Raw genomic sequence first — 72,089 nt, 5'->3', positions numbered from 1 at the left:
CTCTGGATTGGTGGGGATGGTGCTTTCAGGTCCTAAGAAGGAGAGGGCCATCGCCTCTCCTTGTTGTCTTCAAAAGTTATCATTTTAGCCTCATGTGTGAGCACCATTGTTGAGTTCATGTTGGTCATGTCTTAGCTAGTATTTGCACTTATTTTGCCATGATATAGCACTGTTTTAAGTTGGTTTAGACATACCATGCATGCTTAGCATACTTGTCTTGTAATGCCATGAAATTGCCTTAGCATGCTTTGTGCTTTGAGCCTTGTTTTAGCATGATTTTGGCTTAGCTTTGTGAAGCTTTTGTGCATGTTTTGATGTGTTTGAGGTCTGATTTTGGTCATTTGAGTCATCCATGACTTGTTTTGTATAGCTACCATGCAATCTCCCTTGTAGGCCTTGAGTATTGGATCCTCTAGCATGCTCTACTTGTATCATTTCAATGGTTTGGCACCATTAGTCATGTCATTTCAGTCCATATAGCATGCTTGTATACTTGCATTTATGGCTCCTTTGATGTTTCAAAAGGTTTGAGTTTTGTGCTCCATGTTTGGACTCTTTTGCATGCCTTTAGACTTAGGCCATTTAGATGCCATCTAGGTGTGCCTTTGACCTTGTTTTGGTCTGTCTTAGGGTGGTTTTGAGTCCCCATAGCCCTTTGGGACTTGCTTCATATAGCCATGGTTTAAGCCCCTTGCCTTGCCTTGAGTTTTGGACATAGTTGCATGCCTTGTTCGTCTTGTTTAGTTGGTTTGGCACCATCCTTAACATGATTTTCAGAGCTTAGTATGCTTCTCATATGCCCATGTTTGTCCCTTTTAAGTGTGCTTAAAAGTTGCTTCTTTATGCTTAAGTTTTGAACCATGTATCTATGCATGCTTGTATGTACATTTGCCTTCATGTGCTTAGCATGTTAACCACTGTTTTGGGCTTAAAAGTTGTTCTTTGATGCATAAGTATTGGACCTTGCGTGCATGAATGTTTGGGTGTACGTTCGCTTTGCATGTTGTCACACACTTGACCCCTTTGTATGTTGTTGCATGCTTAGGTGGTAGTGCATTTAGCAGTAGTGCATTTGGCATGCATTCCTTTTGCTTTGGTTGCTTAACATGTCACATGTCTTGCATGTTTGTTTGTTGGCATTACATTTTGCATGCTTGTTAGCTTGCATACTTGTTACATGTTTGCATACTTGCCTCCATGTTTATGTTGCATACTAGCCTATATGCTTAGGTTGCATTTGGCATGCATGTCTTGCCTCTTGAATCGATTATGATAGAGGTTGGGTCCATTTGTTTGTTTGGTTTGCATTACTTTTGACATCAAAATGCATACTTGGCCTCTTTGGCCATCACGCATTGAAATGTGCGATTGGTGGCCCGAGGGTCGAGGATCATCCTCCTTTGAGTCATGAACATGATAAGGAGGGTGTTGGTGCACACATTTGCTTGAAATGCATTGCCATGCCATGTTTGCCCTCTGCTGCTGTCAAAACAGGATTTTGCAGGCATACATGCTTGGTCGACCATCTCTATTGCCGACCGACCAAACATTTGAGGCCGAGAGCCATATCAATAGTCTATGACCCTTCTACCATGGTCGGTGATGTCACCCCTTGGTCGGTGATGCTTCACAGTGTTCAGAGAGTGTTCCTTGGGACTTGTGCAATTTTCAGAAGAGCAGAGTAGGGTAAACAGAGGCAGCTTATGCATGGTGACAGATTTCCGAGCAAACCCAAGCACGCATGCATTGGACTCCCTTCCCGAGGCTGTTTTATTGTTTTCTTAGCTTAGTTAATTTGCTTAACTAGTTAAGTGGTCTGTAATAATTAATTAGCTTATAGGTTAATTAATTGGTATTATTCTTTTGGCCCCTCTGAGCGAGGCCGAATGTGTAATAAGTGTGGGTGTGTGTGTGCATGTCTTCCAACCCCCATTTCTTTCTCCCTTTTACTTACCTGCTTTTGATGGTTAGTACTAGGGCATATTTAATTTAGCATACCTTATGCTATGCATGTGTGCATTCATTCATCAGTATTGCATGCACCGGGCTCGGCGCATCATGCTAACTGCATAGTATTTCAAATCTAACTTGAATATATGTTACTTGTTGCATTTCACATGCCATCCTAGGATTAGCTGAGCCTATTCTAGATTGCATTTTACCTGTGATGCATTAGCCATTTAACATAAACTTGGATCATACGTTTGATTGCTAACATGTTCTTTGTTTTGACTCGGAGTACGCTGTAAGTATTTATGCTTTAGCATCTCGCATGAGTGTGAATGTTAACATGACAACATGCTTACCATGTGGCTATGTGCTTATGTGATATTACTGCATGAATGCTTGTGGGTGAAGGTTGGATTGCTTGAGTTGGAACAACTCGTTGAAATCCGTATTTTAGCCTACTTGCGAGTAGCAAATTTCGAACCATTTTTTCGAATAAACGGATATGCAATGCTTTGTTCCAAATTAGGGGATCTAGCCTATACTTTAGTGTTGTGCGCATCACATAGTAAGATTAGCTAATTAATCGGAATAAGAACGGGTAATATTTTCAAAACTAGATATCATGGTTAGTAGAGGCAGATCTTTGACCAGGCGAGCGGGGGTGCTCATAGCTGACCTTCCCCAATCGTACCCAAGTTCCCGAGCCGAGGCAACTTTGGTGATGACGGACATGTGGCCTTAGGCAACGAGTCAGGGTTTCCTAAATTTTCCAAAAATAAAACATTTAGGTAACGACTCTGTATCTGGCAAAACAGTCCATGTTTGGCACTTCTTTCTAAAAATCTATTTTTCAAAACGATTTGTCGGATTTGGACTCTTTGGTGATTTATCAATCTCATATCGCACATTGTGAGATCAGATTAAGAACCATGACAATCGTAGTCTGAACTGTAGCATGAGGCCCACGGGCGCGTCTATATATGGCCCAGTTTTTCGGAGTTAGTTCTCGTGGTGGCCGAGTGGTCCATTTTAGATGCCTGACCAGAGGATTTTTGTAACCTGACCATGACTAGTCTGATCTTTATGTTTTTGTTAACACATATCTTACTTATACAGAATGACACATGTCTTACTTATACATAAGGTGTTAGTAAAACATACTTGTATAGTAGTCAAGAGTTAGTGTTTAATCCTACTAATACAAAAATATAAGGATTAGACTAGTCATGGTCAGGTCACAAAAATCCTCTGGTCGGGCATCTAAAATGGACCGCTAGGCCACCACGAGAATTGGCTCTGAAAAACTAGGCCATGGAACAACCCTACAAACTCACTCTGCATATCAGTGAAGTCCACAGCTGGGACATGGATAACATGTTGTGGAGGAGGTATTGTAGTGTATATGTAGCTACTAGGGTACGCGTGCCATCTCTTTTCAGCAAAGCCCAGGGGAAAAGGTACAAACAGAAAGTGCAGATGTCCTAGATCTGGTGCAAGACCAACAATGTGGGTCAGCCCAATGTATTTCTCGCGTGTGCTCCCTCGGCTAAGTCTCTAAAATCAGAAACCGTTATCGAGGTCAGCCTGTAAGTATATAGGTCTCCCCATAAGTCGATCAATTCCTGGGTGGACTTGTTTGACAAGGCTTTCTGAATCTCTCCATCCCTTTAGTAGAATCGGGACAAGATGGGCTCCTGGGGGTTCGAACCAGAATAACTTTATCAGATTTGTCATTCCCTACAACATAAGAAAACTTAGTCTATAAATATTTATAAAACGGTTTAATCGTGTTAGACAACTAAGGTATGTGTTTTTTTTTTTTTTTTTTTTTTTTTTGAGAACCAAAAACCATCGCTTTTACACCATTTTGTCATGACCCAAACCTGGTACCCAAAGGTATGGCGTCACAACAACACAATATAAATAAAATAATTCTAAAATTTCTGTAGTAGTAGCGCAAGCGGATAATTTAAATAAATTAAAATAAAATAAATGGGTACCAAAAAGTTTATTAAAAACGAAAATAGTCATTTAGGTTTTATTTTATTACAAAAGTCCGATCAGAATTACAGATAGTAAATAAATAAATAAAAAAACATTATCAATTTCCAATCTCGATCTCGTTAAATTTTATCACCTGAAAGGGGATAATAGCTATAAGCACATGGTAGAGTGAGAAATATTATACAATGAGCATGAGAATACAAAAATTACCATGGATAATTATTTAGCTAAACAGAGATTAGTTTGGTAATCGAAATACATAACTAATCTTAGATAACTAAAGCAGAATGCAGAAATCACAAAGCAAATAATCATAACTACAGTACAGAACAGAACAAAACAGAGGTCACTAGAGTGACAATTAGAACAAATGTCAATGGATCCATGACAAACAAAAGGCCACAAAGTGACCAATCAGAAGCTAGTGGTTGTTTAAGTCCTCTAAGGCATGAGACTTCCGTGGTGCTACTTACAAAAATAAATATTTATAAAATTATTGTCAAATAATTTTTAAAATTTAAATAATCATATCCATGGATTTCACTTTAACAAAATGGAGTTCAGAAAAATAATTAACGCACTTGAAATCTAAATATAAGTTAAAAACATAACTTGTATAAAATAAATTATAGTAACTCAAAACATAAGTAAAATATGTTATGATAACTCAAGGTATAATATAACTTACTTTTATGTTAATTTCAACTTTTTACATTCATTCACTACGACTTACTAAATACTTAAAACTAAACTCAAAGTTTTTGTTACCCAAAAGACAACCTAAGAAGGGGGGTGAATTAGGTTTTTACAATGAAAAATTAATAATACCCTAATAAAAATTATGACTAGCACAATAGATAAATATAGTTAATGAAATAAAAATAATTAAAATAAGTGTTCTAACAACTATGTCAGTTAATGATTTTAGCACAGTGAAAATGTGAAATATAGTTACAACACTTTAAATAAAATAAAGAGATAAGGGAGAGAGAGACAAACAAATTTATAGTGGTTCGGTTTCAACTCGTCCTACATCCACTTCTCAAGCTTCACTTGAGATTTTCCACTATGCTCTAGCTTTACGGGGGTATTAGCAACCTCTTTACAAATGGAGCAATCCTCCATGAATTTTACACAGACTTTCTAAATCAAGAACACTGAGTGTACTACACTCTTACAAGGTTGAAAAGAATGTGTTTTTGCTTTTACAGAAAGCTACAAGAATTATCTCTCAAAGATAGATATAAAAATAAAGCTCTGATTTTTCTGTAAATCTCATACAAGAAAGATGGGCTTAAAACTATACGTCTCAGTGTATAATTTCTGAAAAAAGATGTAAACAAAAAATTGAAGAACACTTCTCAAAGAATTTTTCAAAGAATAGATGTGAGTGATTATCGATCAAAAAATATTTTATGATTTTTGTTTCACTTATTTACATTAGAGGCTTTGGTATATATAATGAAACTTATAGTCGTTTATAGCCGTTGTATTCATTTGAATTTATAGCCGTTTATAGCCGTTGTATTCATTTGAATTTATAGCCGTTGTATTCATTTGAATATCTTCCACTCTATCATTACTAATTTGAATATCTTCCACTCCATCATTACAAATTTGAATATTTCCACTTGAACCTTTTGAACTGCTGCTGCTCTGGGCTGTTTGAACTTATGTTTTTGGGCTGTTTGAACTGCTGATTTAATCAAATATTAAATACATTCTAACAACATTTAGAATAAAGGTTTAGGTGAGAAATAATGGGACAAAATAAATTTTGATTCTATTTTTCTCTTTCAAATAAATCATCAAAATAAATTTTGATTTTATTTTTCTTTTCCAAATAAATTAAAACGTAATTAAATAAATCATCAAAATAAATAAGTCAAACAATCTCCCCATTTTCGATGATGACACACAATGATGTTTACATTTGATTTGGGAATAAGAAAAACTCCCCCTCAAGTCATGCTCCCCGAATTCATTTCTAAATACATAGGTTAGCACATGTGTAATAAATCAGCTTTAATTACAGACATGATATGAGACTAAGCTATCAAACTATAGATACATAACATCAGATTAGTTTAAAAATAATACCATAATTTGAAAATAATACCATAATACATAATATCATAAGTTTTTAGCACGTGTAATAAATCAGCTTTAATTAGAGACATGATATGAGACTAAGATATCAAACTATAAATACATAACATCAGATTAGTTTGAAATAACATCATAAGTTTTCTCCCCCCTGTGGCATTATCAAAAGGAAATCATGAGTCAGAATTTAGAGGAGGAGGAGGAGGAGAAAAATGATAGGGATAAATGACATCAAAAAAATAGATAATCAAAACATATATATATTACATAGCTATATAATATATATACATATATGCATACACATACAACTCTTCTGTGTCTCTCTCTTTTTTTGCAAAACGCGGTTGCCACTGTTTTTGCTTTATTGGTCGACAAAAGCAGCTCTCCTCCATTGCCGCTCTCCTCGACTATCTCTCCCTCATTGTCTTCTTCTCTTCAGCCTCTTCTCTTCAGCCTTCTTCTTAATCACACCCGTCTGCTTCTTCTTCTTCACCTCACTCTCTTCTATCTCTTCTTCATCACTCTCTTCGATCTTCTTCTTCGAGAGAGACAGAATAGAGAGATTGAGTAGAGCAGAAAGGCTGCCAAAAAATGACCCTCCTTTTGATTACATCTTTCTCTCTTCTACTACATGGCCTTGTCTCATCCCCTTACTCTCTTTTCGGACTTGAATGATCCGGTAAGCGCTGCTGGGCCGAGTGCCCCGGTTACTACTCTTCCCAACCTTTCTATGATGTCAATTAAGCAAATAATGACAGCTCAATTAGACATTGAAGCCAATCATTTCATACTAACGTCCTATATGGAGACGGTGACTGCAGTCACAAAATTGGCTTACCGATTGCAGAACAAGACAAGTGAGCTCTACCAGGTCAACACCCAACTCTTGCTGCTCCAGCGCATGTACAGGGATGCGCAAGCAAAGATTTGCGCACTGAAGGCCAAAAATAAAGAGCTTAAACGGAAGACCACCTCCATGGCTTGATTTGGAGCAACGTCGTTCTTGGCCTTTGATAGTCAGCGGGGAGTCGTCGCTTTCGACGAAAGCGCGGGTACAGGGCCTTCAAGGGCCTCCCAAGGTGATAAAAAAAGGAAGAAAATGATGGAAAATGCGAGTAAGTAAGATCGGCATATGGCCGTAAAAAAAAATGAAGGTTTTTTTTTTTATGTAAACATGTTTATTTTGATCGGCGTATGACCGTAAAAAAATAAAGGGTGTTTTTTTTTATTATGTAAATATTTGTATTTTGATTTGTTTTTATTTTTATGTTTAAGTATTGAAAAATGAAATTAAAAAGTAAAAAAAATAAGAAAATTAAGCCCAAACAAAAAATAATAATGAGAAAAAAAAACCTAATAGCAAAATAAAAAATAAAATAAAATAAAATAATACCAGCAGAAATTAAACTTAATGGGACGTTGGTGTTGCTGGAATGGTAATGCAAAAAAAAATACCATGAGGGTTAAAAAAAATCAATGTATGCAAAGTTAATTTTATCTCTAAATGCAGAACTCAAAAAAAATTACACAGTTGAGAATAACAAACTATTAAGGAGAATAAATTTATGAAGAACTTGAAAGCATTCAACTAATATAAATGTTTCTATATCAATGTAGCAATACACATATTATTTTAACAAAAATTCAAGTTTTACAGTCATAACAAAACTTTTTAAGTAGAAATCGACATTCCAAGCTTGCCACGAATAAAATTGAAGCGATCCTCACTTAGGGGTTTTGTGAAAATATCCGCCAATTGCTTGTCGGTGTTTACAAATTCAAGTACAATATCCACTTTTTGAACATAATCTCTTAAAAAATGATGTCGAATTTCAATATGTTTTGTTCGTGAGTGTTGAACCGGATTTTTACTTAAATTGATGGCACTAGTATTATCACATTTAATAGGAATATGATCATAATGCAAATTAAAATCCTCCAATTATTGTTTCATCCAAAGTATTTGGGCACAACAATTTCCGGAAGCTATATATTCAGCTTCGACCATTGATAAAGCAACATAATTTTGCTTATTGCTAAACCAAGATACTAATGAGTTACCAAGAAAGTGACAAGTGCCACTGGTGCTTTTTCTATCAAGTTTGCATCCGGCAAAGTCGGCATCCGAGTAACTAATTAAATCAAATGCAACATCTCTAGGATAAAGCAGTCCCAAATTTTGAGTGCCAACAAGATATCTAAATTTTTTTTTAACAGCACTGAGATGTGATTCCTTAGGATTTGATTGATATCTAGCACGCATACAAACACTAAAAATAATATTGGGTCTACTTGCAGTTAAATAAAGAAGTGAGTCGATCATACTTCGATATTTTGTTTGATCAATGGACTTACCTTTTTCATCTTTGTCTAGCTTAATGGATGTGCTCATAGGTATTCCAGCTATTTTTGAGTCATACATACCAAACTTTTTGAGTAGTTCTTTTATGTACTTAGCTTGGTTGATAAAAATTCCTTCCTTACATTGTTTGATTTGAAGCCCAAGGAAATAATTTAGCTCCCCCATCATGCTCATCTCAAACTCACCTTGCATACACTTAGCAAATTCCTTACACAAGGTTTCATTAGTAGCACCAAATATAATGTCATCCATATATATTTGCACAATAAGTAAATCATCATTTTTAGTTTTAACAAAAAGTGTTGTGTCAATCGTTCCTATAGAAAAATTATTTTCAATCAAAAACTTACTTAATCGTTCATACCATGCACGAGATGCTTGTTTCAAACCATATAAAACTTTTGATAATTTAAAAATATGATTTGAAAAAGCATGATTTTCAAAACCTGGGGGTTGTTTAACATAAACTTCCTCATTTATAAGACCATTAAGAAAGGCACTTTTTACATCCATTTGATAAAGTTTGAAATCTCTAAAGTATGCAAATGCAAGTAACATGCGAATGGCTTCGAATTTAGCAACAGGAGTAAAGGTTTCATCAAAATCAATACCTTCTTCTTGATTGTATCCTTGTGCAACAAGTCTAGCCTTCTTTCTTATAATTGTGCCGGATTCATCAAGCTTGTTTCAAAAGATCCATTTGGTACCGATAATGGTATGATCTTTAGGTTTTGGCACAAGTTCCCACACTTTGTTTCTCTCAAATTGGTTAATCTCTTCATGCATAGCTATCATCCAATGTTCATTGAATTTGGCTTCTTGAAAGTTTTTAGGCTTAATCTGTGAGAGAAAAGTCAGGTTACTACAAATGTTTCTAAGTGAAGAGCGAGTTTCGATACCTTTTGTAGGATCACCTAGGATTAAATCCTTAGGGTGATTATGAACAAACTTCCATTCTCTTGGCAAATCATCATTGTTTCCTCCTTCTTCTTGAGGTGGGAGAATAGATTGTTCAATCTCTTTATTCAACTTACATGGTTGGTTCTCTTCTTTGTAGATACTTGAATCTTCCACATTTGGTTCCAAATCTATATTATCACTAACAATTTGCTTTTGAGCAGAGATGTTAGTTTCATCAAATGCCACATATATAAATTCTTCCACAACAAGAGTTCTTTTATTAAAAACACGATAAACTTTGTTAGTTAAGGAATAGCTAAGAAAAATTGCTTCATCAGATTTTGAATCAAATTTACCTAAGTTATCCTTACCATTATTATGCACAAAACATTTACAATAAAAAACATGCAAGTGACTAATGTTAGGCTTTCTATTATGCCAAAGTTCATAATGAGTCTTTTTTAGAATAGGTTTAATTAATGCACGATTTAAAATATAGCATGCGGTGTGAACGGCCTCGGCCCAAAAATATTTAGGAAGATTATTTTCGCAAAGTATTGTTCTACTTATCTTTTCTAAAGTTCTATTCTTCCTTTCTACTACACCATTTTGTTAAGGGATTCTAGGTGCTGAAAAATTATGTCTAATACCATGCTCATCACAAAACAATTCAAATTTCTCATTTTCAAGTTCTCTACCATGGTCGGTTCGAATATTAGTAATAAGAAAGCCTTTTTCATTTTGTGTTCTACGACAGAGTTTTGTGAAAGAAGAAAATGTTTCATCTTTGTGTGCTAAAAACATAACCTATGTAAATCTTGAATAATCATCAACAATAACAAGACAATAATGTTTACCACCTAGACTAGATGTCCTTGAGGGACCAAATAAATTCATATGCAATAGTTGTAAAGGTCTAGTTGTGGAAATATGAAATTTTGATTTAAATGATATTTTAGTTTGTTTTTCTTGTTGACAAGTACTACAAAGACGATCTTTTTCAAATTTAATTTTTGAAAGTCCAATAACAAAATCTTTCCTCAAAAGTTTAGCAATTAAATCTATATGAACATGACCAAGTCTTCTATGTCACAACCAACTATTTTCATTATTAACATATAAACATTTAACATCACTAGCATAAAGATCATTAAAATAAAAAACATAAACATTATCATGGCGATTACCAATGAATAAAGCTTTATGATCATTTGTGCTTTCAATTGTGCAATGTGATTTATCAAAAATACCTCAATTACCTTTATCACATAATTGACTAAGTGCCTGTTTGGCAGAACTTAAAAGCAGCTTATTTCAGCTTTCAGCTTAATTTAAGCTATTTTGATGTGTTTGGTTTAGCTTATAGCTTATAGCTTATAGCTTATAGCTTTTTGAAAGTCAAAAATCAGCTTATTCTTTGAGTAGGGCAGGAGATGCTTAATTTATAAGTCAGAAATCAGCTTATGTTCATAGTTATAAGCTATAAGCTATTTAGGCATAAGCTATAAGCACTTTCCCACAGCTCTACCAAACAGGGCCTAATACTAAGTAGGTTATACTTAAGTCCATCAACAAGTAAAACATTTTCAATAGAAGGGTTAGGAGAAATACCGATACTACCAATACCGATGATTTTTCCTTTCTTGTTGTCTCCAAAAGTAACAAATCCTCCATCTTTCGATAATAGTTTAGTAGAGAATGATTTATCTCCGGTCATGTGTCTGAAACATCCACTATCAAGGTACCACTTCCCCTCTTTAGCTTTGGACTTAAAACAAACCTACAAGATGACAACCTAGTGTTGGATTTTGGTACCCATAGTTTCTTGGGTTCTTCTTGGTTAGTTTTGTTAGATCCCTTAACAATCCAAATCTTTTTAATTCCAATGTTTATATTATTTTTGAATAGACAAGAAAATATATAATGGCCTTTCTTTCTATAATAATGACAAGTAATATAAGGGTGAGTCATGAGAGGTGTCTTTTCAAAAATTGTATTGAGATTCTTTTGTTTCTTAATAGGGTCATATCCAATGCCCGCTTTATCGAAAATACATCTTTGATTTCCAAGAAGCATGTTAAGATTATTTCTACATTTTACAAAATTTTCAAGTGTTTTTGTTGAATCATCAACATTATTTTTTAAAGTAGTTTTCTCATTAGAGATGGTGTCAAAATCATTTTTCAAAACAATTTTTTCTTTCTTTAATTCTTATACATTACTAGATAAAGATGCAACAGATTTTTTTAACACATTATTTTTGGCACAAACTTTTCTAAATTCATCTTTTAGTTCATGGAATGCACTTTCAAGTTCTTCATAAAAAGTAGTTAAATCATCTTGAGTATAGTCTTCATCTTTAAAAGCCATGAGACACAAGTTGGCTACTTCATTTTCAATTTCATCACTTGAGTTTTCATCTTCACTTTCTCTCTAAGCTGCTACTATGGCCTTCTTTGTTTCTTTTGTAGTCTTTTCCATGGTTTTTCAATTTTTAACAATCCATCTTCATATGTCCAGGATTTTTGCACTCATAGCAAATAATAAGTTCTTTCTTGTTATCTTTGTTGTACTCCTTTTTGAAAGATCTTCTTCCTCCATAATTGTTTTTCTTGAATTGCTTTTTGAGATTTCTACTAAACATGACATGACATAGCTTTCATCCTCACTGGAGTTTTCATGTACTTCTTCATTTGATGAGGCTTTGAATGCAATTCCACTTTTCTTTTTGTTTTCAACATCCTCATGTCCTTTCATGACGATCTCATGAGTCATAAGAGAACCCATAAGCTCATCCAATCCAAGCGTGGAGAGATCTTTGGCTTCTATAATAGCAGTGACCTTTGCTTCTCAATACTTTGGTAAACATCTAAGAATTTTTCTCACCAACTCACTGTTAGTATAAATTTTGCCAAGAGATTTCAAAGAGTTTACAATTTCAGTAAATCTAGTAAACATACTTGAAATAAATTCATCAGAGTGCATTTTAAACAATTCATAACTATGAACAAGCACATCAATACGAGATTCCTTCACTTGGTTTGTACCTTCATACGTTACCTCTAGTTTGTCCTAAATTTCTTTTGCCGAATCACAACTTGAAATTCTATTATACTTATAGAGTCTAATCCACAAACAAGGGTGAGTTTGACTTTAGCATTGACTTGCAATAATTTGTGATCCCTTTCATCACATTCATCTTCTGTTTTAGGTGCACTAATATTGTCTACTAATTTAGTAGGAATTTTTGGACCTTTGGTGACAATAATCCACATGGCATAATTAGTGGCTTGTAGGTATAGGGTCATCTTATCCTTCCAATGACTATAGTTGTTTCCGTCAAACAATGGTGGCCTATTTGTGGCTTGTTTTTCAGCTAAGGTTGCCATGAATCGAAACTATCAGACGGTTAAATCTAAAATAAGAGTGTAGGCTCTGATACCAATTGTTACCCAAAAGACAACCTAAGAGGTGGGTGAATTAGGTTTTTACAATTAAAAATTAAATAATACCCTAATAAAAATTATGACTAGCACAATAGATAAATATAGTTAATGAAATAAAAATAATTAAAACAAGTGTTCTAACAACTATGCCAGTTAATGATTTTAGCACGGTGAAAATATGAAATATAGCTACATCAATTTAAATAAAATAAAGAGATAAGGGAGAGAGAGACAAACAACTTTATAGTCGTTCAGCTTCAACTCGGCCTACATCTACTCCTCAAGCTTCACTTGAGATTTTCCGCTATGCTCTAGCTTCACGGGGGTGCTAGCAACCTCTTTACAAATAGAGCAATCCTTTACGGATTTTACACAGATTTTCTAAGTCAAGAAAACTGAGTGTACTACACTCTTACAAGGTTGAAAAGAATGTGTTTTTGCTTTCACAAAAAGCTACAAGAATTATCTCTAAAAAATAGATATAAAAATAAAGCTCTGGTTTTTCTGTAAACCTCACACAGGAAAGATGGGCTTAAAGCTATACGTCTCAGTGTATAATTTCTGAAAGAGAATGTAAACAAAAAATTGAAGAACACTTCTCAGAGAATTTTTCAGAGAATAGATGTGAGTGGTTATAGATCAAAGAATATTTTCTGATTTTTTGTTTCACTTGTTTACATTAAAGGCTTTGGTATATATAATGAAATTTATAGCCGTTTATAGCCGTTATATTCATTTGAATTTATAACCGTTTATAGCCGTTGTATTCATTTGAATTTATAATTGTTCATAGCCGTTGTATTCATTTGAATATCTTCCACTCCATCATTACTAATTTGAATATCTTCCACTCCATCATTACTAATTTGAATATCTTCCACTCCATCATTACTAATTTGAATATCTTTCACTCCATCGTTACAAATTTGAATATTTTCACTTGAACCTTTTGAACTGCTGTTGTGCTGAGCTGTTTGAACCTCTGTTTTTGGGCTGTTTGAACTCCTGATTTAATCAAATATCAAATACATTCTAACAACATTTAGGATAAATATTTAGGTGAGAAATAATGGGACAAAATAAATTTTGATTTTATTTTTCTATTTCAAATAAATCATCAAAATAAATTTTGATTTTTTTTCTCTTCCAAATAAATTAAAACATAATTAAATAAATCATCAAAATAAATAAGTCTAATAGTTTTATTTATATAAAAAAAACAACTAGACGCAGAGAGAGACTAAGGGAGTTTGGGAAAAGATGAGGATGTCGTTGATGATGCATAGCTATACATATAGGAGGAGACATGAAAAGCAAGAGGTGTGGGCCAGAAGCCAACTTGAGGGCATGCCTTTTAGTCGCACAGAAAATATTATATTTTAGTGTATTTTGATTTAGAAAAAATATAGAGAAAAATATAATAATAATATCATAATACTCAGAAAATAATATCAAATACTAATATAAAGTTAATATTATTTGTTTTTGAAATAATTTTCAGTATAAAAAAACATAGACTATTAAATTTAAAATAATGTAAATAATTATTCAAAACAATATACAATTTTATTATATATACATATATATATATATATATATATTTACTCTAAATTTTAATAACATCTAACTCTTTAAATCACATACTTTCAAATTTAATATTAATATGGTGTTAAATTAATTGAACATTTAGGGTGTCACGTTTTCTGAACTCCATTTTTCTGAAAATAAAACCCATGGATATGATTGTTTAAATTTTTGAAATTATTTGACAATAATTTTATAAATATTTATTTTTGTAAGTACCACCACGAATGCCTTAGGGAACTTAAATGACCACTAGCTTCTGATTGGTCACTTTATGTCATTCTATTCACTACAACAAAAAGCACCAATGGCGACTAAAAAAATGAATTTCGTCGCTGAAAGTTGCACAAATGGCGACTAAATCCATTTTAGTCGCCAAAAATGAAGCCTTTTGGCGACTAAAACCATTTAGTAGCCAAATGTATATGTATTGGCGACTAAAAATCAGTTTGGTCGCCTATTATATGGGTTTCAGCGACTAACACAATTTTCGTCGCCAAAAGTGATGGCTTTTGCCGACTAAAACAATTTAGTAGCCAAAGGTGCTGGTTTTGGCGACTAAAAAGCAGATTGGTCGCCGATTGTAGGTTTTTTGGCAACTAAAACGAGATTAGTCGCTGAAAGTGAAGTTTTTTGGCTAAAAAAAAAAATTAGTAGCTAAAAACTGAGTATTGGCGACTAAAATTCAGTTTAGTAGCCAAAAGGGAACGTTTTTGGCGACTAAAAATAGGTTTAGTCGCCAAAAGGTGTGTTTTTAGGCGCAACATTTTTTTTAGCGACTGCAAAATTAATTAATAGCCTAAAATTGTAGAATTGGCGACTAAATAATGGATTTAGTCGCCAAAAGTGAGATAAATTTTTTTTTAATAAATAATTTATTTTTTACATAAATTATATTTGAATATATATAATTATATTTATATATATTTTGTTGTATTAATACTGGTGAAAGTAATATATAAATAATATAAGTTGCAATTATATTCATGTGATGGTTGAGTGGCATAGTGGGGTGGCGTGTGTTGTTAAGGTTTGGAGCTTGGAGGTCGCAGGTTCGAAGCCTGGGAGATGCTGAGGCACAGTGGGTAATTTTATTTTTTTTTTTGAAAAATGCTTTTGGCGACAAAATACTGTGGTCGCCAAAAAGAGTGACAATTGCCGACGAAAACTTTAGTCGCCAATTGTATAAATAATAAATAAAAAAACACTATTGGCGACTAAAACTTTAGTCGCTGAAGACCTGTATATTGCCGACTAACTAATCTTTAGTCGCCAAAGGTATTGCCGACCATGTATTGGCAACCACAGCGGCGACTAAAATATTTAGTCGGAAAAAGTGAAAATTCTACATTTGGCGACTAAAAAAGACTTTTGGCGACTAAAAATTTAGTCGCCAAAAGTGTTTTTTCTTGTAGTGATTTGTCATAGATCCATTGAACTTTGTTCTGATTGTCACCCCAATGATCTCTGTTTTGTACCATAGTTATGATTATTTGTTTATGTGATTTCCTTATTCTACTTCAGTTATCTAAGATTGGTTATGTATTTCGGTTACCAAACTAATCTCTGTTTAACTAAATAATTATCCATGGTAATTTTTGTACTCTCATGGTCATTGTGTAATATTTATCACTCTACCATGTGCTTATAGTTGTTATCTTCTTTCAGGTGATGAAATTTAGCGGGATCGAGATTGGAAATAGATCGCAGTGTTTTATTTATTTATTTATTTACTATTTGTAATTATGATTAGACTTTTGTAATAAAATAAAGTCCAAATGACTATTCTCCTTTTTAATAATTTTTTTGGTACCCATTTATTTTATTTTAATTTATTTAAATTATCCACATGCGCTATTACTATAGAAATTTTAGAATTATTTTATTTATATTATCTTGTTGCGACGCCAAACTTTTGAGTACCGAGTTTGGTACGTGACATTATGTTTGGCATGGGTTTTTTTTGGCTATTTTACTCACAAAAAGACAGAATACACTAAAAAGTCAATAAGACAAAATATCACATCCAAATCATAATCATTTCATATTGTCTCTCACAAAAGTCAAAAAAGTCAAAAAATCTATTCCAAACAAATTTTTTTTACTTAGACTAAAATAACTAAAAAATCAAGAAGCCAACCAACATCTTAAACAAAAAAAAATTATAATTTAATCATTAAATTCAATTTTTTTTAAAATGACTAAAATATCATTTTTTAACCTTAACGAAAATAAGTTAATGATTTAAATTGAAAACTACACAAAATATTATATTTTAAATTAACAAAATTAACAATCATAATATTTGTAATCTTGCTATATCCTCTAATTGAGGCTCCCAATTTCACCCTAATGATAATAACATAGTTAAAACCCGAATGAAGCATTCATACACTTATTTCTTTCTCATCTTTAGTCCTTACAATTAGGGGTGTCCGCGGTTCGGTTTGGGACGGTTTGCGGTTCGGTTTGGACCCGCCCGCATCTATGCAGTTTGGGAAAAAGTCAACCCGCAACCGCCCACTATGCGGTTCGCGGTTTGTGCGGATAAGGTTCGCAGATGTGCGGGCGGTTGCGAGCGGCTTGTGGATTAGATTTTTTTTCAAAAATTTATTTTTAAACCTTTTTTCAAAAATTTATTAGATTCAACTCAATACAGATTCCAATTTCTATACACATTCAACAGATTCAATTCCAATTTCTATACAGATTCAATTTAATACAGATTCCAATTTCTATACAGATTCAATTCAATACCAATTCCAATTTCCATACAAATTCAACAGATTCCAATTCTAATTTCTATACAGATTCCAATTTCTATACAGATTCAGCAGATTCAATTCCAATTTTTATACAGATTCAATTCAATACAGATTCCAATTTCTATACAGATTCAACAGATTCCAATGCCAATTTCTATACAGATTCAATTATATTCTATACAGATTCAATTCCAAAAGCACAAATTCAATTTCCACTTCTCACAGATTCAATCTCCAGTTTTTCATAGATCTGTTGTTACAAAAAAAAAAAAAAAGATTTAATTCCAAACAAACACATACATTCAATTTTCACTTCTCATAGACAGATCTGTTACTACAAAAAAAAAAAAATTAACAGATCTGATGAGATGAGAGTAAGTGAGATAGATCAGAGAGAGAGAGGTCTGATTGATATGTTGCAAAATAAATCAAGATCGGGGAGAGGGAGAGGGAGAGAGAGAGGGAGAGGCTTATCTGTGAGGTCGATTGGTGCGATGAAAGAGTTGGTCAATCGGTCGATCTTGCAATGAGAGAGAGCCGATCGGTGCAGATGCAAAACCAGAGAGTGAGAGACTGATGAGATGAAAGAGTGAGGGAGGAAGAGAGAGAGATCTGATATGTTGGGAAAAAAAAATCAAAGATCGGGGAGAAAGAGAGAGAGAGAGACTGAGACTGAGACTGAAAGAGTACCTGTGTGGTCGGTCGGTGCGATGAGGTAGATCGTTCGATCGGTCGATCTTGCTACGAGAGAGGGTCGATCGGTGCAATGCAGATGAAAAACGCGAGAGTGAGAGTGAGAGTGAGAGAGTGAAGTGAGTTCGTGTTTTTGTTTTGAAGTTTGAGAGTAGAGATAATAAGATTAGGGTTTTTTTTTTGAACGGTCAGATTTGAGAAGGGAAAAAAAAAAAAATTATACGGGCAAGTTGGACGGGTGCAGTTCAAACTTGTAACCCGCCTGCAACTCGAAAATTAAATAAAATCCAAATCACATCCTACCCTAATGTGTTTGCGAAACTGTCCATACATATGCGGTTCGGATCAGATAGGGCAATTTGGACGGGTGAGATGACCCTATGCCCAGCCCTACCTATAGTTAGGAGATGAATAATTTTTTTTTCATTTTGTTACCAGCTAATTTTTAGTTTTATTTTTTAAAATTTCCCCATATATTCTGTGATTATTATTTTGCCTCCCAATTATCCAATTCTGAAGCTTAAACAAACACACAGCCCATCAAGAAAAGGCTATGGCGATAGATAGAAAGAAAGGAAGACCAAAATGTTTCGTTAAATCTCATCTGGGCCACCCTCAAAATCCGAGAAGAAACCTTCAAATTTCAATCCCAATCGTCAAATCCTCGTTCATCTGCAATGTCAAGGTTTGTTTCTTCCCATTTAACCCCCAAAATCTTTGGCGTTGTTGATTCTTTTTCAATGGTTGTATATTTCTGAATCTTATTGCAATCTCCATCTTTTGTTTAATCTTTTCAAAACTATATTACCTAAACATCATTATCTCAATTGGGTATCCAAATATCCCTGAAATAGAATGTGTATTTTTGATATCTAGTTTGTAAAAATAATTTCAGAATTAGGCATGTGGGTATTATATTATTATTCTAATTTGAGGCTGTCAACTCAACTTAGAACTATATGTATTTTTTGAGAATTTAGCAGTCGCTAGAGATTTTGAAATTTCATGGTTTTAGTATAGAAGCTTATTACACTCGATTGTGTAAAACTTCTTTCTATATCATGGTTCTATGGCCCAAAAATGAATCAAAAAATTCTATTTAGGCTTATGCTATGTAGGAATTGAGGGCATTAGGCATGTGGGTATTATTCAAATTTCAAACTATCATCTCAACTTAGAACTATGTATTCATTGAGAATTTAGCAGTAGCTAGAGATTTTGAAACTAGGTATGACACATTCATAGTGATAGTATAGAAGCTTATTGCACTTAGGTGTGTAAAACTTATTTTTATCTCTTGGTTCTATGGCCTAAAAATGAATCAAAAAAATGCTATTTAGGCTTATGCAATGTAGGAATTCAAAATAATGCAGAAGCGATTTAAGAAACACATACCTGTTTGTCGCTTTTCCTTAAATCAAACAATGAATGATTCACTTGCACTTTTTCACTTGTGGTGTAGCGTGTCACGGATGATCAAACAATACTGTAAACACATTCATGGTATTTTGTTGGGACAGAGAGATGAGAGAGAAAAAAACAGAATGCATTGTATATAAGTGTCTGTTGCACAAGTATTGGGAATATGTATATACATAATACAGCCAACAACCACCAACTAAAGGGCAACATACATGAACCCAAACCTTCAATTTAAATCATTGGGTCAAGCTACCCATGGCATTCGATTTGATCCAAACCTGACCCAAAAGACCCAATGGTTACAAAATTACGTCATTTAAGGTTTCATTTTATTTAAACCCACGGTGTCAAGCCACCTATGGGTGTCCGGTTTGAGTCCGAACCCGGCACAAAAGTCTAACATGCTGACAAGACAAATCATTTATAGCATATAACATCTCTTATTTCAACATTCGATACTCTTCATAAGAGTTTGTCAAAACACAAAAGCGAAGTTGACTAATGTTAAAACCTACCAAAACCTACCACTACACCTACTCCACCCACTTCACCTACTCCACCTACTACTCCACCTACTACATACCTACCTCCTCTAAATCTTCTATATATAGGACTCATTGTAAACATAACATATATCAATCAATAATACATCAATATATACATAATTGATTATCTCTCTCTTTCCCTAAACATCAATTCTTACATGGTATCAGAGCAAGGTTAAGAAGCTAGTAATTCTGCTTCACCGGCGGGCGGCAGCCTCGCCTTGGCCGCCCGCCGGACCTCTACACATGCCTTCACTCCATCTCTTCCCTCTCTTCTTGGAGAATTGCAGCCACTTGATCCTCCATTTGGTCAATGATCTGAGACCATTTAGTTGTTGATTGCTCTGTCTCTCTCCAGTGAATTGGAGGGAAGAGAAAGGTTGAGATTAGCTCTCTGGTTCGCATCTCACCCACCCACGTCTCTCTCTCTCTCTGTTATATATCTGAGTGAAATTCAGTCTCGACCAACCACCACTGTAGTTTGTCGCATCCGACTTCTCTCTCATCAATCTTTTATGTATATTTGTGTTTGTTGCCCTTACATTTCACTTCTACAAACCTCATTTGCATCCAAGTCCTCTCTTTTCTGTCCTGGGTTTCCATCACAATGACACACTGATTCAATACCTGATTGCATGGTAGAGAGAGAGAGGGAGTTCGGTTCGATCTTGTTCTTTTCCTTGCAATTTCAACCCGCGTCAAGAAAAATCGGCTATGATGGGTGACGTAGCCAAGGACCTAGTTGCTGGGACTGTTGGTGGGGCAGCGCAGTTGATTGTTGGACACCCCTTTGATACGATCAAGGTCAAACTCCAAAGCCAACCCACACCACTCCCAGGTCAACCTCTGAAATACTCGGGTGCTATGGATGCTGTCAGAAAAACGATAGCATCAGAAGGCCCAAGTGGTCTGTACAAAGGTATGGGGGCACCTCTTGCCACTGTGGCAGCCTTTAATGCTCTCCTATTTACAGTTAGAGGACAAATGGAATCTTTATTGAGATCTGAACCTGGTGTGCCTCTTACCGTCAATCAGCAGATAATTGCTGGGGCTGGGGCTGGAGTTGCCGTCTCCTTTTGGCTTGCCCCACTGAATTGATCAAGTGCAGGTTGCAAGCACAGAGTGCTCTAGCAGATTCTGGTTCAGCTGCCGTGGCAGTGAAGTATGCAGGACCAATGGACGTGGCAAGGCATGTTCTCCGATCAGAAGGCGGTATGAGAGGTCTCTTCAAGGGCTTAATTCCCACTATGGCACGAGAGGTTCCTGGAAATGCTGCAATGTTTGGCGTCTACGAAGCCCTGAAGCAGTACCTTGCAGGAGGGCAAGACACATCCAAGTTGGGAAGAGGTTCTTTGATTATAGCAGGAGGCTTGGCTGGAGCTTCCTTCTGGGTTTCTGTCTACCCAACCGATGTTGTCAAGAGCGTAATTCAAGTTGATGATTACAAAAATCCCAAGTTTTCTGGCTCGATTGATGCTTTTAGAAAGATTGTGGCCTCGGAGGGAGTGAAAGGCTTGTACAAGGTTTTTGGACCTGCCATGGCTCGAAGTGTTCCAGCAAATGCAGATTCATCTCATATTTCCACTTTCAAACCCACAATCCTTTTTTTAATCAACCCACTCCTTCTCTCTACTCAAGGACATCCACCACTTTGTCCACTTTCCAACCCTTTACTTCACCTTTTGCACCCCACTCACAGATTCACACACCATCACTGGTTTTTCAAACCATTATTTTATTTTTTATCTTTTCTTTTTGAACATTACACCATCGCCCCCAACATCCTCCACTCAAAAATATTCTCTCTTTTCTTTATCTATTTTTTATTCTTATTATTATTATTAAACACAACAAAACAAAAACAACACCAAACCCATTCCACATCTCACAATCTTTGTTTTATTTCTGTTGGGATTAACCCCGATCACTATTTTACACTACAACCCAAAACAACCAAAAAAAAAAAAAACAAAAAAAAAACAAAAAAAAACAAAACAGCCAAACAACGTCCCTCACACAGGAGGGCTTTTTTCTTTTCCCTTCTCTACTCTGCCGCCGGTCTCTTCTTTTTGCTTCCGTCCTGAGCGGCCCTTGCCGGTGCTGCCTCCGTGTTTCCCACACCGCCGAGCACGTTCACTCCCCCCTGCTCCTCCACTACAGCATATGGCGGCCCTCCAAATCGGAACATCACGGTGGCCTTCCGCTTCAGCTCCTTATTTTCCGCCTTTAGCACACTTATCTCTGCTCGCGCATCCTTATACATGCGCTGGAGCAGAGCCAGTTGGGCGTTTAACTGCTGCACCTCATTTGTCCTACTCTGAAGCCGGTGCAACAAGTTTGTGACCGCAGTCATGGTCTCCACGCATGACTTCAAAGTATACTGATTGGCCTCAATATCCGTTTGCACCGCCATTTTTTGCTCCACAGACCGCATCGGAAAGTTCAACGGAGCAAAACCAGAGGTGTTTGGTTGAGGTTCACTGGCCACCGCACCAGTTATTTCTCTTGTGGACTCGTTCAGTTCTGGAAAGAGCGTGAGCAGACCACGGGAAGAGGAGGCCATGTTCTGGGTAGCTGGACGGGAAGAAGAGGCCATGTTATGGGTTGCTGAGTGTTTCAAAGAAGGGTTGGTTACAGAATGTTTACAGAGTGTTTCAGTATGCAAATGTTCAGAGGGTTCAGACTGGTTTGCTCAGCCTCAGCCTCCGTCTTGGTTAAATAGCCAAGGCAGACACGCGCATCATGCGCCGCTCGGCGTTAGACGACAAAATGGGCGCGCCTTTTGATGGCACGCCTTTTTATAGATTGGGCACGCCTTTTGATGGCACGCCTTTTGAAAGATTGGGCACACCTTTTGAGGGTGCGACTTTTTAGGGGTCCGACAAGACTCTGTAAACTGTCCCGACATTGATTCCGGTTAGCTCCTTCATGGGTCCGATAAGACTCTGTAAACTGTCCCGACATTGATTCCGGTTAGCTCCTTCATGGGTCCGACAAGACTCTGTACACTGTCCCGACATTGATTCCGGTTAGTTTCTACAAGGGTCCAGCAAGACTCTGTAAACTGTCACAACATTATCTGCTACAACGGTCTGGCACAACCATCCAGTGTCCTCTACAACGTTATGACACAACCATATAGTGTCCTCTACAACGTTATGACACCACCATACAGTGCCTTCACCAACGGTCTGACACGACCATACAGTGTCTCCTATCCTCTTTTATTTTATGTATTAGTCTATTTTCTTGTTTTGTTCCTCTCTCCAAACTCAAGTTGGTTAGTTTCTATCCTCCTTGAGTTTGCGGGGGGCTGTTAAAACCTATCAAAACCTACCACTACACCTACTCCACCCACTTCACCTACTCCACCTACTACTCCACCTACTACATACCTACCTCCTCTAAATCTTCTATATATAGGACTCATTGTAAACATAACATATATCAATCAATAATACATCAATATATACATAATTGATTATCTCTCTCTTTCCCTAAACATCAATTCTTACAACTAATATAATAAGTTCTGGTAACGGGATTATAGGGAACATTAGTTTGGGAAGCTCTAGTAGCAAAGTTCGATTGGTTGCATCTTTACTCTGGCTTGAGGAGATGCTTTCTGGAAACTCATCATCCTGCGCTTGTTGATTAATTGGAACCACCCGTAAGCAATTTTTTCTTGCGGAGGGGCAGAGCTATTCAGTCCATAGTAGTGGATTTCCACAATTTCCAGCACTCTTGCATTTCTTAGCAAAAACTTGATCATTTGCATCTCTCCACTTATTCCAATAAACCCGTTAATCACGACTTTCTTGAGGCAGTTTTGCAGGCAACTGAACAGTGAAGCTTGTGCTTCCATAGAGTTGAACTCTTCAAAGTAAACAAATTCTGAAAATATTTCCTTAAACACATCCTGGGTCATGAACATCCACACATTGAAGCAATTAAAAAGCAGCCATCAGGGTTAAAAAAATGCAAATATAAGCTTAGAGAGTTTAGTAATGCCCACCCAATCAACATTCATATTCGCATCAATATCCATGATCAAACGCTCTGAATTTGGGCAGCTTCTTAATACGCAGGCTACTCCAGGTAGTTCTTGTTCCATTGAACACATCATCAACCTTAAGTACTTCACATTCTTGAGTGATTTTGGCAATTGCTCTAACCGACTGTCTGCTGTAGGTAAAACCTTCACAACAGACAAGGAAAACTTGTGAGAAAAACGTAATTGTTCTGTGATCATGTATTATATATCAAAGACAATAACAAAAAAGTACCTGAATGCACCAGGAACTTAACGTCAGGTCTTGACAATGGTTTAAACTAATCAGAAGCGAAGCCAGAAAGTTTCCGTGTTGGGTTGACAATCCCCTGTTGGATGTCAATTGTCACATCAACTAGTTTTGTCGCTTTGTTAATGGATGAACTCATTAGGTATGTTCCTACTATTGTCAGAGACAGTAGTTCTGGAGTTGCTATATTGATTGGAAACATCACCCAATTCCGTGTCATACAGTTGATCAAAAACAAACTTTTGATATTCAGTTCCTGTTCACACACGAAGAATTTATCAGGAATGAAACACAGGGTCAGATCTTCCAAAGCGGGACATTTGGAGACTAGATCTCCAATTGAGCGATCAAGTACTTCCGCACAAATCAAGCATAACCTTCGAAGAGATACAAACTGCCCAAAACTAAATGCTTCGAACTTGCAGTAGTTCAAAATCAAAGTTTCCAGTATCCTGGATACAAAAGAGTAAGGACGCAATGTGTAGGGTTGAGCAAAGTTGGTTTGGTTCACTTGCCAACCCTCCCTTCTATGGTAATTGATTGCTTCGGAGAAGTTCAATTCAATCCTTTTGGTGTTGTTTGTCATGGCAAAGTGAACCCACTTGTCAACCCTAGAGGCATATTCATCCTGAGCAACATACCGGAATGATAGTCGAAAGTTGTCAATAGCGCAACCAGAATGAAACAGGATAAGCCGGTCCACAAAGTCTGCAAATTTCCTTCTTGCTGCATGTACTAAACGTTGAAGGCGTTGATAAGCATATGAGGAGCTACTAGGGAACTCATCAATTAGGTGACGGCAAACATCTCCTTTTATTATCTTCACGATCATCTCTAGTTCATCTAGATTTATGATTGAGATATAGGTCCAGAGATTTTTCCATTTGCTTGATACAGCACTCAGTATTGTCCAATATTTTAAAGGCAAGAAGTATAATATCTTGAGTAAAACCTCTTGGGGCATGGAACTTAAGTAATCAGCACCATCAGAGGTTTGCTGACTTATATCTTGTTCACTGACATTGTTTTGATTTCTCTTGCTGATGCTGCTTGCCATTTTCTTTGTGTTGGATGGATGGATCAATCTTGCTCAACTGAAAGCTTGTGAAAACAGATAAACATAAGCATATTGGGGAGGTCTGATCAAGCTGGAATTTCAATGTATTCGGAATGTAAAGGAAGCAAAAACAAAACTCATTTGTAGCAGGTCGACTTGGTTGATAATTTAACAGCACCCAGAAAGGAATTGGATGAACAATTATTGAAGAATAGAAAATTTTGTTTTTGCAGGAATTTTAATTTATTTAGGAGTTTAGTTCTTTTGTGTGGTGACCATTCTCTTGCGTGGGCTAGATATGAGTGGAGTCTAGCTGTGCGAGAGCAAGTGCTTTGGGGGGTGTAGAGAGATGACACATCTGCGGAGTGAAGTGGGGCGAACTGATTCTGCTGCATTCCATGGACAAGGTGAGTATAATTTTTTCAAAAAGAAAAGTGTATTTCATGGAATGAGTTGTTAAAAGATTCAAAAAGTGAAACACACGGGATTAAAAAATTGAGTGTTGGGTGTGAGAATAACGAATGTAGAGTGCTCATTGAGATTTCTAGTGGTTTAATAAAATGGTTTTACTGGGGTTTTTCAATGACAAAAAGCTATATTTCCATCAAGTTAAACAATGGGCTTAGAAAGTGTGTGTTGAGAGTCTTGATGAAGTGGTCATTCTTGAAAATGGATTCATCATCTTCAAAATCAAAAGTGAGGAAGGTCTAATGAAAATCCTGGAAGGTGGACCACATTATTTTAGAAGCAGATGAATCATTGTGAAAAGATGGAATCCTGGTATGCCATTGTCCAAGAATGAGTTATCTATTGAGCCAATTTGGGCGAAGCTCTACACTGAGTTATGGATTGAGGATGGCCTGAGCTATGTGACTAGTGTGATTAGTACACCTTTGTACCTTGATGAGTATATCAAATTTAACAGTAGACTTGAGCAAACAAAATAAGGATACTCGTAAATCTTCTATGCTTAATTTGGGCTAGGAAGAACTGCATGAAATTAGAGTTCAAGTACCATGGAAGCTTCAAAAGTGTGATGGGTGCAATGTTTTTGGCATCCAAACACATCTTCACCTTGTAAAACAAAGCCAATATCTACCTTTTTACCAAGAATGAAGAGTTCAAGAAGGATTAAGGGTAGCAAGCTCTTGGGAATGGGAAGAGGTGAAGAACAGAAAGGAGAAGTATTATAAATTCTTATTTGGAAATGACAGATGAAAAGTCCTTTTTACGTGCTCATGCATCTTTGTTGCTTTCTCTCTATATATTTGATGTATTAGAATCATGTTTACTAAAAGAGGTGGATGAATTGAGGGAAGAATTAGTGACAAGAAGAAGTATTCCCCCAATGTATCCCAACTCCAAAGGGGTTATAGGGGATATTGAAGGTAGTGCAAGTGACATTGGTTCGGGTGAGGTTATTACTACCAATAAGAAGGAAGAACTTGATGAGTATCCCCCAATGTATGCCCAACCCCGAAGGGGTTAATGTAGGGGGGGTTGAAGGTATTGCAAGGGACATTGGTTTAGGAGAGGTGATTACTACTAGTAAGAAGGGAATTTTTGGTGGATCTAAAAGTAATAATGAGTCCATTCCTATGAGAACATGAGGAGACAAAAGCTATTACTAATCTTTCCAGCAAGAGCAATTAAATGAAAGAAGGTGTGAACTAAGTCATAAGTAGTCTCTTGATATTATTTGAGCCTAGCCTCTCTGGTTGTGACATGGAGTTATTTCTTTTCATCCAATTTTCCCCGGTTGTGAAAGATTATGTTTAGTTGGTTGGATTGTTTAGGTTTGTGCATGTGTTGTTTTGGTTTCTTTGACCTATGCCCTCGGGTGTGAAGCATGGACATTGATACACAGACATGGGAGACAACGATTTTAAAAAAAATCAGGACATGGACATGGCGGGGATATGGCATATGGATATTACATCAATAAACAACCAAGATTAAGGAAAACTAATAGTAATTTAACTTAAACGGCACTAAATTTAAATAAGCCAGGGACCTAATCTATGTTATGTTAGGGCTCTAGAGATCGTTAGAAGCTAGACTCTCAAGTTCACAATTGTGAATATGTATTGCATTGTTGATGGTTTGATATGAGTTTTATATAATTTTATTTTTTCGAAGTACAACCCTTATGTTTTTAAATATTATATTATGTTCCAGATCCAGAACATTGCTGTGAAAAATTAAAATAAGACCTTGATGTGTCCCCACCGTGTCCAACAAAAAACATATATATTAAAAAAATGGACTCTGTTCTTGCCATGTCCATGTCTCATACATGTCAGACATGATTATGAAATCTATTTTGAAGTGTCGGTGCTTCATAGCCCTTGAGTTGTGAGGTTTTATTCTAATTGTAGTCTAGGTTCTGTCTTGTGTAGAGTCTCATTTTCCCTATAATTTTGTAGACTTCTTGCTTATTTTTGTCGGCTCCTTAGGGTTGTGTTATCTGTATATCACTCCTTTTTTTGGTAATAAAATGATTGCTTAGTAAAATAAAAAACCATACAATAGAATGAGGAAAGATCTTAATAAACTTGGATTGTAGTGAATTGAGTAATTCATTTTATGGGATTTAGAGGAATCTTCACACATTTCTTCTTTTGTTCAAACATTACAAAAAATTGATAAGTAGGGAAAATCTATAAAAATGAAAGAGAAGGTTAGAACTTTGAAGTTTAAAGAGAATGTAGAGATTTCTATATCTTTAAAAACCTCAAACATAAGATAAATAAAAGATGGAAAATGAGAGTTTTTCGAAAAGGAAAAAAAATTAGAGCAAGCACCATACCTGCAACAAAGAGAAAGATGAGAACGGATTCTTGCAATCACGATCGCCTTCTTTCTTTCTCTCTCTTGTAAGAAAATAGGAAATGAGGGCTTCAATTAATCAAACCCTTATTTATGTATATATATTGGCAACTATGGAGCATGGATACTCCAGAATAGCCCGTGTGTGAGATACGACAAAAAAATATTTGATTTTATTTTTTAAATTTTTTTTGAATTTTGTACACGTTTCAGATACGCATCAGATACTTTTGAGATACAACGGGGTCAGAAACATAATTTTTAAAACTTTTTTGTGGGGTCAAACTAAAAAAATAGTAAACTTGAATGTAAAATACAAGAAATTAGCACTTACTACTACTACTCTTAGAATCTTCTAGACATCAAACGATGTGCACCGAAATAAACCCTAACCCCCAAATCTGCAGTCGGTGAAGCAAAACTTGGGCAATGAACTTGATTGCAGCAAGATACTCTTAGTTACTTAGTTTCTTGCTTGCTCTTTGTATCTCGATCTAGTAGTAGCAATCTCCCACACGCTCTCTCTACCTCGATCTAGCAGTAACTGTCTCTCACTCACACTCTTCCTAGATTGACAACATCTCTCTCTCTCTCTCTCTCTCCACCCCTCTCTCTATTTTTTGATTCTTTTATCGTTTCATTCTCTCTCTCTCTCTCGGTTTCTTTCATTGGGATCTCCATCTTATATTTTTTTTTGCATTATTATTTTTTACAACTCATTTTAGGAAAAATTGTCCCCCCCCCCCTCCCTTCTAGCTTTGACCCTTAACAAATTAAACCCCACGTTTTTAATTTCTTCAATTTAAACCCCTCATGTTCTGATTTGGTTCCAATCTCAACTATCTGTCTATTTTTGTTACGTTGTCTAACGGAGGATTGTTTTTAATGCACATGTGGCACTCTTACATTTGGTTTTCTAATTCTTAAATTTAAACTTGATCACATTGAATCATAATCACCATTTATCTATAATTTATTTATTAGATAAACTAGAATCATGAACCTACCATGCACTTGAGAACATAGAATCATACCCACTATTACTCCTCTTTCCATTCCTCTTCAACAACACTACACCTCCCCATTTTCCTTTCCACCGGTGACTTCTACCTTTCCCATTCTCCATCCATTGGCGACCGCCAACCTCGCATTCCTCTTTACATCGGTGATCTCCACCCCTCCATCCTATTTCCCTACCACAATGCCCCTCATCTTTCATTTACCAAAACTACTACCTCTACCACTGGTCCAACCTAGCTCCAAACGACGTCGATCCAAATAGTGTAGATTGCTCGCCATTTATGGAGACGATAGATTTGTGGTGGACCTACAACTTCAATTCAAAGGGTGATAGGGAAAGTTGGATTTGCGGAAAGTGGCGGCTGTGGAAAATGGATTTGGGGGCATGCTTTCCTTGTGGATCTGCAACACTGGGATGATTTCTAATTAACTACCTAGAAGATGAATTCAATTTCACTTAGTGATTAGATTTTCTTGGTAAATCTTTAGTTCAATGAGAAGTCAATGAGGCATGCTTTCCTAGTATTGTTCATTCATTATTTGGTGTAATTGATACTTTGCCAGTGGGTTTAGGGATTTCTAGATGATTTAATGGGTGTTTTGCACTAATTACTATCTTATTTACAATTCATGAAGTGTTCATGGGTTTCGTGGCTTGGATATGAATATCCCATTTGTGATTTTTTCCATGGGTGTTTAATTCTTAGTACGTGAGTGTTGGTGTGTTTGATCTGTTGGGAGGAGGGGGGGGGAAGGATGACAGATGAGGGAGGGAAGAATAATAGGTTGTCGGCATAAGGAAAATGGTGGATTGGAAAGAGAAGTAAAGGAAATGAGAATTGATCAAGTGTGTAGCTCTATTATAGGGTTGAAAATATTGGGAAAATTGCAAATCAGTGGGATCTTCACAAAATATTTACAAATTCATGGAAAAGTTTATAACTTTAATTATTAAAGTTGATAAGGTTTACCACTAGTTTGAATATTTTTTTTTTCTTGAAAACTTATATTGAATTGCAATTTTCCCGAAAATATATGCACCTGATCTCATACATAGTTGATAAATAGAATTTTGACATGATGTGGCCAAAAATAAAATTAGAAATTACATTAATTTAAAGCAACAAGTGAGAAATGCCAAGTGCATCAATTTGCACCATTCTATCTGCTAATTGGGGATTAAACTTTAAAATTTATAATCCGCATTTAAAACCATTCCGCTCCGTTGTAGTTATATATATATATATATATATTTTAACTTCTAATGAAATATCAAAGTAAAAATGAGATAGAGATTTAAGATGTGAAATTTGTTACGAATTAGTAGTTATATATGAAAAATATTATGTAAAATTAGTTTGTGTTATATATATGAAGAGTGAAATTTGTTACGAATTAGTAGTTATATATGAAAAATATTATGTAAAATTAGTTTGTGTTATATATATGAAGAATGTTATGCAAATTAGTGTAATAAATTATGCAAATGCTTCATAATTGGTTAAGAATATTCTTAAATCTACTCAAAACTGCCAAAACCGTACTTTTACTCACAAACTGCCTAAACAGCACCGCGCACACCCCTACCTATAAGACATGTATTTACTCATTTCATGGTGAATCAATTTATAACACGCAGTGAATTTGTTATGATTCTTCAATTTATAACATGTAGTGACATTGTTATGATTCTTTGTGTTAATTGCTTGTCCACTTTTGATATGTGATGGATTGCACTCTTGACACATATTTGCTCTTTTGACATGTGACTTTTTTTTTGAGCCCAAGCCAACCAAATTGGTTGATCAAGCTATCTAAAGTAAGCTAAGAAGCACCGACATTTGTTTTTGCAAATCCAACATGCATATTACCTATAAGACATGTATTTGCTCATATTACTACAATCTATTAATTCATTATACGGGATTTAGAGGAATCTTCACACATTTCTTCTTTTGTTCAAACATTGGGAAAATATATAAAAATGAAAGAGAAGGTTAGAACTTCGAAAGTTTAAAGAGATAGTAGAGATTTCCATATCCTTAAAAGCTTTAGATAGAGGATAAATAAAAGATGAAAAATAAGGGCTTTTTATTATCCTCAAGCAACGAAAATGAGGGTTTTTCATAAAGGAAAAAAATTAGAGCAAGCGCCATACCTGCAACAAAGAGAAAGAGGAGAACGGATTCTTGCAATCACAGTCGCCTTCCTCTTTCTTTCTCTTGCGAGAAAATAAGAAATGAGGGCTTCAATTAATTGAACCCTTGTATATGTATATATATTGGCAAAATGGCTCAGACTTTCTCTTTTTTACAGAAAACTCCATTTTGATCACAATCATACTTGTGGCACATCTCAAATGTGCTATTTTGACATTTGTTTTTGCAAATTCAACATGCATATCACATAAAAGACACATATTTGCTCCTATTCATGGTGAATCAATTATTAACATGCAGTGAAGTTGTTACGATTCTTTTTTTTTTTTGATCGGCACGAAGTTGTTACGATTCTTCAATTTAATGACATGCAATGAAGTTGTTACGATTCTTTATATTTATTGCTTGCCTTCTTTTGACATGTGACCTTTTTTTTTGATCCCAAACCAGCCAAATTGGCTAATCAAGCTGTCTGAAATAACCTTAGGGGTCGTTTGGCATTGGCTAATATAGCCAACTTTTTTAGCTTGGGACTTTTTTAGCTTGGCTTTTTTAGCCTCGTTTGGTTTTTGTTTTGGGACTTTTTTGACTTTTGTGAGAGAAAAAGCGTAATTATGGGTAAAAAGTGGTATTTTGTCTTATTGGCTTATATAATTTATTTTGTCTTTTTGTGCTTTTTTAGTCCCAAATAGTTAGCCAAAAGAGCACTTAAGAAGCACCAACATTTGTTTTTGCAAATCCAACACGTATATCACCTATACTATGCGTATTTGCTCATATTCATGGTGAATCAATTTATAACATGCAGTTAAGTTGTTATGATTCTTCAATTTATAAAATGCAATGAATTTGTTATGGTTCTTTGTATTTATTGATTGTAGCTTTTGACATGTGACCCCTTTTTTTTTTTAGCCCAAGCCAGCCAAATTGGCTGATCAAGCTTTCTGAAGTAAGCTAAGATGCATCAATATTTGTTTTTGCATTTTTTAACAAGTATATAAGCTTTAGCCAATGGAGGTTGGTTGAGTTTGTAAGGATCGAATTTTTCACCTTCAAGGCTTAGGTTCGATTCCCGCTGCAAGCAGTTCTCCTTGGTGGGCGATCTATAAGTCCAATGTAAGTCCTCGTTAAGGCTTGCGGCTTGCCTTGGGCCTAGACTGGGGTAGCCTCTCCTCACCTAACTTTTTAGTCACCAAAAAAAAAAAAAAAAATGTATATTAGCTATAGGACACATGTTTTCTCATATTACTACAATCGATTAATTCATTATATGGGATTTAGAGGAATCTTCACACATTTTTTCTTTTGTTCAAATATTACCAAAATTGAGAAGTAGGGAAAATGTAAAAGAAGGTTAGAACTCTGAAAGTTTAAAGAGAAAGTAGAGATTTCTATATTTTGAAAATCTCAAACAGAAGGTAAATAAAAGATGATAAACAAGGGCTTTTTATTATCCTCAAGCAACTAAAATGAGGGTTTTTTTAAAAAGGAAAGGAAATTAGAGCAAGTGCCATACCTACAACAAAGAAAGATGAGAATAGATTTGTGCACTCACAATCGCCTTCTTCTTTCTTTCTTTTCTTGTGAGAAAATAGGAAATGAGGGCTTTAATTAATCAAACCTTTGAGACTTTCTCATATTTGCAAAAAATTCCATTGTTTTAGTGAATTTACATTTTGATCACAATTATACTCGCGGCACATCTCAAATGTGCTCTTTTGACACTTGTTTTTGCAAATCAAACACATACATCACCTATAAGACACATATTTGCTCATATTCATAGTGAACCAATTTATAGCATGCGGTGATGTTGTTACGATTCTTTAACTTTGTATTTATTGCATGTCCACTTTTGAAACATAACAGTTTTTTTTTTTAGACCAAGCCACTAAATAGGCTAGTTAAGCTCTTTGACATGGACATTTGACAAGACACAAACACGCCGACACGAAAATTTAAAAATATGTAAGACACAACACATGGGGACACATGCAAAATACTTAAGTCTATATAATTATTATAAGTTATATATATGAATATTTATGTCAATGATAATAATTTTTAAAGTCTAAATGAGGAGAATAGGTTTAAATTTACTTTTTTGTTTTTGTTTTTGTTTTTGCTTTATCATTGGATTCCAAGATATTTTATTTAAATTTGTTATGTGTTTCATGTGTATGTAAGTTTTAGGAAGTATCCGATGAGTGTCGTGTCGTGTTAGTGTTGGATATGACAAGTGACTTTCTTGGAAGTGTCTGTGCTTCTTGGAAAGTATCAATTAGTTGGTTGTTACATGTGGATTGAAAATGAATTCAACATGTTTACGTCTAACATGGAAAGCGTAAATTGAAATTATGAAATTACGCTTTGAAGTCAAAAGGTTCACCAATTCGTCAATCTCTTCCTTCTCTATTTCTTGCTCTTTGGTTTCTCTCTCAAAACTGGACGTGCCATCGTCTTTATGCCACTCACTTCATTGTCTATTGCCACATGCTCAACCCGTCGACCATTATTACTCTGTGTGTGTGTGTGTGTGTGTGTCTCTGCATGAAATATTGTGCCCCAAATTGATGTTCATCCTCTATTTTAGATCTTGCACAAATCCAAATCTTCAGCCTCTCTCTCTCTCTCTCTACAAAATTATATATTGCACAATTTTATATTATACATATTGGCAGTATCCTTTCAACTATTGAAGATTTACTCCACAAAATAAGAAAAGAAATTTCTTTTTTGAGGATTTGGTTATGTGACAACACACCAGTAGAAAATATGAATCCTACTATAGAAAATCCATCATAATCAAATTTGTGAAATGTAAATTAAAAAATTATCTCAAGCCACCCCTATGAAGTTTCTCCTTTGAAAGTTTGGAACTTAATTCCATTGTGTTTCTTCTTGAGAGAGAGAGAGAGAGAGAGAGGGAGAACAAAATAATTTGTTTTGCTACTGACAATTAAATCTGAGTAAAGAATACATTGAGTTTGTCACTATATAAATGGAAGTTTTGTCTTCTTATAGAGTCTATATTATGGCCTTTCATAACACTGCTCTGTGAAAGTCAGTGTATTAAGTTGGATAATATGATCGGCTCCTTTATCATTTTCCTTTTTTTTGCATAATTGATTTTTTTTAGAGCAAATTTCATTTTGCTCCCAAACCTATCACTCTAAAATCAAAATCTAGACCACGTGTTCTGAGAGAACATCTTCTTCTGAGATTTGGAAACGATGTTGAACAATGAAGATGAATATTACCCACATGGTTTTTAGCCTACTATTAGTCGATTAGTCCTATTGAAATTAATCTAGGAGATAAGCTAGATACAATTGCTAAGAGAGAAAGAGTAGATTTTTTTATTTTTTTATTTTTAATTTATTTTTAATTTTTTTTAAATTTTGGTCTCAATTAGTTTCCCTAGGGTGGACTGAGGGTACTTTAAAACTTAAAGCTACAATTTCAAATTAAGTATATATTTGAAATAAATTTTTGTAAATTTTATTATTTATAAGTTATTTTTCTTGCTTTTTTAGATAAAAATTGTTATTAGATAGTTAAATTTAATTTTGTTAATACATTCAGGAATCTAATCGATATTTTGGGGATAGTTTGTGGGGGTAAAATGAAGTTTCAAATGCAGTTTCAATGCCACGTCATAAACTTTCGTTTGATTATAGACGACCACTGATGGCGTGGTAAAATTGATCTAAAATCGAATAGTTTACGCGTAAAATTGATACTATTAAAAGAATAGGGGTTGCGTTGACTTGAGTGATTATTTAGGGGGCAAAATGAAATATTCTCTCTCTCTCGCTCTCTTTTTCTCCCTTTTTTTTTTTTGTGTGTGTGTGTGTGGAGTATTTTGTTTCAAATGTAGATGTAGATATATTGTGAGTTATGAAGAAAGAATACATTGAGTTTGGCACTATAAAGGGTAGTTTTGTCTTCTTATAATATAGCGTATATTATGGCTTTTCATGACATTGGTCCATGAAAGTCAGTGCCTGTGGCGTTGTGGCCTAGTGACATGGAGGCAGGGCAGCAATTAAGTGCTTGCAAGGGAGAGGTTGAGGGTTCAACTCCCCCATGGTGCTAATCTAACAACTAACAACTGAATTTTGCCAATCAAAAAACAAAAAAAAAAGGCTAATATGATCAACTTCTCTATCATTTTCCTTTTTTGGATACGTGAATTCTTCATTGGAGTGTTTTTTTTCTTCCCAAATGTATATAGTGAGTTCTGAAGAAAGGTACAAACATAGTCTTATTATGGTCGTGAATTTGACTACTTCTAAGAAAGGGCAACATTTTCCCAATTCTGCAGAAGTCCAAACATAGTCTTATTATGCATGTTTTAGACATGGGTAAATAAAAATTCTTGTAGTAGTCATATTGGATATGCTATGTTATGTAATCGGAAATTTTCATATTTAATATATATATATATATATATATATATAATATTTATCAAAAAAAAAAAAAGTATATATAATAACAGAACTCAAAATATTACCAATTCCATTGAGTCCATGTGACCTAAGAATTTCATAATTAAAGCATATTGACACCAGACACATATTCATATATGATTTAGTCACCCAGATTCATGTGACATAGGAATGACATGTCTGGTGCCAAAAACGAAATTTGAATGTGTAGGTAACTGGGATGTAATGTAACATTATATAAATGCTGAAATGTGTTCTTATTTAAAGTTATTTCTCGATTGTGTGCTTTTTTAAAATTATTTTCGAAAGTTCGAACATCTGTTTCTTTCACCTTCTTCGTGGTTTCTCCATTTCAAAAGAATTCCATTTTAGGCAGTTATAAATGTGCCCTTTCTAAGAAATAAAAAAATAAATTAACATTGATGAGTCAATGTTGTCATAAACATGCATGAGGTAATGTATACCGGTTATGAAATCCTTCCCATAGAGAGCCAAACTTTTAGAAATGAATTATTCAGCAACAGAAAATTAGTTGGCAGAGGTCTATAATATTGCAGGTCATAATGCTGGGACTGACTGTGATTAAATTCGGAAATCCGTTGATATCCATAAATACATTAAAGAGCTCCTTTCCTCACATATAGCTCACATGAAATAATTATGAACTCTCTGTTGCACATTGAGAAAGTTGTCCTGAGTGTAATTGAAATTAATGGAAATGCTTTTTTTTATTTATTTATTATAATTTTAACTTAATATTCCACTTCTTGTCCTCCCTCAGGAATGGAAGCGTGATCTGCTTTCAATATGGGAACAAGATGAGCCAGTATGCAATTTGAGTTAATGCCAATCTTTTTTTTTTTTGGGATAAGTAAGTCATATTATAACCAAAAAAGAAAGATATACAATGAAATTCAATACGCATCTTTTGTAGGGAGAACAAAAATAGACAAAAACAAACTACATCAAAAGAAACAAAACAAAGCCTATAAAAGACAAAACACAACATTCACAACAAAAAGGATTTAAAATTTCCCTCAAGCACTCTTCAAGTTATGAAGTTTCGTTTTGAGTTTTGTTCCGTTATCCTCCTTCGAGGTCTCCCCATTACTGGGGTCACTTGGAGATGGACTTCCTCTAATTTTTAGGCTCTTCATTTGGCATAACAACTCTTGACTTAATTCTCCATTCCCTAACTCTCTCATATCACATGATTCACGGACATCAAAGGCATTAGATGTTGAGGGGGCGGAAGACTGCGTCGCTCTCTCTTTGTTTATCACTGTCGTTGAACCTTGCCCACCATCTCTTCCCTTGTTCTTTACCATTTAACATTTACTTGGAATTTGTATATTAGTCTCCTTGACTCTCCACTCTTGTTTGAAAGAGGGAGGGTTCAAAGTCTTTGGCTTTTGAAGACACAAATTAATGGTATGACCAAAAGTCTTACAAACATCACATCTTTGAGGCTTCCATGGAACCTCAACTCGAATCTCATACGGGTCACTATAACCAAGATTTATTTTGAAAGACTCAGGAATCTCTTTATTTGCTGGCACTTCAATACATATTCTCGCAAACGCAAGTCTACTTCTCTTGAAAGTTGGCTCATCCAAGTAAAGAAGAGTTCCCATGATGCTAGCAATGTAACCCAAACCCTCTTTAGTCTAAAGCTCCAAAGGAACATTATAAAACTTCACCCACAACGGCACACTCGAAAATTCACACTTTGTTAGTTTTAGTGCAGGTTGTCATTTTTTTAATAGTAATCAATCTAGCTCCAACGTAATAGGGGCCATCTTCCAAAATTTTGTCCATAGCCTTTTCACTTTTCACTTCAAAAATAAAAAAAAAAGCGATTATCAATGGAGACAACATCCTCAAGCAAATTTTCCCAAAGTTTCTCTGCCCAAGTTTTCACATAATGGAAAGAGAATCTTTTGTCAATGAAATATCCAACCAAGGCATTTTCCCAACGAAAAAATGCCTTTTTTTGAGATCTCAACAGGGCATTGTACATGCCATCTACTAGGTTCTCAATCTTATGGGCACCTATTTTATACTTCATTTTTGACACCTTATTAATCTCTTTTTTAACTAAAGAGCTCAAAGCTTGTAGAGGCTTACTTGATATAGCAGGTGTATCACCATCAAGACATTCGCCCTTGCCAGATTGTGCGTCTTCCATATGTAGTTCAACCAAATCCTTGCTACAAGCTTGCACATTTTCAACAGTCTTCCGTTACTTGGTGCCCATTACTTCTTGCCTTTGATCAATACTGAGTGAGTCAAGTTTATTTGACATTATTATTTCGTTTGTACCAGTGGGGACACAATGGCCAATTTTGGCCACTACTCAAGATTAGTTAGCACTCTATTTGGTGTGTTTCATGCATTAGGTGTTTGATTCTTCTTTGATGATTGCTCAGTTGAGACTTGTATTTCCACATTTAATTGCAATCGTGGTGTACCAAGATTTCCACACAAACATAGATCGACGCAATCACACTTGATTGAGCTATCCTCTAATTCTACATCCCTTAATCCCCTTTTCTTTTCATTTGAGGGCCCTTGCCATGGTCCCACAAAATCTCCAGATAAGAGAGATTTGGGGGGTCCTCAGATGCGTGTATACTGGCGGGGGAGTACAGTAGGCATCTTATCGGTAGGTAGTTGAGCATCCACTTGATTAGCAAACTCCTTCAAGGATATCTTAGTTGATTTGCACTTGGCAGCTTTGCTTTTTGATTTAATCTTGGCTAATTTGCTCTTGGCTAGTTTGCCCTTCTTCAATGATAGCTTCCCCCCCCCCCCCCCCCCCCCCCCCTCCTTAATCATCTTATGACAGCTTAGTAGCAGTGTTTTCACTGAGGCATTTTGTCGAACAGGTGGGGGGCGACTCAGGACTAGCAAACAAAAGCTCTCACAGCTGCGAACCTGAGAGATGTAGAAAAGAAAGAGCTCTTTACCCGAACTCTGGTTCACTCTATGGCGTAAGAGAACTCCGGCGGAAGGCTATGGTCGTGGTTTTCGTTCTGCTCTTGTTTCGTCTTTTCTAGCTGCTGTTTCATTCTGCTCTTTCCCCGTGCTCGCTAATGCCAATCTAATTCAAGCATCTTTACCATTTGTTTTGTTTAGTTCTGCATTTTCAGGTAATCACTTAGCTTTAAGTGGCGCTTATTTTCATGCATTTGATTAATCACTTCTGATTTAATTTCAGCAACTTACTGGTGATATGACCCATATGAGTTTGAAATGTATGATATTTTCTGGCCAATTTTGCATAAAAATTCTATTTTATTCAAATAGTTTAAGATCTTGGGTTAAAAGAAGAAAAAGAAAAGAAAATTGATATTGTCTCAAAATTTTGGCTGCCTCAAGAGGTTGAGTGCATCATATGGCTCTAAATCTTCCATAGTTAACCATATGTGGTGACGATAATCCCTTTCCTTTTTTTGAACTCTCTTCGACTCTAGAACTTTCCAAGCTGAATGTGACTAATTAAAATGTTCTTGAACTTTCTTTGACTCAAGAAAGAACATTGATTTCATTTGAATTTAGTGTGCTTCCCAATTTGTAGTAGTTTTCTTACTGTAGGTGGAGGACAATGCCGGTTGAAGAAACATGCTTTTGTGTCTGTTTTTCCTTTTACTTGTGTGTATTGAAGTGATAAATTAACTGATTCTTCGACCAATTATGCTTGTGCTGTGGATAAAATTCTAGAATTTGTAAATGCAGGTATATAATGAAGCCATATTAATATGTTAAGAAGCAGGGATACTTTTAAGAAGGTAACGTGTCATGTCCGACACTGATACGACATGACTCTCGATGTACACTTTCTAACACTTAGACACACATAAAACACATTACAAGTTTGAATAAAATAACTTGAATGTAATGATAAAACAAAAACGATGTAAATTTGTATCTATTATCTTCTTTTGGACTTTAAAAATTATTAGTATTTGACTAAAATATTCAAATATGTGACATATAATAATTATTTATCCTTATATATGAAATATAGTAAATATACAAAATTATAAGTTTTCCATGTGTCCCTCACGTGTTGTGTCCTAAATTTTTTTAAAATTTATGTATCGATGTGTCAATGTTGTGTCCGTGTTGTGTCACATGTCCGTGTCCATGCTTCTTAGTTAATATGTAATTAATACCATAGACCTTGGTTCTAGTTTGCATGAGCTTGAACACTGCCTCTTCTCATTGCTGTGGATTTTCCTTTCTTTTATTCCTTTATTTGTGAAAAAGAATCCCTGATTTTTGTTCCTGTTTAGGGATTGTATGTTGAGACTTTTGTTTTCCATTTGACACGATAGATTTTTTTTTTTTGGTTATTTCAGGGGACAACCATACAAGTGGTACTTGCATTGATTCATATTATCTTCGATTTTGCAGGAAGTGAAGGAAAATTTTAATGAATGGCTTCATTGTGGAGGATTGTTTTGTGCTTTTAAAAGCTTCGGACTTTGAAGATATGTTGAGGCCATGTCTAGATCAGGCTGGCCTGAAGGCAAGCTCCAAAGGACATCTAGTGTGCCAACACTCGGGTGGGGAGAAGTTTGACGCATTCATTTGTTAGCACTTCAGACAAACTGGTATGTGTACCTAATCACAGGTAAAAATTGTTTATGAAAGCCCAAATTCAAATTAGTTTATATTAATATAAATTTATGTGTGTTCTGGGTTTCAAAATTTGAAAAAACACGTAAGGTAGCTCATATGTAAAATATTGGATTGGTTTGATCCACAAGTTTTTTTTCTGGTAGTTTGTCCACCCTTTGTTTCCATTGTGGTATTGGGTCTAACCTCGTAGTCAAATTGAAGCCGTTCTCTTTGTTGACCTTCACAACCAAGATCAACAGCTAAGATTCACTTCTATGTTAGTTGTCATTATTAAAGAATGAAAATGAGTTGCATAGTGAAAATCAGTGGTTGGGGTTACAAGTTGGTACTCTAAAAATCTGCCCAAATCTGGCTGGAAAGCAAATGGCACTGTTGATGACATTTTTTGGACCACAGACTGGGCCCAGTCTGCTAAGACTGGGGGCTTGGCAAGAAAACAGAAGCAGATATGCCCCACGTGTGGGTGGGCTTGGAGGGCAAGTCAAGGTTGGCATTCTTCCTGGGGGCCACACGTGTGAGAGTCCCGTGTCTATTTCAGGGACAGACACGTGTGAAGTGGATTTAGGAATCTCATTCCCAGTAATTTGATAACTGGTCAATCTCATTAAAGTGTTTAGATAATTCAAGAAATTAATGTAGGATTTTTATTTTTAATTTTTAAGAGTGTTTAATTTGACATTTTTGGATGTAGGAATGTGAGATTAATGGAGGATTAGATTCCTCCTTAATTTAGGGAACTGATTTCGCTTAAAAGGGTAAATCAGGAATCATGTTCGCATTCCGATCGCATTAGTCATGAAATTACATATCACATTTTTATTTCCCTTCAAAATTACTGTCATTCAAATATAACCTTACAAAATGTGTTATTAATTTAAGTAGTTGTCATATGGAAGGATAAAAGCCTTTACTCTCCATAATTTATCCACCAACATCTCATTAAACATCCATCTCATGTTATTCCTTTTTTCTTAACTTTCATTGTCAATCCAATCCATAATTGTCCCAATAATATACTCCAAAAAAAAAAAAAAACTAAAATAATGAAATAAATTATTTATCATTTAAAATATGTGAATTAGGTTACCTACATCTTGTAATGGTCATTAGGAGTGGCATTTTGTATCCAGCAATCCCTTCCTCATCATGATGCTCTCGCAACTCGAATTTTTGACAACTTAATATCACTTGTCAGATCAAGTTTCATTATCTCTGAAAAACCCAAAGGATTTCACTTATATATTTTATGACATTCGGCATTGAACTCGCTTGTCTGTTTTTAGAGAAATCGTAAAGAATAGTATTATGTACCCAACAATGCCACGCTTGCTCCCATTCTCTCTCATGTTATTGATTATTCCTTACTTTCTCCTTAATGGCAGATTATTGTTGTTACTATCAAAGTCATCCTCTTTGTTGGGACAATTGTCTCAAAAAGCAAAAATTTCTTTCACTTTCGCCATTAAAATTTTCCATCTCAACTTGTTTTAAACATGTATCAATCACCTCAAAGTCTCACTTTCTCCATTATTGTTCAGATGATGATAATAATAGCATCAAAGCGCTCTCATCAATTGCTTTAGTGAAAGAATGCTTATTTCTTATTATCACTCATAATTATACACCTTAAGGGTATTGTCATGTTGAATTTTTTTGGCAAAATCTAAGTGCCTTTAGTAAAAGAATGTCAGTGATTTGTCAATGTCAACCTTTTGTTATGCCAGAGTAGATATAACTTTGTTTAGCTAGTAATTATTAGAACATCCTACAAAAGTCCCTAATGCTAAAAACGGTTAAAAAAAATAGCAACATTTAAAAACAAAAAGATAGGTCAACCTAAAAGACAATTTTTGGAAAATTTCCAAAAAAAGAAAAAAAGAAAAAAAAGATCTAATAACAAATAATTGTTTCAATTTAAATCTTGAACCTTTAAAATTGTATATATTTAACTATCTGCTAGTTATAATTAACTCTGAAGGGACAATTTAGACAATTTAACTACTTTTTGTCGATGGTGTTGGATTGTGGTAGTGACTATGGTTGGGGAATGAATGAAAGGGGTAGCAGTGAGTTGGGGAAGGGGAGGAATAGTGGCCAATGGAGAAAATTGATGGAGGGATGATAGTAGATTGGGGAAAAGGAATAGTGGTGATGGATGAGGGTAAAGGTGAAGTTGGCTATCAACAGTGATGAAAGAAAAAAAAGAGTATTTAAATTGTTTAAATTGCCCATTTTTCATTAATTATAACTAATGAACCTTGGCCTAATAACCTTGAGGTTATGGGTTCAAGTCTCGGGACAACCGCTTTGTGCACTATGGTAAAGGTTAAGTGTATATCCAATCTTTCTCTTCCCAAACACACATTAATGTGTATTAATTGAACGTTATCTTTTTTTTATTTTTTATTTTTTTATTTATAGATACAAACGGATGGTTAGAATTAATACAATTAAAAGGATATGGTTTAATTTGTTACTAAGATCAAACCTTGGTTTTTTTTTTTTGGTTATTTTTGTGACATTTTTTTTTGCTTCCTATGATGAACACACACAAAAACAGTTCACTCTTGGAAATCCATTGAAACCACAAAGATTGAACATTTTTCCAAATTTGATCAATTGGTATTGCTCCATTGCTTCTGTCCCGGAACCCACTTCGGACACTTGGGACTAAAATACTTCCCCACAACTTTCTCATTCAAGATCTCAACAATAGGCTTAAGCTTAACACACCGAGGTGTCTTATACTGATTAATTGAAGCACCCAAACAACTAATTGCATAATCCATAACCTTATCAAACGTCCCTGTCTCCACAACCTTAATCTCTAGAGCCCCAATCGACTTGTCCGAGACACGTCCTTGTCGGTACACAGTGTTGAGCGAGTCTTCAACGGCGAGACAACAATCTTCGAAGACTGAGGGTGGGATTGGGTTTGTTGAGCCATTGTTGACTGTGAGTTCCCAGAAGAGGACATAGTGGCCTGGGATTGTTGAAGTGTCGGCGTAGCTTGTGTAGTCTGTTAGGGATGTGTTGAAAGGGGTTAAGTGGGTGAGGGAGTTTTTGACAGCATTTTGGAGTTCAAGTTCATCGGTTTTGTCGGAGTCGATGCTTAGGACAACGTTTTTGCGGCGGAGGAAGGTGAATTGGGGGGATTTGTTTTTGAATCCGGTGACTCGGAGGATGTCTCCAACTCTGTAACGGTAAAGTCCTGCAATAGTATCCAATTAGATTAATTGTCTCTAAATTATAACAATCTATTACTTCTAAGATCAAAAATTAAAAAATTAAATTGTAACACGTTGTATATTTTGGAACCATTAACATTATTAATCCTAATTTGATGAATTATGAATTTAAGATTTACCTGCATAAGTGGTGACAACAAGCTCATACTCTTGGCCAAGCTTGACATCGACAAGATCAACAAGTTGTTTATGTTCCTTCTCATTGAGGGATTTGGGCCTGGTGATAGAATTGGTGACACCATTATTGTTTCTATGAACAGGCAAGAACTCAAAATAGGCCATGGTGGGAATGAGAGTATAAGCAACATCACTAGGCTTGCAAAGAGGGTTGAGATTGACACCAAAATAGCACTCTGAGGAGGCATACATGGTGCACACAAGAGGCAAGCCATTGCTATAGTAATCAAGTGTTGGAATGTACTGTGACATTGTCCCTGTCACAATCACATCCACATACTTGGTGTTTGGCCACAACCTGTTGAAAAAACAAGACCATGTGAGTGTTCTATGTTTGTAAGAGCAATCTTTACATACCCAGAAAAAATACTCAAAAGTTACTTAAAATTTATAATTAAAGGCTAAGATTCATTCATGATATAACCCTACAATAAGAACTTTAAATATACACCTTAGATTTACATTTTGGGTAGTTTCTTGATCATTAAACAGATGGTCATAAAGTATGATTTAGTCTCTAATTTTTTAATTATTCCTCTTTGGTCTCCAAAGAATGCAGTTGGCTATACTTAGTCCTTTGCATTAGTATAGTTCAAAATCAATAATAGGAGGAGGGGGCATTTTTTTATAATTTTATAAAATAATGCAAATAATTAAAAGATTAGGGACACAAAATGCAAGAAAGTGCATATTTTGGAGACAAAAATGAAACAATATGCATATTTTAAGAGCTAAAATGTTACAAAATGCATACTTTTAGCCCATGTGTTTATTTGGTTATTTTGATTTTGTTGTTGCTTTTTGTAAAATTTCTAAAATACTCCTCTTCAGGTTACTAATTTGAACAACGGTGACGTTAAAACATATTGCGTACTTTGAGGACCGAAGTGAAACAATTAAAAGATTGGATACTAAAATGTAATAGAATGTGTACTTTGAGGACTACTAATATAGAAATTGACGGAAACAAACCTAGTTATGATCCCTTGCCATGACCCCTTCCTACATTCCGCCTCGATGAAATCCGCTAGCTTCGTGTCTAGTTCAAGAATTCTCATCACAGCCTTCCTCACCGACGAGTCAGTTATAATTTCTGGGTTAAGTGTTCCGGTTCGGATATCATGACAAAGAAGGGGCCAGTGCTTCTCTAGAAACTGGATTGCCCGGATGAATCCAGAAGCGAAAACTGCCCCAACCCGAAGCACTTGCTTGTTTTGGCATAGGCCACATAGCATTTGGGAGTACAAGCTCTGGTAAGAGTCAGGGCAGAGAATGGTTTCGTTAGGGCTAGTGTAGTTAGTGTAAGGGTCATATGTTCTGTCCTTGAAATGGGCACTTTTGTAGTAACTGGTTAGGACTGGTCGAGCCACTAGACCACTAGGGGTCTTGGACTCGGACTTTATAAAGAGAAAGTACATTCCTTTGCCTTTGTCTAGACCCGGTACAAACTGGTTCATCACTGGCATTAGAAGGCTGTAAAGCAGTGATCTTCTCTCAAGCTCTTCATCAATTGTGGGCATCAGTTTTCGCTCTCCTCCTGAAGTCCCAGAGCTGCACCTCAAAATAAAACCGGTTAGTCGGGAGAAAATCTCGAACACCCTCGATAAATAAATAAATAAATTCACATAGCAAAATTGTCTAAAAATTGACGTGGAATACAACAGTTTGTAAGTTGACTTATTTTTTACTCTTTTGTTTTCAGTGATTTTTTTTTTTTAATTAAACATTAAAAAAAAATTTCGCAAAAAATGAAAATGGGGAAATTTAAACCAGTAGTCTTATAGTGTCAATTTAGTTAAATAATTAGTAATGTTTCTTTAGAAATTTGACTGAAATCAAAGCAGCAAAATAGTTGATTCATTAACGAACCATTTTGCCCATCAAATTTCTTAATAGAAAGTTGTTAACTAGACTAAATTTACATAATGTGAAAAAAATAAAAAAAATGATATAAATAAAATTATAGGAATCAAATTAAGACATGTGACAAATTACAGGGATTACATGTATAATTTACTTCTTAAAATAAGTTAAATTTTGTCAAAAAGGCATAATTTTTTTTCCTTATATTAAAAAAAATAAAATCATTTAGTCGGAACGAATTTTAAAAAATTAAAACAATAGTAATTTTTTTTACTAATTAAAAAAAATAGAATTAGAAGCTGCTGACAAAAAGAAAAGTTAATTGCATTACTATTAGTGAATATTACATGTTTCATTTATGAATTCTTACATGTTGCCCTCTTTAATTATAAAAATCATATAAATACACTATTTTCGAAGGTGATATGAAGTCGGTCAGTTTGCAAAGGTAAAAGTGTTGCGTTTTTATAGTTGAGAATGTCAAAATATACAGATTCATAAATAAATGGATAAAGTGATATTTGTTAATTATTAAGAGTTCTTGAATATAGCTGGTATATGGACAAACCTTGTTAGGAATTCAGAAATGGGTCGTGAGCAGAGAATAGGAGACTCATCACCGGCGGCGATACGGTTGATATCAGGTTGTATATCTTCGTATTTGATGACTGGCACAAGTTTCTTGAAGCTCTGTGGATCAGTTTGATGCTCAGAAAGGCCGTGTCGCTGTAAGTACTCGATGCCAGCATTACGAGTGAGGATTTCAGCTAGAACTCTCCTCTGGACTTCGTCGGCATTAGCCGTAACATCTTCAATGAACTGAAGAGCCTTCTTGTTTTTCTCTGTAAGAGTATTGGCTGTCCCATTTGGTGTGTCTTTTGGAGCTTCAGGCATGGTGTCAAGACAAGTATGAGAGAGAGAGAGAGAGAGGAGGGGGGGGGGGGGGTTTGGGTGTGGGGAGAAGAAGAGAGATGGGGTGTGTTTATATAGAGGAAAATGGAGGTGGCTTCTTGTCCACATTGCAGGGTTTAAAAGTGCAGACAAACAGTAAGATAATGGCTTGGCTGTAATTAGATAAACCCTTTTATGGCATTCTTGCTTCCAATTTCACAACATGTTTTATTATGGGTAATTGTATTTGTGCACCCCAACAAAAAAAATCTCAATACACATTATCTATATCGTTTGTATATTAATTTTTAAATAAAAATAAAATATTTAGATATGAACGTATGAATAAAAATGTTGAAACCATTGGGGGTGTCAAAATTTAAAAATCTATGTCAAAAATAAGGGGAGAAACTCTCAAACTCCACTTCCGAAACATAAAAAATTCAGATTTACACTTTGAAAGTGTTTTTGAAGCTCGTCGAAAAGTCGCTAGAGGGGCGCCGAAAATCACCTAGAGAGAGAGGCTCTCCATTGGATCATAGATTATGTGTATTGGGATTTCATGCGATTGTGTGGATAGACTTTCCCTTTATTATGACTGATAAAAGACATAAATTTCCGTACTTTAATTTATGTGTTATTTTTGTAAAAGATCACTGAAAACAAAAATTCAAAAAAAGAAAAAGAGGAAGTCTTTTTACCGTATGTCAAGCACCATCTTAACTCTATTTGGTTGTTAAGGATTCAACTAAGTGTAAACTATCACAAGTCATGCCACATTGAAAGTGTTATTTCACAATTCAAGAAGGCCTACAACCCTGTGTTTCTGTTAATAATCACCATGGTTTTTGCATGGTGTTTGGCTTTAAAACATTGCCCCATAGAAAGAAAAAGAAAAAGAAAAAGAAAAAGAAAAAAATAAAAATCGTCTCCCAATTCATGTAATGTAATCATATAGAATAATGCTTGGGACCCCCTTTTGGGGGTCACTCCCTCACCCCCCTTTGCCACGTGGCGGGTGGTGATTGGAGGAGCAGGAAAAAAAAGAAAAAGAAAAAGAAAATGTAACTAATGAGAGAGAGAGGGGGTCAAAGGGGGTGGGGGGAAAAGGGGGGATGAATCATTGTTGAATCATATATAGGTTCTGCTTTGTCATTTTAGCAACCCTACCTTGCTGAATTATTGAATTGTAAGCTTTTGTTCTCCTTTCTTCACTAACAAAATCATGAAAGAGTTATGAAACATGTTGAAAGCAAGAAAGAAATGTGGCAATGGGATATTCACCCCCATATATGTCTTCTAATGTTTATGTCTTTTTTTTTTGCCCATATCTTTATGGAACATTTTTCCAATGTGAGGAGACTCACTTTGTACAAATAATATCAAAGCTTAGTTCTGTATCTCATTTATTTCTTCTCGAGTAATTATTCAATATTTTCAGAGTATCATGTGATATTATTTATGTGGTGTTTTGAACCAATCACGTAGCAGAACTTTTACAAGTAAGACCTGTTGACTCATCTTTGTTAGGTAGTTAAAAGACAAATGATGACTTACTTAGCGCGTCTTGCTATTTTTTACTAGTCAAAAATACCATATAAAAATAAAGATAAATTATCAATAGGTCCTTAGACTTTTTACCCATTAAATTTTATTGATAAATTTATCAGTCTCTTTTGTTTTTATAAATAAATTTGTAGTGATAATTTTTTAGTCAAGGCTAGTAGGTAAATAAGTTTTAAAAGTAAGACATATTAATAATTTATCTCATAAATAATATAAAACGATATTTTGAAAATATTTAATAATTTTTCTTAGGAATGACATCTTGTCCCCCTCGGCTCGGCCTTGTCATAAAAAAAATGGAGATGGGATGATTTTTGCTTTCCCATCTTGTTTTTTCGGCCCAAACCCAATTATATTAATTAAATACTTTTTATGTATATATATAACTTTCTTTCACTTAATAAATTTTACAATTATTTATTTATTAAAGTATCACATAAATAAATTACATGATATTATGAAATTACTTAATAATTTTCAAGTTATATATGTAGAATAACTTAGCCATTGTTTGGGAAGTGGGTTTGGGGCTAAAATAGTCCCAACAAAACAAAATAGGCTTTTTAGCCCCAATAAGACAAAACATCATATCTAATCTATAATCATTATATTCTTTCTCTTACAAAAAGTTAAAAAAGCCAAAAATCCTTCTCAAATCAGGCTTTTTAGCCCTAGGCTAAAATAGCCAAAAAGCAAAAAAATCAACCCACTTCCCAAACCACACCTTAGAGTGACTTGAATTTGTGAGCTTAAATTTTATCATCAAATTTTTACACTTGATGGCTATATATCTGTATCATGTTTCTCAATTTTGGAGGTTAGGATTGGAAGACTAGTGATAAGTATTTTGTGACCTTAAATTTTATCATCAAATTTTTACACTTGATGGCTATATATCTATATCATGTTTCTTAAATTTGGAGGTTAGGATTGGAAGACTAGTGATAAGTATTTTGTGACCTTAAATTTTATCATCAAATTTTTACAGGTTAGGATTGGAAGACTAGTGATAAGTATTTTGTGGAGAGAGTTTAAGCGTTAGTTGTTGATTATGGCCATTGCAAGTAGGACAGGATAAACATTAATAAGTTGAAGTCTGAATACATTGACAAGATGTACCAAATGGAAGACCAATAAAGAAGATAAAAAAGAAGATGATGAGTTGGGATGGATGGGTTTTGTGATTCCAAAGCAAGCAATTTTCCATCATTAATCACGACTAAATATTGGATGTAATAGTGATATTACATGTGGTACCATTATTCACTGAGTATTCTTGATTTGCTGTAGAGATCATAATATTGTTAGATTAGTGGGAGATAAGAATTGTCTATTTAATATATTTGTGACTTTTTATTAATTGGTGATACTACCTTAGATGGTGTTCTTGGTGCACTCAATATTTTTTCCGTTAACCACAAGCTTAGATTACTTGATTATTGTCTTTGGATTATGAGGAAGTGTTGGCTATGTTTGAATTATGAATTTGCGTAGGAATTTGAAAAAAGAAAATGAAAAGATAGGTGAAATATGAATGAAATATAACTATATTTTATCCACCTCTCCTCTCCCCCTAAAAAATTATTACCTAACTGATTATTTTTCAATTTAATTTAATTAATTAATTAATTAATTTTTTTTTACAGAATGATAATAAAAGATGTGTTTTCGATGTGAATTCTATGTAAGTTTTACATATTTATCTTACACTTATGTCTCATTGTGTGAAAATAAATTAAATTCTGTTTTTGTAAACATAACTGCTGGATCAATAATGAAACACAAAAACCTATCTATCTGTAATGGACTTGGAGCATAGAGTTCCCAAAGCAAATCCCAGATCCAGTGATTGGTTCAAGGAGGAGGTCGAACCTTTTAGCCATCATTTCATGTCCCCCGGTTATATTTGAAGTTGATTAAAGTCATATATATACAAACAGAAGTGCTACAGATTCCTACGACCCTCACACACTTACGAGAAAGATAAAAAAAAAAAAATACATAATGAGTGGTCACCAATCAATTGGGGTCATGAAAATCACCTATTTTGGAGGTCTCGAGTATTTTTGATATACAAATATATAATTATTAATTGTGAGTGTAAAAGCGATATGTTCGTAATGATTATATATGATAATTATTATTAATTGTTTCAATTTTTTTAATTGTTTAAAATAATTGTTATAATTATCATATTCAATTGTAAATTGTATACATTGTTTACAATAACTATCATAATTATCCGATCCAATTATAAATTACACGCATGTCGGCTCACCTCTAATATATATATATAGAGAGGGTCCAAGATGAGTTTTGTGAGTTGAGTGATTTTGTTTTTCCTTTAAAACTTTTCATTTGATTGTGAAGCAATGGGTGTAAAAAGAAGAGATAAGAGGGAGGTGGCAATGGCAATGACGATGACATACATGAAATCAGAAAATGTGGGGAACATATTTATGCAGAAATTGAAAAGAAATAACAAACATAGACAAAACAGGTAGTATAAAGCATTCCTTTGCTTTAAATGGGATTGGATTTGCAATATTTTCCCAATACAAATAGTTTCATTAGGAATTGTGGACCATGGTTGAATATAAATCAAAATGCTGTCTAGTCTAAACAGTGCACTCTGTAAGGAGATGAATAAAGATCTGGACCCCTTTTTTTCCCCACCCCCTAACCCCCTCTCAATCTCATTGGACAGTTTTTTTTTTTTTTTTTTTCTTTCTCCTCTAATCACCACCCGCCATGTGTGTGTGGGTGGTGATTGGAAGGGGTCTCAATCATGACTGTAAGGAGATACAGTAGTGCTAGGGACCCCAGCACCCCCACGTCACGTGGGGCTCTGTGATTGCATGATAACACAAAAAAAAAAAAAAAAAAAAAAAAAAAAAAAAAAAAAAATTCAACCAATGAAAAAACAATGGGGGTGGTGAGGTCACTTCTACTGAGGGCCTCAGTCATTTTCTAAGGAGATATAAGCATGTGTATTCCTCTTGTTTATTATTATTATTATTTGTTTATTATTATTATTATTTTTTTATGAAACTATTTTCTCGACTTCTGTGTGTGTGTGTGTTTGTGAGGTGCTAAAAACAAAGACTCGGTTTGGTTTATTTTTCAAATTATAATTTGATAGCGCAAAACTCCAAAATCTATTTGGTTATGGATTTTTAAAATTCTTATTAAAATATCTATTTGAAAATTCTTTTTAAAATTCATAATCAAATAAGTTTAAATTTTCAAAACTCTTTTAAAAAAAACCTTTGATGTTATGTTGAAATTTTCAAATTTAAATTTTTCAAAACTCTATTGTATGATTTGATGTTATGTTGAAAATTTTTAAGAAGATATTTTTGATTGATGTTCGATTAAACTTTGTAATGCAAACTATAGTCACCGTAGAAAAAATTGAAACATCATGATTTGTTATTTCGAATAAATTAAAAATAAATTTTCTGTTTAGTGGGCACAATCAGTTAAATTTAAATTTGATAGATTGATGTGGAATTTTATGTTGTTTTTAAATATTGACCAAATAATTTAACAAAATGTGAAGAAATGAAAACAAATGTAATAAATATGAAACATGTTAAGTGTATATATATTGAGTGGATATAAATCAGAAATTTTTTTTTTAACTTTTAATTACGTTTTTATGAACTAACATGAACATATGAAACTCTACCTTATAGATTATATTAGATTTATTTAGAATGTACATTTAAATTACGTAGTAAAAGAAGTAAAAAATTTATAAATATAAATATATAACGATAAAAAAATAAATTTTTTTTTTGACTATAATATTTTAAATAGTTTTGACTATGTATGTAAAAGAAATAAACAAAATTGACTATAATATTATGAAAAATTGACTACAAAACAAAAAAAAAAGAAGCATCAGACCCCCAAAAAACTCTAATTAAAAACTAGTTTTGAAAACTTCTAACTAAACAAGTTTTCAATTAGCAAATTTCTAAAAACTTTCAAAATATACAAGTCAAAAACTAATTTCAAAACTCATAACTATTCAAGTTTTAAATTTTCAAAAACTAATTTTACAAAATGAATTTCAAAATTAAACCAAATGAAACCAAAATTGTTATATATTCATGATAGTATACAGAATTTGAATATATACTGCCGATTTACACTTAGTATAGCATAGATCATATGCCGAATAAATTTAATTCACATATTTTAAATTTTAAATATATTTTTAAGTATTTCTTTCTTCTTTTTTTTTTTTTTTTGCAAGTACATAACATTGAAAAATATTGGTTTACTAACAAATGCATGTGTCATGTCTCCCAACAATTGACACCCTCCAATGAAGAATGGAAAGAGAATTGCATAATTGTGTCTTTGTTAACCATCCTTTTGCCCCCACCCCCCTCATTCTCTCCCTTGTGAGGAAAGTGGATGAACATAACTATAGCCATGAGTGTGCCTCCACAACTCCTTTCAAATTAATCATATTTTCAATAATTGTTGTTTATGGGTTAAGTGTACTTGGACATGGGTATGAGTTGTACCCCTCTTAATGATTATGAAATCTGTCATAAAATCTCGAAATATAAAAATTTCAAGACACAATCGTATAACTAAAAGCGGATTAAGTCCACTTTCCCCCTTTCATGTTTCATTCTCAGCATTAAAAGAACATGTATGCTCAAAAGAGAAAAAAAAACCAAACACAATGGGTCCTCCCATGATCATACAACTAGTTGGACACCTTCAAGAAATTGATAGATATTTCCACCAAAGCATTTAATGAGGCAAATTGCAAATTCGTTTCCTGTTCGATGAGGACCCCTGCAATTTGAGGGTGTTTCCAGAGAGACAATGACTCCATTAACTTTATTTCTTTCAGATATAGTTTAGAAAAAAGGATATCCAATCATGAGCAAGAACATAAAACCCCACCATAGGCATCGATGAGTCCAGAATCATCAGGATAGAGATCATGTATTCGGATAAGTAGAAACCCTAGCTATGAAAACAAACGAACATCATCTCATTCAAACACCGAAACATCTCCACTCCAACTGCATGAAGCAACAACGTTAGGCATGGTGGGATGGAAAGCAACATCAATGCATGCCTGCTCGTATGCCTTGATTTTTTTTATGAGCTCGGTGGATCTAGAATTGTAGAAGTAAATACATCGATCAGAGGAGCCTGACACGAGCATCTCTCCATCCGAGCTGAAATTACACTTGATAGGGAAGCCGGAAACCCCGTGGCCTTCATACCTCTTGTATTTGTCAAGCTTGAAAGGGGGTTTGGATGAGAATATAGCAATATAATTCCCATTTGACTGTGCAACAAAATAAGAATCAAATGGGTGGCACCTAATACAGGGACATGTATACGCTTCCACATAAACCTGTAATATTGAAGGAAAAAAAATGTGGTAAATTGAAGACGAATCAAAATGTCCAAAACATGAATCACATATCCATATATATAATTACAAGGGTGCTTACAAATTATATCATACTGAAAATGAAAAAAGAAAAAGAAAAAGAAAAAGAAAGAAAGAATGAGAAGCATTGAAATAAATTGGAGAACAGTAATCTGTGTTCAAATCTAAAGGGCCAAATCTTTAATATAATATTGCCATTATATTGAAGCAAAGAACCACTTAATGTTATGACTCATATCAAAATGATTAATAACAAGTGTCAATAAAACAAAGAACCGATCATGCTCAGTTTCTACTAATACATTAGTTAATTTCATTATGCAACAATACATGTAAATTGTAATTGATGATGTCACAAAGAAGTCATTGTTAAAATATCGCGTGAAAGAGCACACAAAAAAGTTTCTTACCTGATTAGACAGGGGAACTTGTCGTGAGATATCCCAGACAATTATTGAATTCTCACTGCTGTTGCCTTTGGATATATCGCTTGAAGAAATGAACTGCTTGGCATCAATGGTGAATTCAATGTCAAGAACTGGACCTAGACCTCGAATATACTCATGTACTACTTTCCCGACTCTAATATCCCATAATCTAAGGAAGCCCTTCGACCCTCCAGAAAGGAAGAGGTTGGAGTTGTTTGGATGAAACTTTATGACTCCAACAACTTGGTCCTCCTTGAAAACCTGAGTCTCTAAACCGCTTTCAACATCAATTAGCCTTGATGAGCAGTCGTATCCACAAGAAAGCAAAAACAGTCCCTGCGGTGACCACTTCACATCTTTAACTGCCGCATTGTGATAGTTCAATACACGTGCTTTCTTTTGATCTCTGCTCCACACATTCCAAATGCAGATGGTATGATCCATCCCAGCAGATGCAAGAAGATGGGCTGAAGACTAACTTTAATGGAAGATCAGAAAGGCAAAGATGTTGTATGATGAAACCAAAAAAACACTATAACTCAACACTTGTAACAATTAATTGGAGACTCTGCAGATCGATATCCAATAATAAGTTCAACAAACAAGATGCATGGAGCTTTAGTTGAAAACAGCTGATGGGATTTACGACCCTCTATTCTGTAGTTTCAGAAACCTTTTCTATGACATGGATAGAGTAGAGTTTTTTAGAAAATAAAAAGGAAAGGTTAAATATCAGTATGAATTCTACAACAGGATAAAGTACTCACCATGACTTGTTGACCACTGTACAACGTTGACAGCCTTTGAATGACCATTAAGAGCTACAGACAGCCTTTCAGACAATTTGCCTACCCCTGCACGGCCCTTTGTTTGATGCCTCAACGAGGACAAAATATCATGCGATAGATCTGAATCCAAAATGCTCCCGACAACTGACAAGAAGAATGAGCCTAAAGTTTAGTGTGATTGCAACTTCCCACTGAATGAAATTGAACAGTTAAGAGTAAAATGATTTTGCAACTATCAAATTGAAAAAAAATACATTGCATATGATAATGAGTTAAGAGAATTACGAAGTACATGTTGATGGTGATTAAGGAGGAGAGTTTCCCACCTATATTAGACAAAGGCAGCGTCAACTAAGAATTCAGATTAATTCATGAAGTTTAGTCTCAATAGGATTTATATGTACTTTGGAAATTTTTTTCTAATTTTTGTTTCCTTATTGGGCAGTGCCTATATCTTGGTCCTTATAGTCCTCTATTTATAGTTTTTGCATTAACCGGCCCGGAATTAGGTGCAGCTATATCACAAGCTCATATTTCTATGATCTCAATATGTATTTATTTGAATGATTCTACAGATCTCCTTCAAACTGGTTATTATTTATAACTAAACCAAAAAGAGGGATACTTGTCGTCAGGTGTATGAATTATGGGAGATCTTCGGCATAATATTCTCTGCTTCTGTTTCTTCTTCCTCTCTTCTTATTCTGTGCCTCCACTTTCCCTTACTGGTTCTACATCACATACATTCACAATTACTACCAAAACCATGGTTATCAAAATCCCAATCCGAATTTTACGATCCATTTGAGTACAATCGATTCGAATAGTGTAAAAAATTCCTTATAGGTAGGATCTTTCGATCTTAGTAATGGGATCTTATAGGATCGTGGAATCTTGATCCGAATCCGATCTTATCTAATCTAATTTACAAGCCTTGTTTTGTATTGTATGACATATTTTATTGTAAATTTTATGTTTATTATCTAAATACCAATTTATGTGGTCAAAATAAATAGTAAAAATTAAGTAGTATTGAATCAAATAGATTATGAAAAACAAAGTAGGAAACAAACATTCAAATATTGCGGTAATTTAAGAAAATTAACTAGTCGGAAAAACAAACTTAGTTTTAGTGGAGTCTAAGGAGGGTAAGATGATTGCAACTTTATCTCAATTTTTGGAGAGATTATTATTGTGACTCGAATCTGCTCCACCAGGGATACTAACGACAAACCTTATTATTCGATTAAGTTGCTCTTTTGAGTTCTTAATTTATTTTTATATCCAACTTTGTGAAATATTTTTTCTTCCCTTATGACAATGAATCTTACTTTAAATCGTTTAAATGCTAAGTCGTTCCCCTCAAGTGACGCTTGCACCTGCCTCCGGGTGTTTCAAAAAGTGAGCAATGGGCGCCGCATTGACGCCTAGGTGTGGTGAAAAATGGGCAAAGGTTCCTGCGTTTTTCTGGACGAATGCGGATAAAGAAGTTAGTCCAAGACTATAGGTTTAGAGTAACCACTTGGAACATAGGAACCTTAACTGGTAAGACAATGGAATTGGTAGATGTTATGATTAGAAGGAGAGTTAGTATAACTTGCGTACAAGAAACTAAGTGGACAGGTGAGAAAGCTAGGGAAATTGAGGATACTGGTTTTAAACTGTATTATAGTGGTAAGGATAGACGCAGGAATGGGGTAGGAATCATAATTGCCAAGAGTCTTGTAGAGAATGTAGTGGCGGTTATCAGGAAAGGGGATAGGATTATGTTAGTTAAACTAGTTATTGGAGGGAATACAGTGAACGTTATTAGTGCATACGCCCCTCAAGTAGAATTAAATGATTAGGCTAAGAGGAATTTTTAGGAGCAAATAGATGAGATCTTATAGGAGACATCCATAGGAGAGAACCTGATTATAGGTGGAAATTTTAATAATCATGTAAGCATAGATAAACTAGGCTATAAAAGGATGCATGGTGGATACGGTTTTGGTGACAGAAATGAGACTAGAGAGAGTATCTTAGATTTTGCGTTGGCTTCTGACTTGGTGGTGGCCAATACTATGTATAAGAAGATGAATGAGCATTTGATAACCTTTAATTATGAAGCATGGACACTCCAAAATTGGTGCCGTGGCGGTGTCCGACACGCGGACACGCCGAGAACACGGGGACACGCTAGGGACAAGTACGGGACACGCCAGATGGCATGTCCCTTTAATTTAATATTTTTTTTGGAAGGGGACACGACTGGGACAAAGCGGGGACACGCGTGTCTACATCTGGACACGCTAGGGGACACGGCAGGGCACTTTTCTGAATTTGTTATATGTATTTGGGGTTAAAGTGTAATATTTAAAAAGTAAAAACTGAGGGAGCCGAAATAGAGTGAACCTGCGAAGACCTTCTGAGTCGAAGCCCTCTCTCAGTTGATCAAAGCTCTCTCTCAGTCGAAGCCCTGTGAAGTAGATCGAAGCCCTACGAAGTCGATCGAAGACCTCCGATCGAGTCGTCTCAGCCTCTGTTTCTATCGATCCAGTCGTCTTCGACCTCCGATCCAGTCGACTTCGAAGGTAAGCCCTCTGTCTCTTTCTCTTTCGCGCGCTCTCTCTCTCTCTCTCTCTGTGGTCTGTTTTCGATTGAGGGAGTCGAAATAACACTGATTTTTATTTTTTTATATTTTTTTATACGCTTATATATATATGGAAGAGTTATTTTAATTTTTATTTATTTATAGGTTTATATATAAGTTACTATTTTGATTTTGATTTCTTTATCCCTTTATATATATGTAAGATTTTTAATTTTTTTTTTTTTTGTAATTATATGCTTATATATCTAAAACTATAGTTTAAAAAAAAAAAAATTAATTATAGGTTTATATATATATACACAGTATGTAAACTCTTTTTTTTTTTTTTTTAATCCTTCTCATGTTAATGCTAATTAATTAATAGGAAAAATGTCTAGTTCATTTATTGTTGGATGTTGGATGTTGAATCTTTTGCCTCTCTTATATTTATTGAATTAATGTTACTATATTAGTGTTTGTTAATTTTGATTTAGAATGAATGTAATATGAATCTATATAACACAAAATATATAAAAATAAAAAAATAAAAATTCGCCGTGTCCCCCGCTGTGTCCGTGTCCCTATTTTTTAGAAATTGCCGTGTCCCGTGTCAGTGTTTGTGTCTGTGTCCGTGCTTCATAGACCTTTAAAAGTAGGTCAGTTAAGAGCCAAATAGATTACTTTTTAGTGAGAAAAGTAGACCGCCTAAAATGCAATGATTGTAAGGTGATTCCTGGAGAGAGTCTGGCCTCTCAACATAAAATTTTGGTACTAGATTTATGTTTTAGAGGACAATACCAAGTTAGGAAGGATGGTAGGCGTCGTAGGACGAGATGGTGGGACTTAAAAGGGGATAAATTATAAATATTTAAGAATAAAATGGATAAGGAAGGCACTTGGGACTTGGAAGATGATGCTAACACTAGGTGGAACTTGATGGCCAATTGTATGAGGAGAATCTCAAGGGAAGTGTGCTTGGAGAGTCGAAAGGAACGGAACCCAGCACTAAGAAAATTTGGTGGTGGAGGAAAGAGGTTCAAGCGGTAGTTAAGGCAAAAAAAGAGTACTTTAAAAAGTGACAGAATGATAGAACTAAGGAGAACCTTAAAGGCTATAGATTGGCTAATAAGGAGGTCAATAAAGTAGTAAGAGAGGCTAAGTTGAAAGCTTATGGTGACCTGTACACTAGACTATAGTAATGAGGGAGAGAAGAGGGTATACAAACTTGCTAAGATATGGGAGAGGAAAACAAGAGATTTTAATCAAGTTAAGTGCATCAAGAGTGAGGATTCTAGGCCCCGTTTGTTTTCAGAGGTAGAATGGAGGGGATTCATAGTGAAGGGATTAATAATGAGAGAATTGTTAGTGAGGGTATTGATAGTGAGGGGATTAAGTAAAATTGTGTTTGTTTTGATGATAGCTGTTAGTGTAGGAATTATTAAATTATTTTTATATAGAATAATAAAATAAATAAAAAAATATAAAAAATTAAACATTACTATTTTTAAAAAAAATTCCCAATATATAAAAAATAAAAAAAATTTCTAATTCCCTCACTATTTTTCTAATACCATCTCCACCTCCTCCATTTCAATCCCCCTTCCAACCTCCATCTATATCACCTCCTCCATCCTAATCTCCTCCCCAACTCTACAAACAAACACAACACTAAATAATCTCACCTCCATCCTAATCCCCTCCCATCTATTTAACCTCAAAACAAACGGGGCCCTAAGGTATCGGTGAAGGATGAAGAGATTAAAGAAAGATGAAAGAATTATTCTGAGAAACTATTAAATGAGGCACATGGAGGTACGGCAATAGGGGAAGAAATAGCCAGTAATACGATAAACCAAGACTATAGGTTCTATCGCAGGATTGAGAACTTTGAAGAGGAAAATACACTTAAGAAGATGAAATCAAATAAGGCTTTAGGACCCGATGATATCTCTATTGAAGCTTGGAAGTGTTTGAGTAACAAGAGAGTTGCTTGGTTGACTAGGTTGTTTAGCAAAATTTTATTGACTAGGAACATGCCAGATGAGTGAAGGAAGAGTATTTTAATACCAATTTATAAGAATAAAGGAGATGACCAAAATTGCAACAACTATAGAGGAATCAAGCTAATGTGTCATATAATGAAAGTGTGGGAGAGGGTGATGGAACGCCGTATAATAGAGGTGTCAGATAATCAATTTGGGTTTATGCCTGACAGGTTAACAATGGAAGTGATCTATCTTTGAGGAGAGTAATAGAAAAATATAGAGAAAAGAAAAGAAAAGAAACATTATATGGTGTGTATCGACCTTGAAAAAGCATATGATAGAGTGTCCCGGGATATAATATGGTAGGTGTTAGAGAAGAAAGGGGTGACAAAAGGTTACATTGATATAATTAGGGACATATATGAAGGGGTGGTGACCACTATTAGATCACCTGTTGGAGAGACAAATGAGTTCCCTATCACTGTAGGGTTACATCAAGGATCAACCTTAAGTCCTTATCTTTTTCTTTAGTTATGGATGAGTTGACGAAAAATATTCAGGATGACGTGCCATGGTGTATACTTTTTGCAGACGATATTGTGCTAGTGGATGAGACTAGAGAAAGAGTTAACACAAAGTTAGAGATTTGGAGAAAAACTCTTGCATCAAAAGGATTCCGGATAAGCAGAATTAAGACAGAGTACATAGAGGGTAAATTTAGTAACAATAACAATGAAAGTAGAGGAGAAGTGAAGATTGAGAACCAAAAATTTCTTAAGAGTGAATATTTTCGTTATTTAAGGTCGATTATCACAACAGCGGGGGAGATTGATGTGGATGTGGCCCATAGGATTAAGGCGGGATGGTGTAAGTGGAAAAGTGCGTCTGGGGTACTGTGCGATAAACAATACCCACTAGACTAAAAGGTAAGTTCTATAAAACGGCTATTAGACCAGCAATATTGTATGAGACGGAGTGTTGAGCAACCAAGAAACAACATGTAGATAAGATGAGTGTGACTGAGATGAGAATGCTAAGGTGGATGTGTGGTAAGATTAGAGGAATGCGTGTATTCAGGAATGGGTCAGAGTAGCACCGATAGAAAATAAGTTGAGAGAGAGTCGATTGAGATGGTTTGGTCATATTCAACGGAGACCAACAGAGACAGTAGTGAATAGATGCGATGCTGCAACGGGGCAAATTAACGTTGGCTAGTATAGTAAATAGAGATATGGATTTACTTAATTTGACTAATAAAATGGCCTTTGATAGGATTGTGTAGAGAAGAAAGATTCATGTAGCCGACCCCATTTAATGGGATTTAAGGTTTATTTTTCACAATATTTTCACTTTTTTTTTAATAGAATATAGGCTCATTTTGTGTATACTTTTTAAGAAATATTTATTTAAATTAAATTATTATGTAATTTGTCTTTTTCGGTAGGATTTTACGATCCTCGATCCGATCCTATAAATACCTCCAACGATCCAACGTAGGATCCCAATCTTAACAACCTTGATTAAAACCTTGTTGCAAAAATAAGAACCAACAATATTATCCAGCAATACAAGTAGTGAATCAATGGGTTCGGAAATAATGTATATGTCACTTTGTGCAATTATGCTATTTAACATATAGAACTAACAAATTAGAGCTCGAATAAATCAACTAGAAATGCATTATGCCTGAAGTTGAAAAGCTCATGCCACACTTCTCCTTAAAATTCAAGTGTTAAAAAGAGGGAAACTAAAACTTTATAACCAACATAGATGGAGCAATTTTAGGCGATGTAGGACACATTCCAACACACCCTCTTGGATCACAACATATAATAACCGGACAAACGGCACACCGATCACATGCCCAACCAAGTTCTGATACCAAATTGAAAAGCACAAACTACACTTTTCCTTAAAACTCAAGTGTTAAGGAGAGGGAAAGGGAAACTAGAGTTTTATAACCAGTATAGATGGAACAATTCCAGGCGATGTGAGACACATGCCACCTTACTATATGGAGTAGGCTAAGCCCATTGCTTTCAACCAATCTTCTTTACTGAAAATCACAAGTCTTTCAATGAAGGCAGCACAAAGAGATATAAAACCTAGTTCCAGTTCACCTGAACTTCACAAAACCTATCTTTTGTTGCCACCCGGCTCAACTAAAAAAATCCATAACCTCCTCTAAAATCATGGGATCAAAAAAAAGAACTCATAATGTTCATCGATTTGATTTGATTTTTTTATTTTTATTTTTTTTTAATTCGTTGGCTAATAGTTACTCGAAGGATAATGCTCTATACAAATCTATACTATATATTAAGCAAAATGAGATTTTTAACCCCAAGTCTTGTGGGAGCTCCAATCTCTCAATCTAAATTTCATGATTTTTTGATTTAAAAAAAAAAAAAATCTTAGCATTTATTAACTTCTCCCAACTCCCAAGTCTTACTCTCATACTAACACTTTAATGCATTAAGAACAAGTATAAAAAAAAATTCTTTGAAATCCAATACATATGAATTCCTTGAAAAGTCCCAACACATATGATTATTATCCCTCATAATAGCACTTAAAAAAAAAAATCTTAGCATTTATTAACTTCTACCAAGTCTTACCATCATAATAACACTTTAATATATTAAGAACAAGTATAAAAAAAATTCTTTAAAATTCAACACATGAATTCCTTGAAAAGTCCCAACACATATGATTATTATCCCTCATAATAACATTTTAATGCATTAAGAACAAGCATAAAAAAAATTTTCTTGAAAAGTCCAACACATATGATTATTATCAAAATATTAAAATTTAATATAATATAATAATAAAAAGACATTTAATTCCTTGAAAAGTTCAACATATATGATTATCGTTAAAATATTAAACTTTAATATAATATAAAAAAGTAAAAAAAGAAGACATTTAAAAAAAAAACATTAAAAATCACAATTCACATATATATAGATAATTGTAAATACACACGGATGATATGCTAGTAAAATATTTATACAAAAAAGACCATCCAGAATGAGATGTCTCATTTATATCCATTAACTAAAAGCTCAAATGCTGATCACAACCGTTCATAATTGCAACAATATCATTGCCACATCATTCTTTTATCTTAAATTTTGTATGAAAATTCTGTATGAATATAATTTTCCTTCCAACAACAAAAAAAAAAAAAAAGAAAAGAAAAGAAAAAAAAGACACACACACACACACACAAAATAGCCAGTGCATAAATGTTACATAGCATCTACTACAAAATCTTAATAGGTATACTTATTGTATGATTAATGATATTTTTTTATCAAACACTATTAAAAAATATCATTAATTATTAATTTTCAGCAATAATTTAAAAATTGTCAAAAGAAAATATCACTGATTATAAGTTTTAACATCTGTTTAAAAAAATAGTCCCAAAAAACGTATCAAATTTTTAATTTTCAACGAAAGTTTAAAAATTTTCATAGAAAAATATCACTAGTTATAAGTTTTTGACGTAGTTTAAAAGGAACAATTAGTGCTTCTGTTTTCCATCATTTTCTCAGCAACTAAAAGGAAACAAAACAAACTGAAGCATAAAAATAAAAAATAAAAAATAAAAAGTGACGAACCAGGCATTGTGGCCACTGAAGAAGGCGGGCTTGGGTCAGAAGCCCTAGAAACCGAAGCTGAAGCTGAGGCTGAAGCCAAGGCTGCTCGCTCTCTCTTCGAAATGTATCTGCCAGGAATCGGAGGCTCCGTTACGGACAAGGGTTTAGTGTGGGAACGAGGAGGCTCGGGTCTGGGTCGCTTTGATGGAGCCAGATGTTGGGGCTCGTCGTCATCGTCTGAAGCAGTTGAGTAGGCGTTGCAGAGTAAATCCATATATGAGAGAGCTTTTAAAGCATCTTCAATGGTCTGCTAAACAATCTGCCATTGCCAAAATACAGAAGCTTGAGTCAAATTCACAGAAATTGACAAACCAATTTCAAAAATTAACACGAGTTTTGCCAACTCAAAATCAAAATTGACCTAATTGTGTGAATTTGTTCCCAATTTTTGATCAAGTTCTGGTCTCGCCATCAAATCATAGAAATTACGGTATTCGATGCGAAGCACGGCTTAGAAAAAACCAAAGCCCTAAAGCAAACGCACAACAAAGCCCAATAAACATGGCCCAACAAAATTGGGGAGTTAAAAACAAGGCCTAATAATGGGCCTTTTTCAGTGGATAGCACATCCGTGATTCGTATTCACTTGAAACTTGTTGATCTTGATATAGAAAAAAAAAAAAGAAAAAAGTGTGAGGGTCGCCCACAGGCCCAAATTGGACAATTCAGTCTTCTTAAAGAATTAGAGAAGCCTGACCCATAAATTTTTAGGGCACTTCCCAATAAGTCTCATATATAAAATTCAAAATCTATCTAGTTTCAAAACAAAATACTCGTACCAATTAGTTCTACATATTTTTAATTGTTACCAAAAAATTCTTTTTTTTTTTTTTTAAATTTTTTATAACTTTAAAAACGCTGCTACATTCCATCACTGCCAAACTTCCGTCAAACGATCACCGGAAACTTACCGGAATATTTAACATCACCAAGAAGTCGACGAAGTGTTCTGAACGCCATTAGAAGTCGCCAGAATGTCTATAGAATGTTCGTTGAATGTCAAGAACATCATTAGAGATTTATCGGAATGTCCAGAATATTGCCAAAAAAAAAGAATAAATGAAGAAATTATAGTGAAAAAAATCGCAAAATGGGCTAAATATTGATAAAATGAAAGGAAAAAAAAAACATAACAACAATAAACAATATTGGGAAAAAGGATATATTATTTTTTAATTTTTATAGGGTTTAAGCAAATAATCTCTAATATTGATCAAACTGAAAAGTTAGCTTTGAAACTGTAAAATGTTACAGTTTCAAAGTATGATTCTATTAAGCATTTATCCTTATTAATCAAACTGGAAAACATGTTATAAAACAGTAAAATTTTATAGTTTTAAAGTATGATTCATTTCAGCACAAAAAAAAAAAAAAATTTGAAACTGTAAAATTTTACAGTTTTCACCGCCTGTAACTAAAACTTAAAAACAACTTGTTCAGAACTTGAAAATTTTCTCCATTAAAACAGGAAAATAGAAGTGTGTAGCAGAGAAAAGGTTAAAAAAATTGAGAAATCGAAGGAAAAAAACAGATATAGAGAGAATATTGTACTCCATCAACTATTTTTAGTTTAGATCTAGTCAGATCTCATGTAGATTTAGTCAAATCTGATGAAGATCCAGAGTAGATCTACATCAGATTTGAGTAGATCTACTCATCTTTTTTGTCAAAAACTCGTCTTTTTAGCCGTCGATGAGAGTGAAGTAAGAAGCCGATAGTCAGTGGTTGCCGGTGAACCGCAAGCAATGATGGTCATCGGTCAACGATGACTTCATATTAGAAAGAGAAAGAGAAGAAGTAAGGCATGGTCGCTGATTATCGAAAATTATGAAGAGAAAGAGGTAAAAAAAAACAAATGCACAGAGAAGAATGAAGAAAAAAAATACATAGTCGAATTTTGAGAGTATTCAAAAAGTTATGAAACTAAATAGACTTATCCTCTTTTAAATAGAACTTCTAATTAATTTGCTCAAATTTTTATATATCAAGTAATGTGTCGTCTCTCAACATGTTAATTGTGAAGGAGGCCTTCGGTCTTTCTAGTTTGTTTTGATGTTTTTTATCATCTAAAAAACAAAAATAAAATAAAATAATGTGTCGTCATTATATTAGTGTATACTATTTTATATACTACTCTATTATTACTATTATTAATATATAAAGCAAAACCTTAGTAGGAAAAAAAGAAAGCATTACTCCTCTATTACTACTACTATTATATAAATTAATTTTGCTTTATACGTGAAATCAAGATCTTGGTGTGAGAAAGAAAATTCTTACCAAATGAGCAATATACATATTGTAATATTAATTTTTTTTATTATTTATTTTTATTTTTACTTACTTAAGGTGTGTTGACCATTAGTAACTCATTATGTATAGACTATATTCAATATATAGTACTTTCAATCTACAAAATCATAAAATATTCAATACTAACGAAGATAGATATTAACAATTCCCCACAAGCTTTTCTCAATAATTCATCAGGATACTTTATTCATCGGTTTATACCACGATTTATCTCACCATTTAAACATGGCCTAAATGTGCAATTCTTTTGCCCAAGTCTCACCCTTTTTTTAATATATATATATATTTTTTTATGGGTCTTGTATATATCAAAAGTGGGAATCAGGCAATATGGGCCTAGATATAACTTCATTGACAATGTGTAGGGCTTTTTTTTTTTTTTTTTCCCACCAATAACCATCTTAACTTCTTTGCCTATAATTGCTCTCTGAAAACTAGGGAGAGATTGGGGAGGAGGGAGGTCCAGAACGTCAATCATGAAAGCTGAAGAAAGGGGATTGTAAGGGTAGGTCCAACCCATCACTTTTTTCCACATTACCATCATTCATTCTTATAAAATGAAATCTCTTTGCATTATTGCAAAGTCCTTAGAACCATTGCTTTTATGATTCCAAAATTTAAAAATAGAAACAAAACTTACCGAAGTTGTTTATAAAAAAAAATAAAGAAGAAAAGAAGGCAAGTTAAGCTTGTTGATGAAGCAAAAATGAGGTCATGCTGTGCTCTTGTCCTTTAAACTCCTCCCCCTCTAATGGTGATGCCCCATTTGTGCAATTTTAAACTAAAAGAGCTAATCCCATTGCAAAACTAATTTCCATTGGCTCTAGATTCCAATACAAATTATAAAAAAACAAACAAAAATTGTTATTAATGGGTGATTATTAGGCTAACCTAACATTAGAAATAGTTTGGAAAATTAACTCAAGAGGGAGGCAATCTTCTTAAGTTGTTCTAGTGAACTAATTAAGTGACTATCAGTATATCGAGTTGATCAAGGTTTCATATCAACATTAGAAAGCCAAAATTCCTAAAGTCATGTAGTGTATTTGTATGAAGACTGTAGCCAACTTTCTAATAAGAATATCTAGAATTGACTATTATATAAGAAAGACACACTTTAATCTCAAGATAAGATGTTACGAAAATTTTAAATTCTAATTCTTCATTTGGTCTCCGAAATTTAATTCACCTTAAAATCAAAGAGTTTTTGTTTGTATTCCACCAATTCCATATCAAATTTACCCACCCCATTATTCATTTAAGATGGCGTGGAGAGTTATGTTATTAAACTAACATTAGCTTTTGATAATAATTATAAAAAAAAAAAGAAAAGAAAGTAACATTAGCATTATCATTTATCCTTTAAAATTATAAAATTGAATTTAGTGTAACTTTGTGATGAGTGGACCCATTCATTGACCCAAAGAATGTTTTTATAGAATGCAAGTCAACCATCATTGTCAACGCCACCTGAGGGTGAGGACCAATTTGGTGACATGACACATGGACCATAAGTCAATTTCACACTTGTCAACCTTAGTGGTGGAAATAAAATATCCTAATACTCACCCAAGTCAAAGAATTCAAACAATTGTCTATTTACAAAGAGAGATAGTCATTTAAGCAACATGAACCTAAACAAATATCTTCTTGAACTTGTAGGAGAGTGAGAGTCAAAACCACTATCTCATAAAAAAAATATAATATCTAATAATGGCGTGCATTGTGAGAAAACATGCCTTAAAAGTCTAAACAAAGTTGATGAGGATAGCAAGAGTTCAATCCAAATGTTTGGTTTTATGAGTTTTTAATTTGTATTTTTATATTTTTAGTATTTTTGTAAAATATTTTATTCAATTTTTTAAAATTTTTTTAGATTCACTTAATCTTGATAAAAAGTATAAAATTTATACAAAAATCTTTAAAAATTTTATTGAATACAACAAAATACAAAATATATTGAATTGTCGTATTTTTATTTATTTATATTTTTTGTATTTGATGAATTTTTTTAAAAAATCACAAATATTGTACTTTTGAATTGTATCTAGATTAAGTGTATGTAAAACATAAAAAAAATTACGTAAAATATTAAAAAAATACTAAAAACAAAAAATACGAAAAACAAAAAATTAAATTTTCAAAACAGTGAGTCAAACCAAACAGTTTTTTTAAAGAAAAAAACTACTTATTATTGTTATACGGTTTTATCTTTTTTTGAGCTTCAAATAATTTTTAAAATTTAAAATTTTCTATTTTGTTAAATTAGTTTCTATTTTTTTTAAGAAATAAAAATAAAAAGAAGTTTTGAAAACACAATCAAACAGAGTCTTTGAAAGCGTTAAATTACAGTGATTTTTTGAATGATAAAGTAATTATAGTCAATCTTATAATTTTAACAAAATTACATTTTATTTCCATGCAGTAGTAATGACATCTTCAACTATGTTAATGGTGATGGTGAAAATACTATAGTACTTTTAGATATTTTGTAATTAAATCTGTATTGATGTCAAATGACATGATTATCCTTTCTCTTAACTAATGAATTTATCTAATTACCCTCACTAGCCCAATTGTGTGTATTATTCAAGGGAAAATTAGTGAAACATCACTCTCCAACTTTAGATAGTAGGAGAGGTTTAATATGTTTTTTTTATTAATTAAGGACTCTTAATAATATTATTAGAAAAATTTCAGCTTCATACAGAACGAGCTGAAATTTCTCTTCACAGAAAAATTTCTTTGTGAAAATATTAAGTAACCCCAATTACTATAAAAATGTTATATATTATTTATTTTATAAAATTCTAATATCAGGGATCTTAAACTAGGGGTGGACATCGACCCGTTGGCTGACCTAGTCCTATTTTACTAGGGCTTAGGAAGGTGGTTTTAGCCCATACAGTCGGGTTAGGCCAACATTTTCAGTTTAAAATATTAATGAGTTGGGTTTGGGATTTATACTTTCAACCAGCTCTGCCTGGCCCGCTATTAAATTGATTGTTTATTTATTTATAATACATTAAAATATATATTTTTTTGTTGGAATCTAAATTTTATCTTTATTGATTTTATTGAAACTCACATTTTTGGTGATGTGTGAATGAATTTATTTAAAAAATCTTTCAATTTATTAACAAAATCTTTCAATTTACAATGATGTCAATATATTTACTTAAGAAATATAATGTATGATTGAATTTAATTATGAAATGATTTAATGTTTTTTAAGCATATAGTCCGATGGGTAGGTTTGGAATTTATAATTATTTTTTGAGCCGAACTTGGACAAATATAAAGGCCCGATATTAGGGTCGGGCTCGGTTGAACTTGGGCAAATACAAAATCTTTTATTATTTAGTATCAATCTAATCCGAATCTGACCCGACCTGATATTTGTCCACCTCTACCTTAAACTAAAAACTCTATTATTCAAATATAGAATATAAGTGTTTGAATGCATAAAAATAAAGGTATAATGTCTATTAAATAATGACATCATCATTCTTCCTCTTGACCAATGGATAACTAACAATATGAACTGAAAGTGTTATAGATTTTATATTTGAAGCAAACATGATATAATTATGTTAAAATCATAAATGAACTCTAATTCTTCAATTTGTAATTTACCCCTTTGGTACACAGAAAGGAAAAGGGGCAGTCGAACTTGTAACCTACTACTGAGATACATAAATTTTGATCACTAAAATGCTAATCCTAGTGATTAGAGAATTTTTAGTTTTTTGGGCATTGTTTTATAGAAACATACTTGAGAGTTCTAATTGGGTATACTTAATTCACCCTTAATGATGTGAAATGGATTCTACTCTTTATTTTTCATCCTTTCTGTCTTTGTCTCTCTATATATTTTAGGTTGTTGTTCAAACGACGATTAATTCTAAGCCAAAAAAAAAAAAAGAAAAAAAGAAAAAACAGCAATTAATTCCTTGTGTTGTGTTGTCAATAAACCATTTGTGGAGAATTAGAATGCCAAACAATGCTTGAATATTTGTTAATTTAAGGACTTTTTTTAATATATCTTCGAGCAAGGATCCTCTAGAGTGATTTTTTCCTAAAGTTTCCTAAAGTGTTACAGTGTATGGTTGAGATTTACTGGCAAGTCACATCAATTTTTCTGATGTGACTTACCAGTAAATCTCAACCACACAATATATCACTCTAGGAAATTTTAGGAAAATTTCACTCTAGAGGATCCTTGGTGTATATCTTCACATAACTCTTTGCTCCCTTAGGAAAGCTCACTTTCTTTATTTATTTCTTTCTTTTTTTATGATAGCAAGGGAAGCTTACTTTCTAAAAGCTGCCAAAATGGTCGGTCTTTTTGCTAATATATATATTTTTGTCGAATTCAACATAATGGAATTCCTAGTTGGTTTAGTGGGAAGAATATGTATACTTAACACGAAAAGTGGTTGGAACCAATAACTATTTTTTAAATTATTATTGTTATTAATAATGAATGAGGGTTTGTGGTTTCGGATTTTAGTCTAAGGCCCCGTTTGGGGCTTACCTTTTTAGTCAAAAAGTCAACAAGTTACACTTTTAGCTAAAAAGCCAACAACTCATATCAAAAAGTCAAAGATTCTCTTTTCTCTCTACTTTTTGCACATCTTTTCGTAATTAGCCAAAAAGTCATCCCAAACATATAAGTTTTTTTTACCTATTTTTTTAGCCAAATAGCTAAAAAGTTACTAAATTAGCCTGTTCCCAAACGAGGCCTAAGTGGTCACAAAGTACTTAGGTAGGGCTGAGCAAGGAATCCGTGAAATCCGTAATCCGATCCAGTCCAGTCCAATCCGATAGGTTTGGATTGATTTTTTGAATCCGTGGTTCGGTTCCGGATTGAAAAATTAAAAATCCGTAGTACACGGATTGGTTCCGGATTGAACCCCATGGTTCCGGATTGGAACCGATCCGGACCGTATACAAATAGTATATATTTTTATTATACATCCTCCCCCATAGTATCTTTTCTTATTCTATATAAAATCTAAACTCAAACCTAAAACCGTATAATATATTCTTTTATTACTTTTGTTTGTTAGTTTTTAGTTTTAATTTGTAATGGTCTAAATACTTATGGTGAAATCAGTTTTCTTATGGTTGTTTAAATTCTAGCACAGTATGTCGCTATTATAGAAATAGATGTTGCTATTGTGGAACTAATATAGCGCTATGTTTATGAAATTAAAGTGTTATATATATTTTTTTGTTATTTAATTATGTGAATCCGTGGTCCTAAACCGATCCAATCCGTATTTAAACGGATTGGTTCGGATTGGTTCCATGATTTAAACGGATTGGATTGGTTCCAATTTTTCAAAAACCGTAGATAACGGATTGGTCTTGATTTTATTCCAATCCGATCCAATCCGAACCATGCTCACCCCTATACTTAGGTGTTAGTAAGGTGAGATCTTAAATTCAAATTAATGAAGTGACGTGGATTTGTTGTAATAATCTAATTCTAATAATCTACTAATATAAATAAATAAAATAAGGGTTCATAACAAAACAGGATAAAAGTACATATATAATTATTAAAATATGCATTCCATGTCACTTTAATCCTTTTAATTTTAATTTTGTTAATTTCATTTTAAAATTTTTCAATTTGAGTCCAATTGATCAATCAATGTAATTTCATTCCTAAAGTTTTTAATTTTACTGTAAAATTGTGTTTTGTAATCAAGTGATCCAAAATGCATACTTAAGTGACCATGGATTATTTTACTATCATTCCATTAATGGTTTAGATGACTTTAAGGACAACATCAACAAAATTAATATTTAAAGAATTAAAATGATACGGAAGACATACCCTAACAATCATAAATCTAATTAGTGTGTTTGGTTTCAGTTTTTTAAAAATTAAGTTTTTTGTTTTTTGTATTTTTTTGTGTTTAGTGAATATTTTTAAAATTTTAAGCATTTTTTTTTATTTTTTTAGATGCACCTTATTTAGATGAATCTAAAAAGTAAAATATTTGTGAAAAATATTTAAAAAATTAATAAATACACAAAGATATGAAAAATATATTGAATTTTTTTTTTTATATTTTTGGTATTTAGTGAATTTAAAAAAAAATTCACAAAAATTATACTCTTTAAGTGTATTTATGTTAGGTGTGTCTAAAAATTTAAAAAATTATTTAAAATATTAAAAAAATTCAATAAAAATAAAAAAAATATGAAAAATAAGAAAATAAATTTTTCTAAAAAATGAATTCTAAAAATTGAAAACAAATAGAGTGATTTTATTCTAACAAAATATTAAAAATATACATCCATAGTTTTTTTTTTGATCGGCAGTTTTTTTTTTTTTTTTTGATCGGCAAAAGAAAACTTTATTGATGGAACACATACAAAGTATGAGAAGATACATCAATAAAGAGGAGTTTGGACACCAACGAGACAAAGCAAAAGCAACAAAACCAAAGCACAAAACAGAGACAAAAAGAACAAAAAACCAAACAGAACACTGCTACCATGCCAATGATAAACAAACCAACCAACAAAATTTAGCACAAACCATCACAAACCAGACCATTGAAGCAGCCTTGTTGAGCATGCTCTGATCGGTACAGCCTTGTTTCTACAGCTATTATGACTTCTTTATATTGTTTAAGGTTCAACTACTTCTCAACAATGCTTTTCTTTTTGTTTTTTTTCTTCTTCTTCTTCTTCTTCTTATTATTATTATATTTATTATTTATTTGAAAATGACATTAGATTAAGATACTGCCTCTCTCTATTTTTATTTTTTAATTTTTATTTGGGGTACAAGTAAAAGCATCATATACATGTATTGAGAAAATGATTTGAGGGGAATTTGTGGAGGGAATTTCACTTTTTTCTTATCTTTTATCCTCTTCACAAATCTTCATT

At 33.9% G+C, this 72,089-nt stretch overlaps 2 protein-coding genes, 1 long non-coding RNA gene and 1 pseudogene across 5 annotated transcripts; 2 read left to right on the top strand and 2 right to left on the bottom strand.

Moving 5' to 3' along the window:
- The first annotated feature begins 18,127 nt into the window (after nucleotides 1-18,127).
- On the top strand, nucleotides 18,128-40,378 carry LOC145795491 (uncharacterized). Of its 3 annotated transcripts, none has more exons than XR_014336521.1 (3): nucleotides 18,128-18,495; nucleotides 38,483-38,746; nucleotides 40,014-40,378. It is a non-coding gene; the product is annotated as an uncharacterized LOC145795491 (long non-coding RNA). The 3 variants fall into 3 exon arrangements; XR_014336523.1 differs by having other exon boundaries at nucleotides 18,312-18,495; nucleotides 38,443-38,746; XR_014336522.1 differs by lacking the exon at nucleotides 38,483-38,746 and having other exon boundaries at nucleotides 18,312-18,495.
- LOC145795490 (mitochondrial carnitine/acylcarnitine carrier-like protein pseudogene) lies at nucleotides 20,420-21,876 on the top strand (annotated as a pseudogene).
- A 2,249-nt stretch (nucleotides 40,379-42,627) lies between the features above and the next one.
- Nucleotides 42,628-46,481, bottom strand: LOC114281194 (indole-3-acetic acid-amido synthetase GH3.6). The gene is made up of 4 exons (XM_028223663.2): nucleotides 46,098-46,481; nucleotides 44,639-45,217; nucleotides 43,609-43,964; nucleotides 42,628-43,452 (listed from the first exon to the last, which is right to left on the bottom strand). The coding sequence occupies exons 1-4, from the start codon at nucleotides 46,421-46,423 to the stop codon at nucleotides 42,857-42,859; spliced, it is 1,857 nt and encodes a 618-aa protein (XP_028079464.2). The 5' UTR covers nucleotides 46,424-46,481; the 3' UTR covers nucleotides 42,628-42,856.
- Nucleotides 46,482-52,719: 6,238 nt separating this feature from the next.
- On the bottom strand, nucleotides 52,720-63,362 carry LOC114281111 (Transducin/WD40 repeat-like superfamily protein). The gene is made up of 5 exons (XM_028223587.2): nucleotides 63,223-63,362; nucleotides 62,823-63,120; nucleotides 54,616-54,780; nucleotides 53,831-54,315; nucleotides 52,720-53,381 (listed from the first exon to the last, which is right to left on the bottom strand). Exons 2-5 carry the CDS (start codon nucleotides 63,073-63,075, stop codon nucleotides 53,010-53,012), a joined length of 1,275 nt encoding a protein of 424 aa, XP_028079388.2. The 5' UTR covers nucleotides 63,076-63,120; nucleotides 63,223-63,362; the 3' UTR covers nucleotides 52,720-53,009.
- Between the last annotated feature and the right edge of the window lie 8,727 nt (nucleotides 63,363-72,089).

Source organism: Camellia sinensis, chromosome 7 (assembly GCF_055761805.1).
Source record: "Camellia sinensis isolate YWXY chromosome 7, ASM5576180v1, whole genome shotgun sequence".
NCBI lineage: Eukaryota > Viridiplantae > Streptophyta > Magnoliopsida > Ericales > Theaceae > Camellia > Camellia sinensis.
The sequence above is the reverse complement of the archived record's forward strand: the minus strand, read 5'-3'. Positions and strand labels throughout refer to the sequence as shown.

Excerpts from the sequence above, each read along its gene's own strand:
- LOC114281194 (XM_028223663.2), bottom strand. The coding sequence starts at position 46,423 with ATGCCTGAAGCTCCAAAAGACACACCAAATGGGACAGCCAATACTCTT. Across the intron at positions 43,965-44,638 it reads TGGCAAGGGATCATAACTAG|GTTGTGGCCAAACACCAAGT; the intron begins GTTTGTTTCCGT and ends TTTTTTCAACAG. Across the intron at positions 43,453-43,608 it reads TGTTGTCACCACTTATGCAG|GACTTTACCGTTACAGAGTT; the intron begins GTAAATCTTAAA and ends ATACTATTGCAG.
- LOC114281111 (XM_028223587.2), bottom strand. The coding sequence starts at position 63,075 with ATGGATTTACTCTGCAACGCCTACTCAACTGCTTCAGACGATGACGAC. Across the intron at positions 54,316-54,615 it reads ACAGTGGTCAACAAGTCATG|CCCATCTTCTTGCATCTGCT; the intron begins GTGAGTACTTTA and ends GTTAGTCTTCAG. Across the intron at positions 53,382-53,830 it reads AAGTTCCCCTGTCTAATCAG|GTTTATGTGGAAGCGTATAC; the intron begins GTAAGAAACTTT and ends TCAATATTACAG.